The following is a 69,193-nucleotide window of genomic DNA, read 5'->3' as shown; positions in this document are numbered from 1 at the left end:
GGACCAGCTGGGGTGGTTTTGGAATCTGATCTGGATGCCTCCCTTTAGAGGTTTTCGCGGCATGTCTAACTAAGAAGAGGCCCTGGGATAGACCCAGAACACATTGTTTATGACACATTCTAAACCTACCATCTGAATGTCGCAGCAGAAATCGACACTCATCAGACCAGGCAACGTTTTTCCAATCTTCTACTGTCCAACTTTGGAGAGCCCGTGCCAATTGTAGCCTCAGTTTCCTGTTGTTAGCTGACAGGAGTGGCACCCGGTGTCGTCGTTGCTTTCAAGGTTTAACATGTTATGCGTTCAGAAATGCTCCTCTGCATATCTGTTTCCCTTTTTTGACCATTCTCTATATACCCGAGAGATGGTTGTGCATGAAAATCACAGTAGATCAGCAGTTTCTGAAATATTCAAACCAGCCTTTCTGGCACCAACAACCCTTATATGTTCAAAGTCGCTTATCTTCCCCATTCTGATGATTGTTTTTGAACTTTGGCAGATCGTCCTGACCATGTCTACATGGCTAAATGCATCGATGCGTACCTAATGTATTAGTGCCTGCAACAGAGTTTTGAATGTGTTAATAACTGGGCTGGAATAATTTTGATGACTGCATTCTAGGACAAATATGTTTATTTATAAATATTTACACTTTATCCCACTGGTCACAGTTGTGACTGATTGTGAATGATTTTTTATTTTAAAGGGTTACTAATGACACAAGATTGGAATATTTTCATGTCTGGGGAAGTTTTGGGATTATATGTGTTAAAAACAACAAAAAGATGGCGTTAAACAACCATTTTTTATATTATAATGTGACATTGCAAGCTGTCAATTGCTTTATTGCCTGCAAGAACGTCGATATTTATAATGAGTGACCAAAAAAATAAAGATACTCACCTAATGTAAGATGGTAGCACTGCAATAAACAACAAACTACATGGGATCAACAGATATATGTAAAACAACATTATGACATGATGTAAGGTATGTGATAATACACAAATTGTTGAGACAAAGTAACAATACATGGACAAAACAAGGCTAGTTTTCTTGTTGAAATTACTATTTGATTGGCAAAGTTGTAAAACATTTTGGGGTCAACAGGGTTGGCATAGTGCCTATTGATATTTCCAATACAGGGGTGTTCAGGTTGTTCAGATAGGGTCGTGGTGGTTCTAGTGGTGGTTGTTGTGGTAGTGGCAGTTGTGTGTGGCTTGAATACCATCTTTATTTGGCAGCGTCACTCTTGGGGAGAGGAGATCCTTTCAGCCACCAGCATTACATTGTTCCTTTGGGTTGATATTTCTGTTATTGCAATTTACTGCTACACACACCCATACATGCACTTTTCTAAATCAGTGGTCCCCAACCGGGCCGCGGACCGGTACCGGGCGTGGATCATTTGGTACTGGACCGCACAGAAATAATAAATATTATATAATTTCCGTTTTATTGATTATCAGAGTCTGAAAGAAGTTTTATTTTGAAAAATGACCGGATTCTCTCGCAATTTCATCCGCCTGTGCCTCTTGACATATCAAGACGTTTGTCTCGGTCACGTGATACGTTACCGCAAAAATGAAGCACGCAAACTAGCGAAAATGAGTAAATAACTTTTGGAGAGCTTCTTTGCAAAGGGGAAAGGCCACTAAGGAGACAGAAGAAGAGCCTACAACTTCCAAGAAAAATAAATCTTCATTTAACAGACAACATCAGGACTCTGATTAAATATCAGGAGTAATTCTGACGCCAGGTCCGCTCTGCAGAATATGTGGCGACAGAGGAAGATCAGCTGCTGGACATTGTAAATGACGGTGGCCTTAAAAGTATGTCTGAGACAACAACTCTGCTGGTGTTTTGGATTCAAATCAAGGCTGAATATCCGGAGATCGCCACTAAAGCACTGAAAACCCTGCTTCCATTTCACACATCCTCTCTGTGAAGCGGGATGTTCTGCAGTGACGGCAATCAAAACAAAATGACGGAGTAGACTGGACATCAGGAACAGACTTCGGGTGTCATTGTCTCCCATTACCCCCAGATGGGACAGTCTCGTTGCAGAGAAACAAGCTCAGGGCTCCCACTGATTCAGCGTTATTGGGAGTTGTATTTATTTATGCATTTTATATTTGTTTTCATGCCGGTCATATTTTATTTCGTCTGTTTTTCCGCCACACCTTGAAGGCCGGTTCGTGAAAAATATTGTCTTACATGAAACCGGTCCGTGGTGCAAAAAAGGTTGGGGACCACTGTTCAAATGATCTCCGTTCAGACTCAAACGCCTGAAATCGAAAATCACGTGACTGTTCACGTACACCGGGCATGCGGGTGGGTGCAGGTGTAAACAGGAAGTAGACTGCTTGCTCGCTCCGTAGGTCTGATAACGCCGCTAATCGCTCCAATAACAGCTGCTTCCTCCGTAATAATGCAGACTTTAACTGGACAACAGCTGCTAGTAAAGACAACAAGGTCAGTAATACCTGACCTTAAATAAAAATGTTTTAATAATTTGTCAACTAAAATGTGCATCACATGCTATTACGCATGTCAAGAGCCTTTCACTGCAGAAAATCATGATTTTCAGACCCTCGTCCTCTGTAAACTATCAATGGATAAATCCAAAAAAAGAAAAGTCACGGAGGAAAATAGAGAGTTTAATTCTGCGTGGACGTCTTCATTTGCTTTCACTGCCAACGATGCTGGCTTACCTGTATGCTTGATATGTGCAAAAAATGTGATGTTGAAAGTCACTTCCAGAACAAACACACAGCATTTGCTGAAGTATCAAGCTGGAGATGAGTTCTCAACTGCTGCAGCAAACTCTCCTCTTCATAAGAGTTTGATATTGTTCGAACAGGTAAAATAGAAATAAAATGTCAAGAATTGTCTTTATTCTTGTTCTATAATTTCATAAATACAACAAACTATAGTTTTTGTATATATAATATAACTACATATACAACTTTATAAGCTATGATATCAAATAGCTTTTGCGGCTCCAGACAAATTTTATTTGGTGGGAAATAGAGCAAAATGGCTCTTTGGATAGTAAAGGTTGCCGACCCCTGGACTCGAGTTTCAATTTGGGGGCATTACATTACAAGGCATTATCAATCCAATTGATAAGTGGCGGATCAATGTAACCCTGACAATGTAACTACAAGCGTTTTCACTGTCAAAGGAATGTAAGTTAAATGTTGTAAAGGAAACATACACATTTGGTGTTGGCGAATACCAAGAATACTGACCACTGTTATGTGCACGTTTGTGTGAGTATTTTTCTAGCAACCTGCTGTTGGTTTCACGTAATATTCTAAAGGTATCAGGCATAAACATATCTGCCTCTTGATCTTTAATTATTTATTTGCATTAATATATTGTTGCAAAAAGGGTGAATTTACATATTCTGTTTGCAAGTGCTGATTGAATAATAATGAAATTAACTTATTGTGTATTCAAATACCAGCATCTCAACTTGTAGTAGCTACTTCATGTTTATGAAATCATGCATGCTGTGCAAATCACAAAAATATGGCATGAATGGGAAAAGCAAGTTTAATGGTCTGGAAAATACCAACATGTTAAAGTCCTGCTCATGCTTGTCTTTGCACTGGCACAAAAAGGCCTATATTTTCCTGTAATAACTTACTTTTGTGTGTTAAAGTTCAAGCCACCAACAGCCAACAGGGTTTTGAGCTGTGGATTTCTGTGAGAGCAAAAACAAATGTTCAGTGAAGATCGACATAATTTGCATACTTTTACAGGGCATTCATACAGTATTCAGACCCCTTCACTTTTTTCACATTTTGTAGGTTTGCACTGACCTGATTTTGAGTCCATTAAAGGACTGATAACGTTGTATGTCAGTTGCACAGTTAGGGACCAGCTTGTGTCGGTGGCTAATGTCAGAAAAAGCATAGATCACATGGGTACACTGTTTCGGATGGATGTCTGAAACCGTGAACTTTCCGTCCTCCGGTCTATTTTCAGCCTCGCTGTCATAGTAACACACCAGCCTGGTGGAAGAGGCTGAGAAATGGAAGAAAAAGGTTTAAATACATTTTCAAAGACACCAAATATATCAAGATATTTCTTTACCAACAGCTGTAGAGTTAAGGACCTTATTTATCTGCTACTAAGATTTTTGATAATGATTAATGCATGTTTTGTACTTACCCAAGCTGGCAATGATCAAACAGAGACCTTCATATTGACAGACTGGTTAGAATTGGGCTAAAAACAAAGCTCAACAGGTCAGTCCACCCAAATTACAAAAATAAAAAAACTGCTGATCTGTTGCAGTAGAGATGAGTTTAGTTTTATTTTTCCAGGTTAGAGATATTGCACTCTGAGATTTCTGCAGCCACCCGAATACATTGAATATTAATTAAATTGCATTTTACATTTAAAAAGATTCAACAGTAATGTAAAATCTGGATAATTAACACTGGTGTCTTGTGTAGATTATTCATAGTAATGGGGACACTGTTTCTGGAAAGAGTTGTCAGTGAATGTTCTAAATGCAATCTTTCATTGGTAAGCACCACGAACCAAATTCCATTTACTTGTAATCTGAGGGATATAAAACATGGGTAAATAAAACAAAAACTATATCTGCATGGCTAGATACCACTGGAGGTAAGTGAGAGGAATGTGTTTTTGTGATGAGGGTGAACTGACCCTTTAGAAAACATTTACTTGACCAGCATGCCTTACCTGCAGTTATAGTGAGCTTGCACGTGTTGTCTCTATGTGATGAAGCAGAAGAAAAGAAAAGAAAAATGTTTTTAATATGTAGCTGAAAATCAACAACACATTTTTCAAAATACATCCTCACTCTGTTGTTGTTAATAAAGGGATAGTTCAGATGATAAAGTGCTATCCATAGTCGGTGTATTACGTACTGTAGATGGTGGTCGGCACACCCCAAGTTAAGACAAATGGGCAGGAGCACCAGCACAAGAGCAAATCCATATAGTACTGTGTATAGGGGTCAATATCTGTTTAAGTGTGCGCCATATTTAGAACATCCGACATGGAACTCTACTGAAAGTGAAACTTATCTATATTGTGTCTGTCAATGTGGTCTTGTGTCATTGAAGTTTCAGTTAAGTTCCGCATTGGAAAGGGCTGTCTTAAACGGATATTGAAATTTATAAATTTCTTTTAGGAGGCTAATATGTGTTTTGCTGCTACTGTCCACGGCAGTAAATTGCTTTACTCTTGTTTCTGTAATTCGGCCTGTTTCTCCAAACTGGGGGTATGCAGACCGCCATCTACTGTAAAATACCTTATACAACCCCATTTAACAACACTAGAACAATCCCTTAAAAGTTTTAGATCAAAAATACACTTCAAGTCTGAAAACTGATCATCTTTAATTAATTGTAGCACAGTGCCCAAATTACTTATTCAGTCAAGGTCAAGTCTTTTCTTCAATACTGTATGATGTAGTTCTGCATTTTGTGTCAAAATGAAAAATGAAAAAGTTAAACTGAATCGCTGAAGGAAACACGTTTGAAAACGCACAACTTTTACTTTGAATGCGAGCTGTCTCTGTTTCTGGCTCATTATCAAAGTTGGATAATGTAACACGCTGAGGTAGTGGTGCAATTGCATTGTCCATTCAATGCGACATTAACACAGGCAAAGCGTTAACCATGTTAAAGCAGCATCGACAGTTGAAAAACGTAGGCAAATGTAGGCAAATTCAATTAGGCAATACCCCGCATCTGACATCGCTCATCAAACAACGCAAATTAATTAAACTTCATGCACGGACCATAATACCTGGTATTTAAACAGTTTGAAGTCGCTTGTCACTATCACAATTTTAAGTACATTGATGGCATTTTAAGATGAGAGACGAAAGAAGGCAATCAGAATTTGGAGCAAATATAACAATGCAGCTGTCAAATATCAAAAGAATAGAGTGCAGGAAAGACATTGTACTCAGCAGTAACATACAGTATCACTAACCACAGATATACCACTGAAGGTATGGACTGGAAGACAGTAGAAGTTTACTGTGCAAGATAGTTACAGAGATGGAGCAAGTATAGGAATATATAAAATACTGTAGGTACTTACAAAGAAAATGGTGAAGGAAGCATACACTGTCTCTCTACTTTGAGAGATGACTGAAGGATGTCTGGCTGCAGTGCTTTAAATAGGCAATAAACAGCTAACATTACGTTAACTAGGATGGAATTAAATAATGCTAGGTTACCAAAGCAGTTGACTGTTTGTAACCTCCTTGTAGGTGATTAACCTAATTGGCAGTACACCTTATTCAGATTCTGATTCATTATCATACCAGGAACCTTTTAACTTAAACATTAAATTGTATTCACTGACATAGCATGAAACCAAATTCAAATTCAAGTCTGTTAAGGAGGTTCTTTCACTCTTACAGGGGGACATTTAGATTTTATGGTCAGCATTAAAACCCTTTCCCACCCCACCTTTACTTCATTATTAATAAACTTTGAATAAACAAGTGATAGCGCTCTGTGTAGTATCAGGGTCTGCACTTCAGGGCTCTGCGGACTGAGTTGAACATGTAATCCACAGCAGGTCTTTACAGGCTGCGGCTCATTGACTGTAGTTAAATTATTGCAAGGGCAGCCAAGCAATTGGCCTCATCGAAACGGGCACTGCGCTAGTACTGTCAAAAACATTCCTTACTTTTCTGGCATGACACTTAGGACAAAGTAACAATACATGCACAGAACAAGTTTATAATTTGTAGAAATGAGCAACAGCAGCATTGTCATGGGCACATCTAATTACAGCGTTTAAAAATGAACCAACAAGAACACACCCGCACAACCGATTAGCTTTAATGACAAAGAAGGCAATTATTGTAATAATGAGAAGCAGTACCATCAAATAAGGCATGTCCTGAAATAATGTTATACAGACAAGCAAATAATCTCACTCCCAACTCAGTGACCCTAAGCTTCAAACTATGACGCTCTAGGTGCTTCTTAGGTGTCATTTTTTGATGTGGATGATGTTGTGTCAGTTTCAGCTCATAATTTGCAATGTATTTTCAAAATAAACTTCTGTGTTTACAGGAAGCATATAGTTTCCACTCGTTACATGCATAAAGTCCCTTGTCAAAAAAAACTTCCAATGTAGGTTTACTTAGTTTTTAGGTTGTATGTTGGGTTAAAATAACTATAAGTATATTTGTGGGATAAAAAATAGGTACGCTTGTTACTTAACTGGTGCTAATTAAGTATGTAAGCTACATAACAAAAGTAAAGTAGAAGAAGTCAACGTTGACTTGGTTTCACACAGAACACAAATAGCGGTCTCCTGCGTGAAAGTCCTGTGTTTGTTTGTTCCGTTATGCCTTCCAGCTGCAAAAATGCATGTGAGCAAATAGGTAATTAGTAATTCTATTAAAATCATTTTTTAATGAAGAAACCCTGTATTTACGTATGTGTGTTTGTATGTGTGCATCGGCGTGGTAAAATAATTGGGCTGGCTTGGCTACTTTGTTTTATTCATTCTGCTTAAACACGCTATTTCACACCTGTGTCTAATAAAGGTTGACGATTACTTAATCACTTTGTACTTACTAACCAAATAAAACTCCAGTGTCCTCAGATGGATCTAAATAAAACGCTGAATAGTGTTGCTGATATAACCATGCTGGTTTGACTTTTGCCCTGAACCGCCCCTTTGTCCCCCCCTTAGCATCTTATTTGTGGGATGACTACTGGGCACACATTTAAAAGAATGTGTATTTTTCATGACAATGTATACTTTCGGTAGTAAGCTAGGATGGTGTTGAGGGAAATTGGCTTTTCCTCTTCTCCGTAACAAGTGGTGTGATTTGGCAACTTTGGCTTTGGAAACAATATCAGTGGAAGGCTGGCACACAGTGATATGCATTGTAAAATAACAACATCATCACTTACTGAACAGTTTCATTTTGTTACACTGACAAGGGTTTTGGTGGTGGCCAGTGTGCATTTTAAGATAATGTGTTGTAGAATGGTTTAAGGTCTATTTAATAGAAACACTGTTGGTCTGTTATGGGTGTAGCTGAGTTGCTGGGATACGGCTTGTTTATGAGTTGAGTTTGTCACAACAAAAGTTTACACTTACACTACTTGTTACAACATAACAAGTATACATGAGTGATACTGATACTCTCAGTTATCTACTTTGAGTGGTGTTTTGTGTGTATATATATATATATATATACATATATATTATAAATCTCTGTGGTTAGTAGACGACAACATTGCTTCTTGCTTGTTTCTTGCTTCCTTGCTTTTTTGGAATTAAGAGCAGAGAAAAGAAATGCAACAAAGGTCATCACATCACGTCTGTGGTACATTTTTACATTTTAACTTTCTGGTGTTGTCATAATGCAATGCATCATATTGAAAGTTTCTAATATTCTGTCTATCTCAATACATACATTTAAATGAAACACCTATTTATTATATGTATTAGAAACACCTCACAATATAATCCAAATCCAGTGCAATACCACCACAAACTCCAGCTCCGGTGATGTCCTCAGCAGTAGCAGTTAGCACTTAGTAATAATGTGTTTAACGTCAATACAAACCAGATTGCCTTTTTTGTTTAGAGGGTATGATTTAAATGTTTTTCATGTTAATTCTTATTATTATCTACCCAACATCTTTCTCTGTGCCAGTGTTTTGGTACATTTTGTTAACAGAAAAGAAATCGACCCCTATCATCATTTGGCTGCTCAATGAAGAAACAACAGGTATTTTTTAGTGGCAAGAATGTTGAAATGTCAGGACAGGAAGTGCACAGGTGTAGTTTAATTAATGACATAGCATAGCCCCAACCACGTCACATAGCCAGCCTAGTGTCAGTATTATTTTTAGTTAATAATTTTTCCGTAAATAAGAGCAGAGAGAAGAAATGCAACAAAGGTCTCTTTTCATAACTGGGGACGTTGCCCACCAGGACATCACGTCTGTGGTATATGTTTACAATGTACTTTCTGGTGTTGTCATAATAGAATGCATTATATTGAACGTTTCTAAACACCTATTTATTATTTATTATAGATATTATTATTATATATATTAGAAACAAATCACAATATAATCCAAATCCAGTGCAATACCACCATAAACTCCAGCTCCAGTGATGTCCTCAGCAGTAGCAGTGCCACATAGTAATAGTGTTTGATGTCAATTCAAACCAGATTGCCTTTTTAGTTCAGAGGGTATGATTTACATTTTTTTCATATTTATTATTATTATTATCTACCCAAGATCTTTCTCGTTGCCAGTGTTTTGTTACATTTCATAAAAAGAAAAAAAAAATAAGTTTAAGAAAAGTAAAAAGGTAAAAATGGAACACCAAAGTCTGGTTTACATTTTGTGCTACCTTGTCATTTGCAAGTGCCTGTAAAAATAAATCTCATTCTCCCTTTAATTGTGGGGAATCAAATTTCATCACACAAAGATTCTAAGAAATCTAAAGGACAAAACAATTAATTTAATTTGAGAGTCAAAAACACCAGTTTCTCATAAGTATTATTATTATATCATTTAATCTGCTCTAGACTGACATTTAGAATATTTGTTAACTTTTGGTATGTTGTTTTTTTTACATTTAGTTTTTTATCTCTGTGTTCGACCACTTCTTGAAATCCCTGTTCAAATTTCATTGATGTTCTTTTAAATGTTTTTGCATTTTTTGTTTTATGATTCGCTGTCTTTACACCTACATTGTTTGGTGTTTTATTTTGTGAAGCACCTTGTAACTCTGGTTTTGAAAGGTGGCATAAAAATAAAGTTCATCATTATATCATTTTGGCTGCTCAATGACGAAACAATAGGTATTTTTGGCAGGAATACTGACATGTCAGGGCAGGAAGTGTAAAGGTGTAGTCTAATTAATGACATAGCATAGCTACAACCACGTCACGTAGCCAGCCTAGTTCCAGTGTTAATTTGTGAAAACTGGCTCGGTAGCATAGCTAACTTGGAAACTTTAATTGATTGAAGTCATGATCATCGTCATAATCATCAACAATATTAGTTACACCTGTGACTAATAATAAGGATGATAATGACTTAATTACTTAGTACTTACTACCAAGTAAAACATCTGAGCAGAGTTAGTGTTGGTGTGACGTCACTACGCAAAAACACCCCATTGTGCATTGTTAAAACACAAGTCATAGTTACATGACAGCAAGTGGCAAAGAACGATTCAAGTTGACCAGTTGTTAGTGCCTATTTATGTGATTTCAGATGAAACAATGGGGAGTAATGCTGTTGAAAATGAAAAGTATTTTATAAAAGTATTTTGTTCATGATGGGGTCGGTCAGTTTTTTAATGCTATTCACCTTTAAACATGTCATGTCATCATATCATCACATATCAATACAAAGGTGTCTCTTCAAATTATTTCATATATACCATTCAATTAATTCTTTCCCTCAAATTTAGTATTAACCATCTCAAATTAATCAATTTATAGGCTGGTCTGCTTAGTTAGAAAAAAACACCCAGACTGTTGGCGGCAGGTTAGTTGTCTGGTCATAGAGAATCTAAATATGACGTGTGAATATGCCTGGGGCTTTTGCTGCTAAATATAACTGTGTGGTGGCATCAATACTTGATATCATACCACAAACCTGTGCTTTAATTATCCATAAAGGTGCAAAGTCAGATATCCAGTGTTTCGAAATTATTAATTACCAGCCACAACAGAGACAGTGGTATTGTTCTCACTGTGTGAGTCAGTGTGTGACTCATCATGAAAAAATGTGTTCCTGACACCTAACTTCCACAGAAGCAGTTTTGGGTACTTTCCACCTGTTTAATTATCTGTCTGTCTGCAACGTGCAGTCACGAAACTTTACTGATGTGGAGTTCAGATCCAAATGAAGGCCACTTTAGTGATTCAGCATATTTTTAACAACTTAATTGGCTCCCAGTTGAAAAAAACAAGTTGACACTTGTAATTGTTAGTAATGATAACCATTGTGTGTGTAATGCATTAAATAAGCGTTAATTGTTTTTTTGAAAAACAACTATTCACAAGAAATTGTAAGATAATTAATTTATGGTCTCAGAGGTACTTTATTCCCATTGTTAAATTATCTTAACAAAAAATTCATACATCATTTTTTGCTCACTATTGAACAGATAGAGCCTGTCAAACATTTAGGGCCAATTACAGCATTTGCAGCCATCGTCAAAGAGCAAATTAGCTGTGCAGTTAAGGATCCAGGTGATGCCATTGGCACAACTGTAAAAGGAACCCGGGGCTTCAGGTTTGGCATAAATCCCACCAGTCTTTGTAGCACAGAAATTGTCTGGGGTGTTGGATGAAGTAGTGATTGTTGGTCTGGGACGAGGTGTGGGGTGAGGTGGAAGTTTGTTTATAGACGGAGTCACTTGATCTGGGGTGGTTTCTTTTGTGGGAAGGGGAGGAAGATCTGTAGAAATAATAGTACATTTTCTGTAGTCTGTACAGTCAAGGTTTACAAGTGTCAAAAAAATAATTACTGGGTGGATCATGAAGAAACAAATACGGCAGCAAATATTGCTACTCACCCTGGGCTATAAGAGAGCGGAGGTAGCTGATGAGGGGGTAGTATCCCTGTCCACAGAACTGTCCATTAAAGTCATCCAGATCCAGAGACCAGACAAAAGCTCCTCCAAATCTGTTGTCCTTTAGGTAACGGGCCTGGATGAATAGCGACACAAACACTTCAACAACAATGTACTCACTTTGACTTTGTATTTAACATTTGGTATGACAAAAGAAATCAGCAACGTTTTGTAGAAGCACAACCTTAGTCTGAAAGCTGTCTTTGTTGTCGTAGCCAACCCACTCATTTTGTTTGACCGCATATGGAACTTTCTGATCCTCAATCAGCTGGACACTGGCCCCTTGAAGAAAAGTGCAAATCTGAAAAGGAATGGTAGAGGGTTCAATTTCAAATTTTAAACTAATATATGAAAATGTCTGTATTCAATATTCAGAGTACTAATATAGCAGCGAACAACTACTCGCTATGTAAAGATATAGTGGAGTAATGTCTACCTGAGCAGAGAATGAAGTTGCTCTCCTTGTCTGTGTGTGTTATAATTTGGGCTTCACTGTGCTTTTGTTTACATAGCTGGGCCGGTGCACGTGACTTATAACATGTTCATGCATGTGCGCGTGCTCATCGCCGCCACACTGCACTGCTCTCATACAGCGTTTACAGCTGATAAAGCCGTCTCGACCGGCAGCATGAATCAGGTAATGTAGCGCCCACCCCATAAACTGTAAGTGGACGTAGTCACCATGACTTATAAATCATTGATTTTGGCATTTTGGCCCTCTCACCATCTTCGTTTTTGTCCGCACCCATTTTAGTTTTTTGCAACCAGAAGTGACAAAAGAGGGTGGAGCTAAGTACAACGGAATGTTGAATAAGACCTTTTTAGATTACCAAAAATGTTACAATTAACTTTACAAAAGTGAAAACACATTGTGAAAGGGTTAAAGTTCTATGACGAAAACACGGACAACTCCCAGACCAGACAACCTGTCAATCACAAGGTAGCCACAACCGAATGTATTTCTAAAATGTTACTTTAAATGGGACCATAATTTACTAAATGAACATCATGCTGTATTGAAGAAGACTTGATACTTTCGGTTGAGACCATAAATTAATGTTTCCAATATTTACTGAGATAAATCAAATAAGAAGTAAGGTCATTATCAAAGTTACATTCAGACTTCTTTTTGCAACCAGAGGACTCACCCCCTTTAGAAATAATGCAGGTTTAAGGCATTGACTTCACTTTTCATATGCGGAGGTTGACGCCTGGCACTATCCCCCCTCAGGTAAACACTGTTCGCTCTGTCAACACTGTTGATGTTTGTCAGTACTGTTAGCAGTGTGAGCTGCGAGATGCATGCTCAGCCATTGCTGTGTTGAGAGCCGTGGTGAGGCAATAGATATGCTCTGAATTTTGCGTTAAGCATCTTTGAAATTCTGTGTGACAACTTCATAATAAAATAACATTATATGTATGTGTTATTATATATTATTAGTAAAATACAGTTACAAATTTAACATCGACAGAGTTAAAGTCAGTGAGTTGTTGCCAGTTTCACCTCATAATAGGACCAGAAGCCGGCTTCCCTTGTAAAAACACCAGCAGCAGCAGGACCACTGGTTGGTGCTCCAACCTGACTGGATTGAGTAGACAGTCGAAATGCCCTCCCATATGTCGCAAAGCCCATATTTAGCTTTTCTACAGGTGTCCCCTTGTCCCGCCAATATCTCATGGTAAAGTCCTGAAATGTGAACACAAAGAGACAAACAAAATCCAAGTATACAATGAAATGTATTGAACATTTAAATAAATGTACAGAAATCTGCTAGAGAAAATGCAAATTGATGCATTTTCTATCTTCTACTTTTATACGAATGTTGAGTTTTCCGATATTTCAACTTTATTGGAGGGTTTGGCATTTCCTATATATTTTTTTTAATTCGCAGATTTAGATAATGCAAAGAAATGTATGGATGTTGACATTAGAGGAGTGTATGCCATTACATTCATAATAATGCAAAAAATGAATCCCGTACTCACAGTATTTAAGAAAACATGGTCCCCGGTGTCATGGGATCCGTTGTACAAAGGGCTGTGATGTCCTGTCACACTCTCCCAGGTGCCATGAAAGTCATAAGTCATCACATTGATAAAGTCCAGGTACCTGATGAAATGGATGTGAGATCAAGATCACCAAAACACGATGACATCTAATAATGGGGATACTGTGGGGAGTAACATTTTGGTGTACTTTGCCATCTCTGCGATTTCATAACCAGCATCAATGGTTCCTTTCCCAGCCGCCACAGCAGCAGAGACCATCAATCTGGGCCGACCAGTTGCTGTTCCCTCAGCCTGATAGGCCTCTACTAGTTCCTGTACACCATAGAAACATGGTAAAGTCAATTTGTGGTTCATGTTTAACGTAATTTGAACACCAGAACAGTTATTTGTGATCTGACCTTGCATAACAACGTGAATCTCTGCTTGTCCTCCAGAGGACTTCCTCTTGCAGCGGGGTATTCCCAGTCCAAATCAAGTCCATCAAAACCATATTTTCTCAGTAGTTTGACAGAAGACTGGATAAATGTATTTCGATTGGCTTGTGTTGCCACCATTGTTGTGAATCTGTGTAGAATTTGGGGGGAAAGATTGCTTTCAAGAAGACATAATCACAAAACATTGATCTTAATTGATTGTTTTGTGCTAAATATCTTACTTTTGTGTTCCAAAGTTCCAGCCTCCGACCGCCAACAGTGTTTTAAGATTTGGATTCCTATGAGAATATATAAATTTAGTTGCCCCAATCACTATTTTACACAACAATTTTAGTAAGATAATGCAAAAAAATGATTTTGGACTGACCTCTGTTTGAGTCCATTGAAGGATTTATAGAGTTCATCATCATTCCATTCTATGGTGACTAACTCATTTGCCTCATTAATACCAGAAAAGGCATAGATCAGGTGGGTACACAGGTTTGGATCAATGTTTAGAGGCATAAACTTCCCATTACCAGGTCGGTATTGGGACCAGTTTGTGAAATAACACACCAGTCTGGAGGACGACACTATTCAAGGAGTAGCAGAAATATTATTTATTAATCTTTGAGGATAAATGAATGACTTTGTTCAGTTGCTACTAAGGTTGTTCAATAATAATTATTGATTTAACTCATGAACTCACCCAAACTGCCAAAGGAAAGACAAAGACCTTCAAAGTTACAGATGTAGTTAGTAAATATTAGGTAAAACAGGTTTTGTAAAAACAATAACATTTTCATTGTGCCTTACCTGCAATTAGAATTAACTTGCACATGTTGTTTGTGGCTGGCTGAGCTCTTGTCATGTCAAGAAAAGATCACTGAATAGTTTTTTGTTGATGAAAAATACACAAACTATGATAATGATTAACTCGGAACAAAATGACACACTATACATCCGGAAGTTTTGGACTTCAAGCTGTTGCGTTATCAGCTGTTGTGTCATCCAACAAAGCCAAATAACAGAAACTGGTCAAAGTCATTTCACACACAGATAAAATAAACAATTTGTGAGTAAATCATTGTAACTTAATTATTAACCCGAATTATTCTGTCGCAGATGATTTCTCAATGTTTGGACTCTGACATTTGTATTAATCTACAACTCACACTTTGTTTGGCATCAATTCACCCATTTCTTTAAAAGCTTTCAATGTATAGTATTTCAGCATTTTAAAAGCATGTTTCGCCTGCAGATGTTTTGTGGCTTTGATATCAGATGACTTCACAGCACTTGTTTAGACAGACCAGGAAAAGATTCTATGTGTGTTCAGGGTCAGTGTCCTGCTAGAAAGTGAATGTTGTTTTTATAAACTGCAAGCCAGGCAGATGTATGAAGCCAGAAGTGTGTCTCAATGTATAGTACAGTAGAAAATAGACTAATATAGTAACACAATCTTGTCCATAAATAGTTTTCCATACGACTTGGAGATCATTCATTTCAAATGGAATCCCTAATGTGGAGTGCATAAGCAACAAGTTGATGTTGTTGTGTTCTGCAGTCTTTTTGTGAAGTTTCATGTCAGAATCATGTAATTCTGTTTTATTTATTTAAAAAGTCTATACAATTAAATCAAATGGAACATTTTTTAAATAAAAGACAAAAAAGATGAAAGAGTTTTGTTTCATGAAGGAAGACATTTATTTAAGCCCAGTCGCAGCAGTTGCATCTTTTACTGAAAACAAGATTAACTGGACATAGCTGGATGTAAGTGTGTCTGTGAACACACTGATAAAAGGAGTTGCGGTTCATGTCATTTGTGTAGAGGCCGTCAGACTTGTCAGTACAGAAACCACTTCCAGAGACACCTGTGGTTGTTGGTTCGGCAGTGGTAGTTGTTTTGTCAGTGGTAGTTGTTCGGGGAACGGTGGTTGTTGGAGCAGAAGTGGTTGGAGCAGAAGTGGTTGTGCTGTTGGCTGGGTGATTTGTAGTAATCTCTGGTACATGTGTGGTTACAGGCGGTGGAGGTGGAAAATCTAGTAAGACAAAAATGAATTTAAATTCAATAGAAGATGATGAAACATTTACGTTTTGTGCAGTGTTGTAGTCTGATTTACCTGAATCCAGAAGAGAGCGCAGATAACTAATGAGTGGATATTTTCCCTGGCCACAGAACTGTCCAGAAAAATCATCCAGATCTAGAGACCAGATGAAGGCTCCTCCAAATTTGTTATCCTTGAAATACTGTGCCTATGGAAGATACGTTAGAGAAAGTGCTTCAGTTGAAAATGCAAGTGTTGTTGTTTTAATAATAATCCAATGACATAACGGATCTAATACATGTATAATAAATCTTTTATTTCCCATAAAAGCTTGTTTTGTTGAGTATCTGATAGGGTTATCCAGCTCTGCTCTCAGTGCTTCAGTCTGACAGTAGATTGACTCTCTATCATGCAGATTGCACTCAGCCAACTGAGTGGTGAATGTGTTTGTGACTGCTGTTAAGTATATATTTGCTCATCTTTGTGTTGTGTACATGAAAAATTTTGACAATGCAAAAGAAAACAACTGTAATGACCCAGCGAAAATATTCCAGACAAGTTGTGTTTGCTAAAGCATAACGTTTCTGGTCAATCCAAGGTATTGAAAAGTGTTTGTTCTGTCTGTGCAGCTTCATAGTGATCAGCTGAACCTAGTGCACGTACTCATTTAGAACGCAAAGATACCGATAGCTGGCAAGTAGTGATAGCGATATGCTACTTTTACTTTGTTCTTATTATCTCCATACGCATAGATGTGGAGAACGCTATGTTACTAATTACCTTGATCTCATAGCTTTGCCTGTTGTCAAAACCAACCCACTCATTTCCTTTTGTGGCATAGGGCACACTTTGTTCATCAATCCAGTGGAGACTGGCTCCTTGGAGGAAAGTGCAAATCTGTAAAAATGGAAGAAAATAATCTTTAAACACCCTCAACATTTCTGATGTCTTAGTTTGAAACAATTTATGTTGACCTTGTATTAATTGAATTTGCGCTAAGTTCATATTAATTATGTATTAAATTGTGTTTTATTGTTGCTCTTGTGTTGAACCTTCACTGACCTCATAGTAGGACCAAAACCCAGCTTCACGGGTGTAGGGCCCAGCAGAGGCTGGTCCGCTGGTTGATGCTCCAACACCGTTAGCTGCTGATGATGTGCGGAATGTGCGTCCATACGTAGCAATTCCAATTATGAGCTTTTCAAGAGGAGCACCTTGGTCTCTCCAATATTTCATAGCAAAGTCCTGTGAAAAGAAAATGCAAAAAAAAAAAATCAAGCATGTCTTAAAGGAACAATTTGTAGGGTTTGTTAACACAACATTGAAAGTTGGCCCCTCCTCCCCGGCTCAACTTGGGTTAAGGAGAAAGCCAACTACAGAATCACTCGTTTTGGAACGAGCATTGTCCGCTTGGCTTTTTACCATTTTCGACATTTTCATAGCTTACTTTTGAATGCATGCTTATCATCTGGCACCTGGTCGCTATGATTTTATAGAGGTGGTTTCCAGAAAGAGCCCGAAACACAGCAAAATGAAAGTAAAAGAGAAAATATAGGCAGAGGGCAGGATCCCTACAGACCACTCCACACACTTCTAGTGGGTTATAAGGAATTAAAGGATTATTTATGCTATGCATTTCTTTTTAGGAAAGTCCTACTCATTGTGTCTTAAAAAACAATACCTGTTAGGTATTCAGCTTGTTGGGTACTGAGGATGATAACAGAATTTTGTTGAGAATTTCACTCACCACATTGTAGTAGATGTTGTCGCCTTGATCGTAAGAGCTGCGGTGCAGAGGGCTGTTGTGACCAGTGAACGGGTCCCATGCTCCGTGGAAGTCATAGGTCATGACATTTATAAAGTCTAGGAACCTGTTAGACAAGCATGATGTCACAAAATAGAGAGAAACTCATTTATTTTAATCGACTTTGAAACTAAATGACTACGTCACAGGAACTCACTTGGAGACCTCGGCAATCTCATAACCATTGTCGATGTTTCCTTTCCCTGCAGCCACTGCAGCTGTAAGCAGCAATCGTGGTTTTCTGGTCTCAGCGGCTTCTTTTTCAAAGGCAGCTAGTATTTCCTAAATGTAAGAGGAAATAGTTGAGGCTAATCATGTGTACGGTGTGAGAATATTTATAATCACATTGCTGTATTATCTCAAACAAGGATGCTGTGTTGGTGCGGCATCAGGTGGGATTATGCCAATGGTGATCAGGACTAAGGGAGGTGTCGATTTTACAAACTGACCTGGCAGAGCCCTGTGAATCTCTTCTTGTCTTCCAGTGGGCTTCCTCGTGCTCCAGGATACTCCCAGTCCAGGTCCAGCCCGTCAAAGCCATGCAGCCTCAAGAATCTGATTGAAGACTGGATGAATCTCTCGCGGTTGGCAGCCGATGTTACCATGATGGTAAATCTGTAATCATGTGAAAAAAGTTATAGCTACACTGTTGATGTTGTTCTCATTCTTATATGACATACTATAATTAACAGCCTCAGGATGCCTTGCTGTTAAAACCTTGTTGACTCACTGTGTTGTTCCAAAGTTCCACCCCCCAACAGCCAGCAGAGTCTTCAGCTGGGGGTTTCTGTGCAGGATAAACATGTAGATTAGCAATGAATTAGTGAAGGAAGAAGTTAGATCCTTTACTGCTACTGTAAAAGCAGCAGTCCCACAATGTAGGAATATTCCATTTCAAGTACAACAACTCACCTGTTCTTCAGGCCATTGAAGGATTTGTAGAGGACATCATCATTCCACTCATAGGGCGACAGCTCGTTAGCGTGGTTGATTATTGAAAAGGCGTAGATCAGGTGTGTGCAGAGGTTGGGATCTACATTGGCAGGCAGATATTTGCCAGCACCTGGTCTATACTGGGACCAGTTTGTGAAGTAGCACACCAGTTTGGTAGAAGACACTTTTGGAGAGGGTCAAAATGATTAGAGTTGAGTTTCTATTTCAGGTCATGGGGATTAAGAAGCAAAATGACAATGTAATATAAAGAAGTTAAATAATGAGTGCATACCCATCTGGAGACACATCAAAACGGACAGACCTTAAAAACAACATTTAATTATAATTGTGTTCATTTGCACAAGATAGTTGCATTTGAAGGAATGAACTGAAAGAATGTAACTTACCAGCCAACATTGTTAGTCGAGCCATGTTGTTGTAGTCTTTACCTCAGAGCTGCAACTTAAAAATAAAAAAATAAAGGATTATGAATCTTTATGAGATTGCAATACAGTTTTTGTAGACTGGAACCAGTTTACCATCTAGAGGCTGTACTATAGGTAATGCTGCACATAATAAAATATAGGCTACTAAAACCTGTGTGCTGAAGGCTTACCTGTTGCCAGTGATTGGCTGGATGTGCCAATGATCTACCTGGGAGTCCTTTTTATAGGTGTGATCAGGGCGGCATGACAGTGAGGTGCAATGGATCCTTCAGGAGAGGATACTTGTCGCTGTGAAATCGGTCACATTACACTACAGTGAGAGGCTGAAGATGACATGAATTTAAGATGGTATCTATTTTTATTGCCAGATAAAACTGGATCAGAGTGCATTAAATTATGTAAACTTGCCTCTGTAAAGTCACTCAGATCAAGGGAGCTGGTCGATTCATGCAGATAAGATGACCTAATTAAACACATGGTGTGATGCATTGTATTTTATATGACATTAGGATTGAAATGGTTTCCATGGTAACAACAACTTTAGAAGCCTCTAGTTGTTACTGATCATGTTTACACCTTTCTCAACCCAACTTTTCATTTTCAGCACAACTATTGATATGCATCTCGCTTGATCCTTGAAAAAAACAATTCCAGAGCATGACATTTGCAAAGACACTGGTTTCTTGCATTTTTTTCATCTTCGTCTTGAACAGCTTGTATGCTTCCCCGCGTGGACAATTTTCCACTTGCAGATACTTGTGTGTTTTCTGTTTTGAGACTAATTTAACTTCATATTAAAATAACTGGAAGGCTTATGCATGGAACAATTATTTCACATGCTAAGAAACACCCATTCTATTAAAATCAGCATATTCTCTGTAAAGGTTCTCTTTTGTCCAGGTCACTGGATTTCTTGGAGTCCTTAATTTTGTCACACGTTCAAGAGACTTCATCAATTTGGAACAGATTGATGATATTGAACTGATTATTATTATTATTATTATTATTATTATTATTAATTTGAATCATTACATTGTGCTCAGTTATTACATCACACACAGTTTATACATTATGAGTTGCTACTTTTGTTGTTGTTTGCCCTGGCCTTGTCATGACCCTTGATATTGCATTAACTAAGAACTCAACAAAGGAAAAGCCTTGTATATTAATCTATATACTTTATGATTTGGTTGTTCCCTCCTATAATCAGAGGGGTGCAATAATAAAATATCAGGGATCACAGTATCATATCAGAGGCCTGATAAATGTTGACGTCATAGATAAGATATATTTTTCCATTAAGATGTATGATCCTTTGATGATGTAACTATGTGTTATCTTGAATGCCAACAAAATGGCCAAAGTTCAATAAGATAGAAATATCTTTTCAGGTTTTGCTTTAAGCTGTTTCAAAGACCAAGTGATGCCGACAGTTAAAGGAACACTTGGGGTGATAAGCATATTCCCTTTCTTGCAAGAATAAGGTGTGAAGTCTGATTCCACTGCCATCTTTATGGTAAATATGAAGCTGCAACCAGCTAACTTAGCTTAGCACAAATACTGGAAAAAGGGGGACAACAGGACCAGCAACCCCATGTAAAACAGTGAATTGTCATTATTGTACATGTGCTCTTAGGTAGTTTTTGTTAGCTTTGAACAGAGCTAAAATAGCTGTTTCCCTGTTTCTATTCTTTATGCTCAACAAAGTTAGCCGGCTTGTGGTTGTAGCAAGAAGCGTACAGAAATGAAAGTTATCTTACACTCACAGGTATTCTGTGATTGAAACACATTGGATAAATTGTCCTGAGGATGTGAACACAGATACCTGCAAAAGGTTCAAGACTAATTCTATTCAAAGACTAATAAATCACTCCTTTTAAAATTAGGAAACAAAGGAGCTGAATTCAACATTCATAGTCACAACAAACATGCTAGAAATAAATATTTCCACTTTATTTACATTAAGGACATAACTGTGGTAATACACAGATAATGTTAGGGGTCAAATAAACTAAAGCTGTTACATCAAGATTAATGATTTCTACCCATCTCCATCGTGAGGAAAATGGGGATACAGTTAAGTCAAGTTCATAGAGAAACATAAGCAACTTCTGATTTTACAGCTGGTTTATGGCGGCTTTATGATTCCCTAAAAGGTTTGACCTCTTGCCTCCCAGCAGAGAACAATTTGCAAACAGACCGTGCAAATGAATCATTAGTGCCTGGAGATATTTTATAATCCTCCAGCTATCACCAACAACACTTTTATGTTCTCACATTGCACCATAAACTCTAGCGTACAAAACAAAGAGCATGTGATCTAAGTTCAGGGAGTATATTCTGGCCTCCTTGATCGTAAAAGTATGGTATGCCGCCCTTATTTTAAACAGCCAACACACGTAAAATAAACACAAATCTGATTATTGAAATTAGCTGAAAGAAAAATATGTAAAAACAGTAGTAAAGTTGGTCCTTGTAACTGCTTTTATCAACATGATAAACTGATCCACTTCTGTCTCCTCTGATGTGCAGCGAGTGTCTCTCCATTGACAGGATAACTGAACATGTACTCATGCATAAGCACAAACACACAGCATTTTTATTTACAGGAAATGCAATACAAAACACAAAAGGTAAAGCTTGCTTTTCATCAGATGAACAAGCATCTCATCTCTAGTATTGTCCCAACTATTTTGCCATTTTCTTTAAATGCAGGAAAGTTGCTTAATCTGCATCGGCACAGGGGATTACAGCACCTCAGACTCCGGCTGTTCCCTTCTGCAGACAAACCACAAGCACCACAAGTTCTTAATTCAAGGTGGAGGGTACAAGCACGGTAAAGTCACATGACAAACAGGGAGGCAGTTTGAATTTTGAGCTTTACGCCAGGGAGTAGATGGTTTTCATTGGAGAGTGGAGCTCCAGACTTGCACCAAAGTCCAACTCCCTGACGTCTGTCCTGGTTCCTGTGTACTGGCCGATGAACGAGCCGTCCTCGTTGAACGGCATCTCGCCTCCTTCACCATAGTCCACCAGACTGTCGTCACTGTCTGATCGCTTCATCATTGCCTCCCTGGACAGATGGCCTCTTTGAATCCCCCTTTCCTCCTCTCTACAAAACAGTGCAAACAAATAAAATCTTGGTGCATTATGTCAGCACTAGAAGAAATAAATGATGAAGGGTTCAACTAAACCTGATGTATCAATACATTTAAGATGGTCATGTACATACCGCCGGGGGTAAGGCAGAGTGGAGATTCGTGCTATCCTAGAATATGAAGAGAGCTTGTATGAGATCATTTGTGTGACAGGATCGATGATTTTATCTCATTTCATTTATCATCCACTCATAAAATGCTTGTTACAGTTCCAATATTATGTTATGAATATTTCATTTATAGCTCCAAACAAGTATCAATGTGTCAATATTTAGTCTTTTCATACCTTTCAAGAGACCTTGAGTGGTTCAGTGGGGAAAGAACAGGGTTGAGGTTTGGGGAGAATAAAGGTTTAGATAGAAAAGGTAGAGTAAATAGAAAAAAAACAGAAAATAATTCAAGTGTGATCAAAGAGTTATCATAAATAAGGTGATAAATAATGAGTATTATTACCACGCTATTATAAAATAATAGTACATGCTGTTGCACACCTTGGAAACAGGAAAGATTCAGTAGATAAGACCGATAACTTGACAATAAGAAGTGCTAAATTCAAAAATGAGTATCTTTTTCTGTCCACTGTAATGCTTACCTGTAGTCAAATGATCCCTCCTGATCTTTGTCATCCACTGGCTCCAATGAAATATCTTTTTTTTCCCGTACTGAAATTACAACAAGCTACACTGTAATAAGAGCTACAGTGTGGTGCTATTGGGCATGGCATAGTAAGGGGAATCACCAATGTATACCTGGGTATTTCCCCCCTCGGCTCCTCTTGATGAAGCAGACTATGAGTAGGATGAGCACGATGAGAGCCACAGCACACATAATCCCGATGAACCAGCCCTGAGTGGTGATGTCCACCTGGTCCTGAGCATACGCTGAGACACACACAAATATGTGCACACACATCAAAGTCAGCATCCACTCAGCACTGCAAAGTGTTTATTTGGTAGACCACCAAATGTGTTGCACGAAGCAGTAAAGTACTTTCAGTGGTGTAGTGGGGCGACTCCTCCGTATGCCATTCCCCTATCCCGATCCGAGTCCGTGCCGCCACGGAGAATCTGTAGCGAGTGTAGCGGTCGTATCGCCGGAGTGAGAAACTTGTTATATTTGGAGTGAACTCCTCAACTCGCAACTCCTCTCCCCTGGTGGCATTCACTGTGGAGAGAGTGGACATTCCAGTATGTTAGGAGCACCCTTGATGCCGGTAGCGTGCACACAACTGAGTTGTTGAGTAGCTTACCTGCTCGGAGAGTGCCCGCACAAGTGTTCATTACCCTCTCAAGAACATACTTCAGTGGTATTTAGTTTTTTATGTGCATATTTAAGTGTGCTATTATGTGCTACAGGGATGTGGACTTCAGTGCCATGTGGAAATCTTTGTTGCATTAGTAAAATGAGTTTTTCTTTTCCATCATTAAAGCCTTGCTGTTTCTCCCAGGCACAGTGCAGAAAACTAAATTGTGAGTTATTTGACAGTGTTTCAGATGTTGGGTTTGGGTACCTGTCTGGTACTTGAGGGAATATCCAGTAACGACACCGTTGGGTTCTGCTGGAAGGTCCCAGTCGACATAAATACTGTCTAGATGTCGCTGTTGGATCCTGAACGATCTGGGAGCAGATGGTACTACAGACAAAAAACACAGCAGGAGACGACGCACATAAGCTTTGTTCTCTTGTTCCTTGGTTGTTGAATTTGTGACTTTTTCTTACCTCCCTCAGGCGTTGAGAAGTGGATACTATTACTGGGTGGCCCTTCATATCGATTGTTTGCCACGACTATATACAGCTTGTAGTTGCTATAGGGAATGAGCCCAGTGAGGACCCCAGAGGGTTCTGGATCATTGTCTAGAAACGCTTTAGACTTCATCCCTCTATTGACCCTCAGCCACCTCAGCTGGCTGGTGTCCCTCCAATAGTAGGCCTGAGAGATGAGAAGCAACAAACCCAGCATTGTGATGATGCTGAAAGCACTGTATTGCTGTTTTTGGTAGCAATTTTTCAAGACAAAATTCCAATAATTCATTATGTATGTATGCTTTGTTAAGTTCTGTTCATTTACATCAACATCTCTATGCTAAAGTCATGGGCTGTAACAACCACTGAAAACATGAGCCACATCTCAAACACCTGAGCTAATTATCACAAAAATGATTGGTGAAAAAAACCAAAACATTCTTAAAACAATATACTTTTTGTTAAAATCAGTTGAAACAAATCAAATCAACAAACAAATAAACAAAAAAAGAAACAGAAAGGCTTTTATAAAAATGGACAGTGGACTCTCCCAAAACATACAGTGTGTTCTCAATTTCTATTGTTGTCTATCATCATACATGCAAGCTTTATTCAAAGGCCATTATCCAGTAAAACATGTACTATAGACACACCTTGTATTCCTTCAGTTCGCCCATCATTGAGCCGCGTGTCACTGAATCCCAGTGCAAAGTCACCTGAGTGTTCTCGATGTCAGACACTCTCAGGTTCAGGGGTGCAGTTAAGGGACCTGAGGAAAACAGAGATGGCATTGTCTTTGCTCATCAGTGAACACACAGAGAGGTGATGAGAAGGACTATTTGGCCCCATGATGTAAAAAAAATAATAAGAAAAAACTAAACTTAATTATAAACAATAAGAGGTGTGAGTGGTTTATTCGTCTGAAACCATTCATGATTCCCTGTGGATTAGGATTCAGAGAGGAGTAACTAAATGAAAAGAAAAACCTGAATAAATTAAGTGGAGAAACATAACATCAGAGGTGTCCATAAAGGTCAGAACTGGTCATTGAATGGTTTAATGTGTATGAAAATGATGGGAATCATATGCTTTGGCCTTTGCAGTCACCAGATCTCAACCAAATTTCCAAATTGAACACTTAACACCCTTACATGCATGGCATACTTTAAGAAAAAGTGTATCTTAATATGAAGAGATGCACATTAACAGGGTTCATATGAGCTATGAGAGATTTTGTCTCTATAAACGGCACAATATTTTGATATCGGAAGCTTTCTGGATTCCGAGTAGTATTGACCAATTACATTCAAGCAGGCTTTGGTTGAATGCAGGTAAACAGTCGGTGTGGAGAGCAAAAGAGGCGGCTGAAATGTAATCTCAGAACCCACTGGCTATCATCTGACGATGATTTAGCTTTTAATCGGGTTAAAAATTGCTCGTGAACTGGCTACTTGCGAAACAATCTGGTCGTACACGTTGTCTCTCAACTCCCAACTCCAGTCCGGCATCTCAAGTTGCTAATCAGACTGTTAACAATGAGCAGCGCACGGAAAAAAAGGAAGTCTTGGCCCGGATATCCGCTGTCTACACCGGACTCCCCAAAAGACACATGAAGTTAGTTTTTCCTGTCTTTGGTCCTCATCTATATAATGCAGAGGATTTAGGCACTTACGGTCCTCCCCAGAGTAACCGATGACAACAGGAGACTCTGGACCCAACCCAAAGTCATTGACAGCCTGGACTTTGATGTCATACGGAGTGAAGGTATCTGCATCGTAGATGTAGTACTTCAGCCATTTAGTGGTTGCATTCTTCCACTCCTCTCGGGATTCTCTCCTTCTCCACCACACCAGATACTTCAGGTGGGGCCCGTTCCACTCTCTGTAGGTCAGAGGCTGAAAGCATGGTCAACAGGGACATAGATCGATTGTTGTAGAAATTAAAATATTCAACAGTCAAGATGAATATGAAAGTGTTTTTGTTTTGGTTCTTTACCTCCCAGCTGATCTCCATGTTATTCCTCCATGTACCCACACCCTTTATGTTCTTTGGGATGATATCTGGGGCTGTGCAGGAAAACCAATGCAGTGGTAAGATGTTAGCTTTAAAGAAAGAGTCCAGCACTACAGGAAATACACTTATTACATTTCTTGCAAGTTAGATAAAAAGATTGATACCACTATGTATTGAAATAAATGTAAAGCTCTGGCCAGGAGATGTTAGCATACCATAGCATGAATGTCTGTGTACAGACATGAGAGTAGTATTGATCTTCTTATCTAACTCTTTGCAAGAAAACAAAGTATTTCCCAAAATGTCCAACTGTTCCTTGAAAATGTGCTACACAAGTGGCTGTTTGCTATCTTAAAATATGTGTCTGCAAACAAGTGTGTATTTAAGAAAAATCAAACCCACGAGCACCGCTGCTCTGGAAGCGCGAGGATGGACGACTGGGGCGACTCATTCCGATTTCATTGATGGCGATTACCCGAAACTCATAGTAGGTGAAAGGTGTAAGATGCAGAATGACAGAGTTGAGGTTCCCTGGGTATGTTGAGAGGTTTCTCCACTTACCAGGCAACCAGTCATCATCATCATACTGCACTAAGTAGTCTGTAACACAGCAATCAATGGAAATGCTGAAAATGTATGATAAATACAACAATAACTTCCTAAAAACAAGACTTATTTCTGTGAGTTTATTCAGTTGAATAGCTCTTACCTGTTATAGGGTTGTGGTTGCTGTATCCAGCTACCCAACTCAGTCTTACACTGCGTTCATATGGATCGGACAACTCCAACTTAGTGGGAGGATCTGGACGGTCTACACACAAACATGCATAAACAATTAAAGAGCCAAACATGCCGTATGCTTGATGAAATGTCATTTATTTTAAACATGCCATACCCATCACCATTAGGCGTGCTGAGGCAGACTTCTGGTCCAGCTCACTCTTGATGACACAGGTATAATTACCCTCATCACCTCTGTTTACATTACTGATGACCAGATTTGATTCATCCAGACTGATCCTGAGGATACAAAAGAGTACTAACTGGTGAGCTCAAGACGCTGATTGGTCCACACTAAAACAAAAATTTAAATAATAGAAATAATTAATTCATAAAATGACATACCTCCAGCCAAGAGTGACATGCTTTTTGTCTTTCATCCAGTTGGTTGTGACGGGAGTAGTTACATCTGCTTGTACACCGCACTCAAAGCGCACATCGCTTCCACGGATGACTTTCATGCTCTGTGGTCTTGTGACAATTAAAGTGGGCTCTGAGAAGAGTGGATGCAAAAACACATGATGGATCACACAATCAAAGAATTTAAAGTAAAATATTTTTTGTATAAAACTGTGACCCTCACCTTTGACCTCTATTCGGACTTGACTCTCATCTCTTCCTGCGACGTTGCTGACTATGCACAGGTAAGTTCCCTGGTCCTCTATCCGTATTTGTTTGATCTCCAGAGTCCCGTTACTGTGGGTCTTAAAACGATTTCCTTCAAGAGTACCCTGTCCATATCTGGACCTGTTTGGGCAGAATCACGAACACACACACACACACACACACAAACTGTGAGCTAATGTCTGAACACTATTAAATTCTCTAACAGCGTCTTCTCACCATCGCAACTCGGGTACCGGAGAACCAAAGTAGCGGCAGTCTAGGAAGGAATGACTGCCCTCTATCACTTTGATGAGTTCATTCCTGGGCCCAACAATACGCGGCGTTGCATCTAGAGAAACATTGATAATTTATAATAATTATTATTAATAATTATTCTTTATACAATTAACACTTGCACATCCATGGGTCAATATTTTACACATTCCTGCACAAAACTGTAGAGCTCTTCCACTTTAAAAACAGATTTATCTTTAACGTATTTCTTTTATTTTCTAATGTACATTTATCTTTTTATATTGTGTCTCTACTTTAATGTTACCTTTGCACTTTGTTCATTGTTATGTACCAAATCACCAAGACACCTGATATATTACAGTTCCAAAATAATTGTGTGGTAACTTACGTAGCACGTTGACAAAAGCGTTGGCCATCATGTAGCCAAACTGATTGGAAACATTGCACTGATAGACTGCAGTGTTTGCAGCGGTCACACTCTGTAAAGTCAGCGTGTCTCCTGACACCTGTCTGTTAGGCTGAGGTGTAGCCGCTGGAAAAAACAAAACAGGCAAAAGTTATTTAGATTCACTTTGACAGCCAGTACGCATGAACTCCAAAATCGTACTTTCAATAGGTTCCCCGTTGATGAACCAGCTGACTGTGGGACGCGGAGCCCCATCAGAACGACACAACAGGCGTCCATTTTCCTCGGGGGCCAAGACCAGATCAGTGGGTTTTTCCAGCCAGAAGGGAGCCGCTGTCAAATACAAGTCATTTAGTTGTTTCAACACTACTGTGAAGTAGATAATGACAAATCGTATCTGAAAGTGACCCTCACCTTTGACCCTGACGGTTATTGTGCGCTCAATGTATCCAATCTTATTCGTAGCAGCGCAAGTGTATTCACCCACATCATCAAAAGACGCCTTTGGGATTTGAATCATCTTGTTGAAGTTCTTTACTTTCGTGCGGGCCGATACCACCAGGTCATCACCATTCTTGGTCCATGTAATACGAGGAGTTGGCCTTGATGATGATAAACAAGGCTTTACACAGAACCACTTTCATGAAAGCAAAGTAAAAATGATACCAAAGAGAGAATATAGACAAAGTGGCTTTTTTTTTTAACTGTAACATTGATATTCTATTAAAAAAAGACCTTGAGTTGCAGAATATCTTGAGTTGACACTTACACTCCTGCAGCGATACACTCCAGGAGAAGTTCTTCCCCTTGCAGGACCAGTATGGAGCTGGACGAGCCTGTGGGAGACAGCCAGGTGGGGGCAGCCTCGGCTACTGTGCGAGCTGCAGAGGAAACAAACCAAAACAAACCAGAACACATCAGTCACACGCATTCACAAACCCTGTCTGACCATGAAACAAGTTAACTCAGAAAATAAGAGAGGACAGCTGAAGCAGTGCACACACTCACCACAGTAAGTACGTTTAGTCAGAGCAAACAAGGAGTCTTTTTAGGGTACAGTCTGACATAAAACAAAACGGTCCATTTTATAAGTATAATAATCACAAAAAAACACAAGGAGTTAATGGGAAAAAAATATATTGTTATGAGTGTATCAGTTTGGTTAGAGTCAAGGTATTATAGATGAACAGAACAGTTTTGGTTTGTAAACCTTTAATCATTTCCCAATTGATGTGTTTTTGGCAGAAAACAGAGATGCAGTATGAAGATGTAAACAGGAAAATCTTCATAAGAAAATAAGAAATACAACTAATCAAATATCTTCTTAAGTGTTCTGCATGGAGTGCATGTTTATTTATTTTTTAATTTTCATTGGTCTTTTGCAATTACCACAGGGTACGAATAGAAACTGTTTCACCTGACTGACAACAGGCCAAAGAGCCCCGCCATGAATCAAGACAAACCTCCTCCCACAGGTCTCTAAATCGAACCTGTATTATTCGTTTCATGTACATCCATTGCATTTAGTAATTTGCTGAGCTTTTAGGTTAGGCCCATATCTGAAGTGTACACATGAAGCTTGCAGGTTACCAGTAGTTGAAGTAAAAGTTATTTAAGTGAAGGTAGCAATACCGCAGTGTAGAAATATAGTAAAAATCCTGCATCAAAATATTGTTGAAATATAAAAAAGTACTAATTATGCAGAACGACCCATTTTACAACAATTTATATTATGATATTGAATTATAATGTTTGATGCATTTATGTGTACATTACTTTAATGTTGCAGCTGGTAAAGATGGGTCTTATTTTTATATTAACTACTGCTGGGTAGCTTGTGAGTAGAATTATAAAATAATGTACAAGTACTTCAAATTGTACTTCAGTACAGTACTTGAGAAAATGTCCTTAGTTACTTTCCACCACTGCACATTACAACTGTGAAGTAATATTTTGCGAACCAAAAAGAAAATGGACACTGTGAACACACAATCATACTCACTTGTAAGCACTTTAACGACCACAGGCATCTTCTGCTGGATGACATTCCTGTAGGGGAAGCGGGCATTGCAGCAGTAATCGGCGGCAGAGTCGTTGAACAGGACGTTAGAGAAATACAGATCTCCGTTTACTCCCATAGATACCCTGCGGTCCGGCCGCACAGGCTGCATGGTGGGGAAAGCTGTCTGAACTGGCCAGTTGAAAGGTCTCGCATATGAGCCTGAGATGGTGTGAAAAATAAAGTCAGTTCACAGGAATTTCTAGAATTCTTGAAAGCTTGTTTGATTGGCGGATCATTAAAATGACTCCTTGTTGAGCCTTATTGATTCAAACATTTAGAGACTCTTACAGCTGGACATCCAGTAAGTTTCAGGTTTCGGCGGGCCTACCGGCGGGTCACAGGACAGGACCAGAGGCAAGCCAGCGCTGACCACCACAGGCTCCAGAACCTCCCTTGGCCAAACAGGAGCTCCTTCACAAACACATAGGTTTACATGTCTCCACTGAGCAGCAAGGTTGGGTTTTGTTATTTTCATAACAGTACAGAACACATTACAAATCTGAACGGCAACATATAAATAACTGAGCTGATCCACTATCAGATATTATTATAGTATCTTGTAGGACTTGTCTGGTAATACTCAGAATCTCATGAAAAGTTAAAAACAGGCAGTGAATTCATCCGACCATCATGTATTGTTTCTGTAACTTAAACTCATCAGTAAGCCTCACCGTAATTTATTTTGAGTCAATCTCACCTAAACCGTCCTGCCGTCACTAGCATCAAATCTGAAGCTGAAAATAATCCCTATTAAATACACTGTATACTCCTGTTTGAGTAATATCTGCTAAAAAATAACTACACTACAGCTTTTTAAATAAAGAAAAAGTATATATTTGTGACTTTGTGTCTTTAAAGATGTATGTGCTACAAACAGGGTAGGGATGTTGTAAAGTACTGCAGGACAGACTAACACATTATTAGTTTTGGTCTTTTCATAGGGGTTACTACCAATGCCACAATACACAATATAGCTTGACTTAGCCTTTCATTTTCAAGGTATTTTTGTTGTTGATTTTTGGTATAATTCTTCTTGCACTTTAAGAAAATATCCACTCAACAGTAAAGAGTAATGCAGCTGAATTCTCAAAGAAAGTCAAATTAAAGTGTGTAGGCCGGAAGCAAAGTATCATCACAAATCAAATAAGTTGACATTCATGCTTTGCACGTCCACTACACAACATATTATATAGAAAATGTGAAAAAATGCTGCTGCATAGATCTTTCGTGTTTAATTGAAATAGTTTGCATTCATTCCAAAGTAATGTCCATATTGTGTCACTGCACACCATGAGGCCACTTTATATTTACAAATAAATAGTTTGATCTCTAACAGGCCCAATAATGATCTTACTGTATAGCCGTAGTCTGATCTTGTTGGAGTATGCAGATCCATACTCATTGGAGGCAATGCACTGATACTCTGCCTCATACTGTTCTGGATTGTTCCAGGCATAGATGTCCAGAGTCCCTGAACGCCTTCGCATCGAAGCTTGAGCATCACGTGCCACGTTGAAATACTTCCCATTACGTCTCCATGAGAAACTTCATTATTGAGTAAAAAGTGTAAAAGAAGACAGTGAGGTGGTTTGCAGATGATTATACGAGTGTTAAACAAAACTCTTCAGAGGGCTACATCAGCTCTTACATGGGATGAGGGTTTCCTTTGGCTTCACACTCTATGACCATGGTGTCTTTGGGGTCAACAATATGCTCCTTCATCGACTGCTTTATGATGGTCGGGGGCTGTCTGACTGCAGGCAGAGAAATAAATCAGCTTAGTTTATTAGAGACGTATAGCTTAAGACAATACGTATCATAAATTACATGCACATTAAGTTACTGACTCACTTTCCAGAGGTATGTCCAAAGCCCAAACACTCTGCCATAAAAGAAGCAGCAGTGCTGGTTCGACCAGTGTCCCCATCTTTACAGTACATGGAACCAAGCAACTTATTCCTTCACCAGCTCTCCTGTTCTCAAATTGAGTTAAGAAAAATACAGGATATCTACAACACAGTCATGTCATGCAGATAAAATCCAGCACAAATTACTGTAAATGAAACTTCTTACAATGGATTGTATTAGTGGTTCACAAATCATCTGCACAGTAGTGGAAAAGGTAATACCGCAATGTAAGAATGGTGGCATTAGTAAGTAAAAGTCCCTCAAAATCCTACTCAAGGAAAAGAACATATAGTATCAGTAGAATGTACTTCCAGTATCAAAAGTAAAACTACATTCTGCACTCATTCTGCTGAAATGCAAAAATGTCTCCTTCAACTGTTTTATTATACATCAATTACAATTACATTATTATAACTCATGCACTAATGTTTAGGCAACTTTTTACTGCTGTAAGTCGAGGTGGCTAGTTGTAGTTCAATCAAGGGTTTCTCAACCTAGGGGTCAGGCCGCCTCCAAAGAGTCACACAGTTAATCTGAGGGGTTCTGTTGTGATAAATGGGAGAGAAAAGAAGAAAAAAAGTTCTGATACATAAATTGGTATTCATTTTGGGGAGTAACCTTTAATCTTGTTTTTTTTTTTTGTAGAATATTGAATAATTCAATAACCCTTTGAATGTCAAACAAATGAAACCATTTCAAAGTTTAGAGGGGATAATCCCTCTACACAATGTATTGTAGCTTCAATGTTTTTTTTAAAAATTCTTAATCTGGAAAGTAATAGCTGTCAGGTAAACGCCGTGGAGTCAAAAGTAAAAAAAGGTCTCTCTGAAATGTAGTGGAGTAGAAGCATTAAGTGGCATCAAATGAAAATACTCGATACCTCAAAATTGTACTTGAGTACAATGCTTGAGTATAAATGTACTTAGTTATTCCCACCACTAACATCTCCACCACTTAGATCACACCACTGTATCACATTCTCCAAGAGAATAGTTTATCACACAAATATAAGAACAGGTGATTAAACTGTGTCTCAAGCTGTCATGATAATGAACTCCCTGAATGTCTGTGGAGTCAATATGTAGTTCTATTAGATGACTTTTCAAATCTTTGTTTACCACATCATTAATGTAAATATGCAATGAACCACAAGTCATGTTAGTATGACTAGAACAACAAGTTGTCAGTACCTACCGCTCTCAAATCAGGGCTCTGTCCTCCCCATCTCGTTGGCTTCCCCAACGCATCAATAATTCCAACGATTTTTCTCAACAAAATGATTCTTGTTCATGCAGTATACCAATTAGAGCCTCTGTCCTTCAGATATCAGGTCAAGAACCCCTAGAAGAGTTGATGCACTTCAGTAATAAAGTTTCTGTCTGTCACTGCCACTTACACTCTGCCCACCCATCTCATGAATAATGAATGAGCGCCATACTCCACCCACTCCTCACCCACATCACTGTTCCGACAAGGCTCTCACGATTCTCAACAATCCTTCTCAATGAAACACAGTCTCAAAGTTTGTTCACACAATAAACAAGCGGATATTCTCCAGAAATCAAATTAAGGTTTGGATTCATTACAGTTGGGGTATTTTTACATGAATTGGATTGAGAAAGGCAGGTCATATTTTTCTTGAGCCTGGCTTTTTTAGTTCTCAAAGCAACAAGCTTTTGCATTCTTGTTGGTTTTGATGACATGAAAATGTGGGCTTTATTGTTGACTGGAGAGAATGAAAGCAATGTTTGTTTCTCTCATATGAATTTTGCATGTGGCAAATCTCAAGTCACATGACTCCAGCATAATAGCTCTGACAAAGGATGGAAATAGGCATTTCAATGTTTTTCATTAACAATTTGGCTATTACTTTGTACTGTTGACCTTCTGCTATGAAATACTTTATGTTTAATAACTCCCTTCTCACACCACCTGTATTTTCAGATTTCCCAGATTTTCCATTATACCAATTAGAACTTATTCTCTGTTTTGTAAGACTTTTTTTTTTCTACACTCAGCTATTCACATGCATATCCCCAGAGGAGGAAAAGGTCATTACCATTCAGCTGAGAAAATCCTATTGGGGGAAGCAGCAGTTTTCTTTTCTCGAAAAAGTGCCAAAGTCGCAGGAGAAGCTGTATTTGTGTAAGACAAAAGACATCTCAAGGCTGTCGACAGAGTCCTGATCTGTGTAGGCTTCCAGGCATCCACACAGCGCTGCATATACAAACCAGCACTGACTGGGCCAAACAATAGCCTGGTGGTGAGGAAGGAGGGGGGATAAAATGAGGTGGCTCTACCTACAGATGAAATTAAACTTGGAATGAAGATTTGTATCTGGAAGTCGAATCATGAATCCAACTTAAAATTGAAAAGTTTGTATAAACATATTCCTCATCATAAAGGATTTGACATATTTTCATTCATATTTGGAAAGAGTATCAGACCACTTGTGACGTAGACACAACCTGACATCCCCCATACATTGGACTAAAGCAGGCTTGGCAGTGAGCAATGATCAGTGCCATGCACCAGATTGCACAGTGAAGAGGCAGAGGGACGGACAGAGCCAGCTCAGTGGCGACAAGAAGGTCTCTATGCTCGCGGGTCTCCTTTGGCACGTGTGCCCAGGGCTCGGGTAAAAGCAGATGGCATGTGGGAGGGAATGTTCGACCGCACAAGTTGCCTTTTCAGACTCGGAGCACCTTTCATTTGCACTTTGACGTCACTGCATCAGGGGGCTCACAAGAAAAGGCCAGAGAGAGACTCCGGGACACTGAGCTGCATTGAGTCATCACCACTGTGCTATCAAAACATTATTGTCTCACAAACTTCGAGTTCTCTGCGATTCTGACTTTATAGTGAGGTAACGGTAATCCACAGAAACAGAATATTTTCTCAAGAGCATCCTGTAACAAGAATAAGATTCAACAGCCATGCTAGCTGCTCTGTGAGACAGTATTTAGGTACAGAGGTACTTGAAGTTAAATGCTCATTTCAACATGCTAACATGTTATGTAATGTTAACTAATAGAGTTTTTGTATTTAGTTTTGGAAGTATTTGGTTATAAAACAAAGTATTGGACGATGTGATGGTGGCAACTGTTGAGGATCACCAAAGAAAAGGGAAAATGAATGTCTGAACCAAGTTCAATTCAGCCTAATTGTTTAAACATTTCACTCGGATTCATCGTCTGAGGACCATGAATGTCTGTAGAAATTCTCATGGCAATCCATTAAATTGCTGTTATATAGATATATTACATTACCATTCACAGAGCCCACGCTGTTGAATCCAAAAAAAATATAAAGACCAAGGGATATTTAGTGCTATGTGCAACATTTAAGGGAAACTTAAAGTTAATTTCCAGACATTATTCAGTAAGATACGTAGTTCATAAAGTGAAATGCACATCACACTTGTAACTGAAACATCGCCACATAAAAAGTGAAGCAAATTCATGCCAGTCATCTGAAAGGCGTGAAAGCTGAACAATCTTGTGTTCATTGATACAAATCTGCTGATGCAGTTGTAGACCCGTCCCACTTCTCAACTCAGACTATGACATCATTAAAACCTTGACTTCCATTGAGAGCCGTCTTGACCAACAGCTGTAAGGACTAAAGCACCCCTTCACATGACGATACACTATATGCTACTCTAAAGTGTCTTAATGAGCTCCAATTCTTTGTACTTAATATCCAAAAGATGATATTCAAAATGATCTAAACAAAGTAGAAAATGGTGATTATTAGTGGTCCTACCTTCGAGTGTAGTTTAAGGTGTTTTCTCTGCTCCTTGGCCCCTTCTCCTTGGTGCAGTGGAAGCAGACCCCTCCTTTCTTCTTCCTGTCACAGTAGATTCACATCATCTTCTTCACAGTGAGCTTCACTTTTTCCAGCAGCATCTGATATTTGTGTTATTTATCACTCCATCAGCTTAACGCAGGTAAAAAGCAGGATAACAGAAGCTCATGTGGCCCGTCAGGACGGTTGTCCCGAGTCTGGGTCACATGCCTGGCAAACGGGGCCTGTGAGCTTATAATAATAAATCCATTGTGAAATCCTCACATAAGTATACCGTCATCTCCACAGTGAATAAATAGTTAAATAAAGTAACATGTCATACACTAGTTTGAGGTTTAGGCTTAGGTGTCATTCAGCTCTTATCTAGCAATAATCAGCTGCAGCTTTATTAAGAGATCAAGTCTTGTTTTGTATTTTTTCATGTGTGCTGCTGGTTTGCAGTGCGTTAGATGCGTAGTGGGTTACTGACCTTGTATCTTCACTCTGGCTGGCACGAACGCGCACTCTCTCACACAAAGCGTTTCTGTTTGGAACAAAGTCAGTCTATTGTGGACAGGGAGGACACAGCTTCCACACACATGGGGGGGGGGGGATTTAACCCATCACATTAAGATGATTGGATGACTTTTCCCTCATTGATAAAGTTTGACACAACTTGCCAAGAACAGGGTGATTTATTTACTGGGCTGGCAAAAAATGGTGTTGGTTTTATGTGTTCAGTACAGAATAAAAATAAACTTTCATGACAAGAACAAAAGTCTTCATAAATATGAATTTATTCAAAACATACAATAATACAATGCCCGATTGCACAATAATATACTACTTTATCTGTGATGTCACATGAAAGAATATATCACATTCAACAACACTGAGAAGTGCAACATTAACAGAAATAATCAGACAGGGCATTATGTGACATGCACACATTACACATTTTTTTAATAAAGTGCATGAATGTGCTATAAGTGAGGCTTGTTGACAACATCATATTGATTTGGCTCAAAGTAGCCTGCATGTATAACAAGAAGTGGACCAAACAGCAGAAACATATTATGACATGATAACCTTGATGAATTTCAAGAAGCTTAGCAGCAACTATCTGGTTTCTTTGTTTCTCTTTAAGTTGTCAACCCCTTCTGAAGGCTGATGCATTCTGCTGATCAGTAAGCTACATAACTTAATACAACTCACCTAAGTAGCTTGCTTTGTAATTGTGAATTCAGCTGCAAACTCTTCAAATCACATTTTTTTCACAACAACTGATGCCAAAGACAGAAAACTGCAATAAGCAATGACAGCTGTGGCAATCACCAAATTCAATGGCTTCATCTTCTAAAGACCATGAATGTTTGTACAAAATTGAAAGGCAATCAATCCAATAGTTGACAATATAAATCTGTATATAATACAACATCTATATATAATATAAGTCTGGCCAAAATGGTGGACAAACATTGACATTGACATCCATAGAGCCATGGCGCTGGAGTGGCTAAAAAAAACCTAGTTGAAACGACACTTTTGAGGTCTCAACAACAAACCAAATTGCATTAATACATCAGGGTTGTTATTTTGTCCGCTGGGTATCAGTGTGTACTCGGTATGCATTATTGTGTACACATACCTCATACTGTACCTACTCACACCCATCTCTGCTTCATCTCCCAGGCCCTCTCACTCATCCAGTCCTTAGTCCTGCTTGCAGCTGAGCGCTCCGCCCCAAGCACCAAACAGAGCCTTGCCAGTTTGGGCCGGTTTCTCTCAAGGTAGATCTGGTTGTCGCTCTGCAGTTGGTCCAGGGCCTGCGGCCGGCTCTCATCCAGGGACACCAAAGCGCTCAACATGGGGTTGAAGCGGAAGTACACGTCTGGAGCCAGCAGTTCGTCCAAAAGTGTGTGGACCCCTTCGGTGTCAGTAGCACTGCTGATCAGGTTGCTGATTTTGGCCCTCAGGCTGGTGGAGGTGGTAGGTCCCCTCTTAGCATTGTCATAGCGGCCAGTGCCGAGGGACAGCACACACTGGAAGGGCTGGTTGGGCCACAGTAGACGGCTCTCATGGACAGCCAAGGCACAGGGATTGTTCAAGATGATTCCTCCATCCTACAAACACATACAGAAATCCATCTAAAAATGTACAGGACCATTCTAACATCCTGAGCGAAGCTGATTAAAGCTTGAAATACATGATCGAACTCAACAGCTTTAGCAATAACTGCAATTTCATAATACTATATGAAATTGATTAGTAGGCGGGGAGGGGGGCAGAAATATTTTTAATGCAGAGCAGGCAAAGGTCTTCAAACGTTTACTCATCCCAGATCTTTTTTCATCTAAGTTGCATTAAAAACATGGCTGTTGTGTGCACTACCAGTCATAAAGGTGTGTTTGCAGTGGACAACAATCTTGCAATAATTTTAGTAATTAGTGGCTAAGTTAAAATCATTATACCAATAAAACATAATTGGGTTACACCATCTAAAATCCTGTATGCACTTCAAGCTATTAATGGTGAACTACTTTTTCTCTCTTAGTCAAGAGGAAGGACTAAAAAAAAAAGGTATTGATGCTAGGGAGGACCTTGTTTTGTTATGAAGGGACACAGAAGGTTCAGCCCCCCTCCCCATCTAAATTATTTTCACACATTCCCTTATCACTCATTTACCAAATTTCTTCTCTGTCTTTAGCAGCAAAATTTTGAGTCTGTCACTGAAAGCCTGAACTGAAAACTCACTGAAAATGCAGAATAGCAGTTTCCTACCTGGTGAATGTTGCTTTCTATGGGGAACTCCTGGAAGTATCCTGGGGCAGCTGATGATGCTCGCACTGCCTGCCACATCTGGCAAGCTGAGCCTCCTGCGTAGCGGCTGAGAGAGCCAGGCTTGTGGTTGTAGTTGCGGAAGACGAAGGCCTTTGGACTGGTGCCCCAGTTCACCACAGCGCTGACTGCTGAAACCTGAGCAGATGCCAACAATATCCTCTGTGAGATGTGTACAAAACCACGTGCAAACTGCAATTTTAATGCTGAAAATAGAAGAATGGTGCAGATTATATTCTGTTTCACAGTAGCGTGCTCTACTTAATAAGCTGTAACCTCATCAATCCAACATTATTTTATCAGTGCTGTGAGCTTCGTGGTGATTTGACACAAAAATCGTGCAATTGTAGTATTCTTACCTTGGGACTCAACTCATCTCCAGCTGTTTTGATAAGTACTCTATTTCCCAGCTTTTCTCTAAACAGGATGAAAATAGAAAATTCCATCAGACCAGATTGTTGCTGTCTTATTAACATGTTGAGAATATACCACATACACTGGAGTACATAGTGTTAGAATCCATTCTGTGCATACCGTAGTATTTTCTCCCAGGTCTCAGTGTTATAGTAAGAGTGACTCCAGCCCATCTTCATAGTACCGACCAGCGGGTTCTGCCGAAACACTTCAGAGCCAAAACGACGATACATGTCCGCACACTCCTCTAGAGAAAAATGGGTTAGGCCCAGCATGAAGGCTAGAACGGCACCTTTAATAAACACATGCAGAGAACGACAGATGGATTCAGACTCAGAAGCATCGAGAGGTTGTTAGGCATAAATGATATCGTTAATATTGTCTTAGTAACTCTCCGGTCTGTTGTTTGTCACCTGTGCTCACTCCACAGATGTAGTCAAACAGCTGATGGATCTTCTTGCCTGTTTGAGCTTCCAGTAGCTGTAATATCTGCAAAGGCACCACACCTCTGGAAAAGACAGGGACAGAATGTTGAATATCATGAATATTAAGTGAAGAATTAACATATTAAGATGAGTTGATTAAGTCAAGTAGTTCTATACAAAGCACAGTACAGAGACCATCTTAAACAGGGTTCAGCTGAAACGATTAGTTAATAAATATATTAGTGGATAAACACAAAATCAATGAACAACTATTTTGATAATTGATTAATACTTGTCAAAAATTCACTCTTTGCTAGAAGTAAGTTCTCTCTCTGTGTTTTGAACTGTTGGTAGAATGAAACATGCAATTTGAAGTCAGTTACCTTGTGCCACCACCGTCAATTGAGAGCACTCTTATCCCACAACCTTTGACTGGATCCACGTAGCCGATTAGAGCCAAGCTTTCTCTTAAGGCACTCTGCAGCACCTGGTTATCTCTGTAGGTCCGTCGCTTTCTCAACAATGTAACTGCAGTTCTCTCCTGGAAACAGAAACTTCTTTGAGAATTCACTGAGGTCCAATCAGTTTGTCAAACGTTTGTAAAAAATGTTGTTTCACTTCCAACAAACCTGCCACATTATTGCTTTGCATGATGGGTAACGGATGAGATGTTCATTGAGTGCCTCCACGCAGAGAGCCAGAGCTTCTGGAGGCGAAACCTGTGACAGAGTGCCAATCAACCCCCGTGTCATTTCCTCTGCCTGCCTCCGACTCAATACCAGCTGAGAACACACAACCAAAGATTACTAATAAACATTTGGATACAACCTTGCATGCATGTGGCTTAGCTTTTGTAACGATACCACCAATGTTTTTACAAACCTTTTTATTCAGCATTGTCACTGGTGAAGTCATAGCAGGCTTACGAGTCTGATTCGAGGGGCCCAGTTTCAGATAAGCACCCAGCAAGTCAGGGATGGCGCTTGTGGGGTTGTAAAGGCAGTCCATAAAGGACACAGGCTTTAGTCTCTCAGAGGTAGCAGATCCAGGATCCATCTCTGTTAAGAGATTTCCATCAGTGTCCTCATCCAATCCACTTTGACCCTTGAAATACTTATTGATGTGGCCGGCCGTTTGCAAATAGTTATCTCCGAAGTTAGTGGTATTACTGCTGTGGAAAAGGCCTCCTGTTTCATGGACGATAGGTTCGTCCTGCTTCAGCTGTGGCATGGCACCTTGGGTTTGTGAGGTAGATTGTGCTGAAAAGTGTTTCTTGTAAATGCTATTCTTTTCTCCAGGAAGTTCTTCTCTCCTATTTTGATCTTGATCAACTTCTTTGGTAACTTTGGCACCAAAGTATTTATTGATGTGTCTTGCAAAATGGAGGTAGCCCTCCTCCCAGCTGCTGGAGATATTGTTAGTTTCCACTGTTGGCTGATGGGCACCTGATTTGATTTCAGACATTTCAGCTTCTTTAGAATTCATGATGTAAGTGTTTTGCATTTGTCTCTTCTTCAGCCTTCTGTTTTTCCCTCTTGAGGAAGACATGGTTTCCAAATTTTCCTGCATTTGAACTTTCGTAAAACTGCGAGAGAAGACTGAGTTAACGTGACCAGCAACGTAACTGTAGCTCTCTCCAAATCTTGTCGCCAAAGAACTGATGTGAAATAGTTGCAGTCCAAAGTTGTCTTGTTTTGAAGGACTTATTCCAGAGCTATTCTGTGTTTCTTTGCTTTTCAAGGTCTGTGTTGTGTCTTTGCCTGATTTATTTTGCTCTTTGACTGCAGTTTGACTCTGACTACGCCTCTGTGACCTTCCAAGCCATTCTGGAGTTGTGACAACAAGGCCGGCATTTACAGCTAGAGAAACATCCTTTCTCTGGAAATAAATATTAATGTGTCTGGACAATTTTTTAAATGATTCACCAAGACGTCCTCCCAGTGAACTCGAAAGGAAACCATTCTGAGCCTCCTCGTAAATCCCAATTGGAGCGTCAGGTTTGAATGTATTCCTATTGGAGGATGAGTAAAAACGCACTACCTGGAGATGATTCAGTTCTTTGGTATAATCTCTGAGGAAGTGGTTAGAAGCAGAGCCTGCAGCACTGTGGTTTAAATTGTTAAATATACCTTTTCTTGTAAATCTGGACAGATGAGGAGGTGATAGCAGGTAATATCTGTGGAGGTCCAGGCTGAGTGTTGCTTTAGTCAGACGAGGGTACTTTTTAAGAAGGCTCATTAGGTACCTAACTTTGCAGTATGATCTCAATGTCTTGTTCACCGAACTTGAACACAAGTTGGTGCTGAGGTAGCGACCCATGTTTGACCCGGAGTCCAAATGTCATGCTTGAGCTTGCATCGATTTTGGTCGGAGCAGCATTTTCAACAGGAATCTAAGGAAATAGAAGAAATCTGTGAGACTGTTAGCATGGTGATGCTAAATGCTAATATTAGCATGCTAACAAGGTCAGAAGGACAGTGTAGTTTGTTGATGTTTAGCAGTATAATATTTACCATGTTCAGAATCTTAGTTTTGTGTATAAGCATGTGAGCATGTGCTAACTACATAAAACAAAGTACAGTTGAGGCTAATGGTAATGAAATTTTTGGAGGTGTTTGGTCAAAAACGAATGTATTGGACGATTTGAAATTTTGACCTGGCGCCAGATGAAAGATCAGGGTATCAAAATGATTACAATTCATACTCAGGGAACATGAGAGCCTGTACCACATTTAATGGCAATCCATCCAGTAGTTGTAGAGACAATAACAATAAAGAATGACATCCCACTGGTGGCGTTAGGAGAAAAGTCAAGGGATCACCGAAGTCATTAGGATTCATCCTCTACAGAAAACTGGATTCAAATTATACTAACGTCGATCTTCAATTTATCCAAAACAAAAAAAGTACAAACTTTAGATACAAATAAAAGTGTCAAAGCCTCAATCAAAATCAATATCTCTTCTGTTCAGAGAGGGACATTGTCACTGTTAACAGATAGTGTGCAACGTGAGCTGATTGTGTACAAACATTATGTTCCACAACAACACGTCCACCTTTTCAAGAAATCTCAGAGCAAATATATCTGTGTACATGACCTTAATGCCGTCAATAGATCTGCTATTTCTGCAATGTTAGATAGAAATTTGAGAACCCAGAGATCTTTACAAGCATTCGAGCATTTTTCTACTATTCTATTATGTTAAATAAAATGCATTCATGAACACTTTCTGTGGTGCCTTCACAAAGAGAAAGGCAAACAGCTTGACTTTACAATAACCACAGATCTACAAAGGTTGTTTCCCTCTTGAGTGAGGGAAGGTCATGAACCAAAGTAGCTTATAGCTACTCCAACCTTGACAGGAAATGCCAGATAATAACATACACTAAGGATTTACCTCAAAGACAACACCTAGTTCTTCTGTCTTCACAATTCTTCAACCAAGTCTTTGTATTTTGAAATCCAGTACACCACTTTTAACAAACTGTCAGAGGTACTATTTCTTCAGTGTTTTGATACTTAATTCAACCTTTCTCTCATGCAGTACTTAACTCTTATTGGTTGAGCTGGGCTGAGGGGTGGACAAGCATAAACCAATGCTTTGTGAGCCCACACAGGCTTAAAGACATGTGTTGTCACTGCTGACTGCCAGACAGGAAGCTAAAATTGGAGAGGGGGAGACTATTCAAGGGTCTCAGTGAGCTGAAGTTAGCTGCTGCTTACGTCACAGTACAACACAAACACACCTTCCTCGAAAACAAAAAGGCTTCTAAGAAACTGAGCACAACATGTGATGAAAAACGATTACGTCTAATTAAGTTTGTCGTGCTTAATGAATACAATTAAATGCAGTAATGCTTAAGATTCAAGCCTACAAGTTATGTTGCTGTAGGGTATTTTTATTTACTAGTATATACTGAATAATTACAAGGTACAAATTGGTCCTTTTACAACAGCAATGTCATTAAAAAAATAATTTGATAACAAAATAAATAAACAGCCCAATCATGATCTGGCAAATAATCATGACTTCCATACAGCACAGTTCATGAGGAACAATTTCACTCAAGTGTGATTATTTTAAACTTACAAGGACATCTAGTGGCAGCTTCCTGACAGTTTGGTTCTCTATCTGCTTTTGAGTGAACTTAAATCTGCGATGCTGTGCAACACGATATTTGACTTTTTTTTGCATTTTGCTGACTGCATTTATGCAACAGGATATGTGACAGTGTTGTATACAGTACATCATTACTCTCTCTGTTTTGCAGCAAAGCTTTTTCTCTTCACTATCATGTTATGTCAATATTTAACTCAATATCCAAATTTTCTGTTGTCTGCTTATTCGTCTACTACCATTGTTCATGTTAGAAGAAACATGTCAGACTGACTTACACAGAGTTCTTGATGATGAGAATAATAATTTGAATTATTGATCACAAAACGGAGAAAAATGTGTTGATGTGCTGATTTTAAGATGTTTTTTGAAAAAGCATATGCTTTTTAGTCATATTTCTTTGGATGCTAATATTGTAATGGACTGAGTGACGTGTAATGTTAACCTGTTATGTTATAAGTGGTATTGTGTTTACAGGAAGAAGTTGTTCCAGAGTAATGGTTATTGCATTTACTGAGTTCAGGAGGTCAGCCAGGGTCTCATGACCTGTGAAATTGTTAACCCTGTCAATCATTCTAGCGACCTATGGGGGTGGGTGGCTCAATGGAGCGTACCTAGGATTGGCAGAGCGAGTGAGGTGGGATGTTGTTGTTGTCCTGCTAGCCTGTTGAGAGTTACTCTATGCCCGGGTGAGGATTGTCAAACCTGTTAAGAGAACATTTAGCGGTGTTGACTGTTGTTTTGGTGTAGGCTACGGCCCGCAGTAGCTTGTGTACTGTCCAATAATAAATCGAAACAAGCAAGATAACATAACATTATACATACATTTGTGATATTCTGGCCATTTCCAGTTGACTGGAGAACATTGTCTTTGCTTGTATCTTGCAATATCACGATCTCCACTATTCGCACAAAAATTTTTTTTTTTGGGTGGGCGGGTATTTCTAAGAAAGGAATATTCTAATAAGAGCCAAAGTGGTCAATTATTGCCTTGACTTCAAAGATTCTTTATAATACACAGTGAGTATTTCATAGTGGCCAGCAGAAGGCAGGGTGGCGCTTTGCTTCTCCCATGGACTCTCTTTGTGGACGGACTCTCGTTGTTTATTCATTTTGCAGAGCGAAGCTGCACCGAGCAGGGGGACCTGTCACCCGTCTCATTATTTCTCGCCTGTTTACAGGTTTGTGAAGTTTTAAAACTTTAAGAATTATGAACACGTGTTTGATTCAAGTTTAACTTGAACGTCTGATTGGTTTTGTAAGAGTAACGTCAATATGGTTTTGTGAAAGGTTTACTTTCACAAAACCATACTTAATTCAAACTTTCTCTCATGCAGTACTTAACTCTTATTGGTTGAGCTGGGCTGAGGGGTGGACAAGCATAAACAAATGCTTTGTGAGCCCACACAGGCTTAAAGTCATGTGTTGTCACTGCTGACTGCCAGACTGGAAGATAATATTAGAGAGGGGGAGACTATTCAAGGGTCTCAGTGAGCTGAAAATAGCTGCTGCTTACATCACAGTACAACACAAACACACCTTCCTCGAAAACAAAAAGGCTTCTTAGAAACCATGCAGGACATGTGATACAAAACAATTACGTCGAATTAAGTTTGTCGTGCTTAATAGATATAATGAATGCAGTCATGCTTAAGATTAGAGCCTACAAGTTATGTTGCTGTAGGGTATTTTTATTTAGAAGTATAGACTGAGTAACTACAAACGGGTCCTTTCACAGCAGCTACGTCATGAAATAAGCATCTAATTTAAACTGTAACTAACAATGTACAGTTAAAAGGGTGTGAACAATGTCACAGTGGAACATTATTTTACAGTCAAGCATTTATTCATAATCTAAAAAAATGTAACATATGAAACTATTTAGTATGATATCGTTGTCATTTTTTGTAAATATATCATAATTTTAAAACAATATACACTTTTATTTAATTTCGATTGTTCCTGCGTCATTACTCAGTAAAACCATAACTACCCTGCAATTATCAGAAACGTTCTCAGAATTAAATAAAACAACAACACTTGTCATTTATTTCTGCATCAGTCTTAAACACAAAGTGCACCAACCGTCCCTTACTCGCTCACCTTTTGTCGTAGCCAATAAATGATTATTAAGTAATTTGCAAACTGTAATCTAAAGAAAAGAAAACCAAAATACGAGAAGTGTGTAAATCAAAAATGTGTTTGCCTTGTGTCACAGAGTATGTTCTGTCAACATTGCTGTCCTACAGTCACAACTGACAGAACCTTTGACAAGCACACGCTGTTCTGCATTGCAATCGTTACGAGAGGCTCTGTCCACCAGCACACACACATCACTAACAAGGAGTGGTTTGAATTACAAATAGCATGCCAATTCACTCACTTGTTTCCTTGTATGTCAGAAACGCTAGATAATGATTTCACCCATTTTGTTCTGCTGATATCTGTTAAAAGGCACCTTCAAATGAACTGGTCAATCATTATCTGGCAAATAATCAAGACTGCCATACAGCACAGTTCATGAGGAACAATTTCACTCAAAGGTGATTATTTTAGACTTACACTGACATCTAGTGGCAGCTTCCTGACAGTTTAGTTCTCTTTCTGGTTTTGAATGCTGTGCAACATTTCTACCACGGTTTTCTCTATTCTGTATATGTGTCATGGTACGACAGTGTTGTACATTGTACACCATTACCCTCAGTCGTTTGCAGTAAAGCTTTTTCTCCGCATCGTCATGTTTGTCCAGAACTCAAGAGACTCCAGAAGATGGTGATGTTAATGATTATATGTTTTTTTCTATAATACATACATTTTTGATAACCTTCCCATTTCCAATAGACTGGAAAACCTCAACATCCCTATTACTCTCTATTACTCTCACTTTAATTTTTTGGATAAATTTTACTTACTGTTTTCTTTACTTTGACTTAAGCATGTTTAATCAAACTCACGGTCTTACAAGTAAAGACATGTTGCATCAAATGATGGCCTCGAAATATGCATATTTAATAAGGCTGCCAATATTTCCCTTCAGCTAAGAACAACCTTTAAACCTTTGCAGACAGGTTCATAATATATTGAGGGTTAACCGGACAGACCACATGGTATTTATCCAGTTCTTCTTAACGTTCAATTAACTTAAAACATATTACAACTCTGAACAGAATGAGTGGGTTAAAGATAATGACTGAATGGATATGACACAATTAAACATAGTTTATTTTTTCTGTGGTCTCGAATCAATGTGTTTTCTTTTCACAGTGTCCTTTGGTGCACTCTTCCCCACGCCCCGTCCACTTTAAGCGATTCCTGGCAAAGATGGCATAGGACTTGTCCATGAATGGTCTCACAGGTGACCACATCATGAGGCTTCCCAAGCAGCCAAGGCCAACTGCACTGTACATGACTGCAAAAGCTGGTATCCCACGATGAACCTGCATATAAACCTGACGTTAGACAACTGGCATAATACTATATATTTAAAAATACATGTAGGCTAATCAACAAAAATCTTCCAAAATGTCAACCTGACACGCAGAATATTACATTCCCAGTAAAGCTGGCAAAATGTAAGTTTACCTCGTCTTTCTCATCAATCACATGCATTTCCTCCATGGCCATCCTGTAGCTGACATCCTTGTATTTCTCTCCATCGTAGCCTGGCAGGGCAATGTCAATAAAATCTACCTTCCCACGCGGGCTCCTCTGCAAGAACGGGAGGAACTGGATCTCCGTCACACATATAAGACAACGCCCATCAGCACCTGAAACAGAGCAGGACATGAACTCTTTGGTAACTTGCATATTCATGAAAGTGGGATACTAAGTGTTTGAAGCAGATTCGTTGTGTAAACTGTACACCCGTAGAGCTCAACAAAAATATTACAATATATATATATACTTATATTAGATATTAAACATAATGTATTTGGTTTTGTATTACACTAATCAAATTCATTTTTTTATGAATTAAAAAAAAAAAAACAAGAAAGACGTATGACTAAAATAAATTGTATTTCATAAGGGGTTACCTGCAACAGTAACGTTACTAGAAAGACAACTGCAAATAATCTGAACTATATCCACCAGGAAAACATATGGAAACATAGATGGAAACTAAGGACAACCATAATAACTAATAACGCAGTCAGTGAAAAAGTATGACCTGAAAACGAAAGATAAGTCAAAATTAAATGAAATGGTCATTTAAGGCTTTGGATTTAGTATATTAAGTTGCATATCTCAAGCTGCATTATACTATACTGTAATCTTTTTTTCCGAATAACGTCACCTGACATTTAGAGCCAGGTTCAGGATATCTGACGACCCCTAACGTAGCTCACAAGATATTTTCAGTCTCCATTATAGCATCACGGGACAGGACACGAGGCTGCTCGGTCCCACTCACTCCTGGTGTCAAGATTCAGAGACGTTAAGGTGACGAGCTTCAGATACTGACGTGATGTTTGTTTAAAAGTTATGTTAAATGGGAAAAAAAAAAAAAACTTGTTGTTTATCCTCTGGCCTCCACTGTTCTCCAGTGTTGGTCGGGACTCGACTGCAATCCAGCTACGAGTTAGCTCCTAACTTTATGAAAATTGTTACACATTGAACTTTGAGGAAATATCGCTTTCAAAATTAACGTGATTTTCACGCGGTGTGTTTAGAGTTTTTACTCGGAGACAGACGTACCACTCCGTTTTCCTTTTGCTATGTCAAAAAAGAAAAGAAAATGCCAATGCACTCACTTTTTATTTTATCTTTCTTATATTCTGCTATCAAGGCGGCAGAGTGGTGGACTTTCTTTAAGCAAGCATCTTTGACCGAAAGTGGTGCAAGTCTAAGGTACAAACACTTGGCAGGGAAAGTCTTTGTCTGTCAAAGCACTTTGTAATCTCTGTTTTTAAAGGTGCTATATAAATAAAGTTATTATTATTATTATAAAGTTCACCATTCAACTGTCGCATCAGTTTTGTCCAATTTACGTTAATTGGCTCCGTCCCAGCGCTGATTGAAAAACTGAACATTATGCATAAAAGCAAACATTGTGTTGCAATTATTCTGCAGTTTACAAAGGAAAATATCATAAAAATGACTATGAAGAAGTTTAGATAAGATAAGTTAATCATTTATTATTATTTATAACAGCAGCATAGTGCATAGTGCAAACAAGAGACATAGTAAAACAAGATCAAAACAAGTATTATATATAAGTAATACACAGTAAGAAATATTAACTAAGGAAAAAAGTCAAAATCCACAATAACTAAAATACGTTGTTGGTTTTATTGGGCTCCTTCACCAGCATATGCACCTATATGTACAGTATTATACTGTAGTACCACACAGAGAAGTTTACCTTGACACCCACAGACTCCGAGCTGAAGGTCCGATGCTGGTGATGTCTGCAGAGGGCAGGAGCCACTCTAATAGCCGCCTTTGAGTTGGACGTCAACGTTACACAACCGGGCAATCTGGTCAAACCCGAGACTAAACATACTCTCATTTGGGACAACATCTCCAAACATATACACTGGACCAACCACAGCGGCAAAGTTACAGATTAAACAGGCAGATAACTGGCTACACAGATTACTGCACTGACGTTAGCAGCCAACAAGGCATGCGTTGCACAAGCGGTTGAGTAGCACAAACAGAGGTCACTGGTGTTCAACGCAAACGCTCGACAGAAAACATCTGAAACTGTCTCGCGTTCGCTTATTTAGTAAAATAAAGTAACATTCATTTAAACTGTATCAATGAATTAGTCGCAGCAGCAGCAGCAGCTGACCGGGAGAGCGTGACGGAGGGAGGCGTGGTGACTGTGTCGCTCCAGAGTAGTGATATTCTTGCGAGAGGTCCCACTCTGTTGTTTTTTTAAACAAGCCAAATGTCAGCGGAATTAAGGGGAACGCTCGTTTTTAAAGATAACCCATTTCTCATAGGGGATATCTTTTATTGGTCTTTTGGGGATAGATACATTGTTTGTAAGTTTAATGGTTTAGTGTTATTTGAGAATGTATTCATTTACTAAAGATTTCTCAGTGCTCTTCATAATTATTTCTCAATAGCTGAAACAAATTACTGGGGTATTCTGGTTATATTCTAAGCTAATATCTCCTCGTCATTTTAGTTAAGATAAAAGACAGCTTATTTTGTTGGCATTCAACAGCCACAAGTCCCGCAAGGCTTCGACGGAACATCTGTGGCTGAGACTCAAGCGACTCATGTTCTTGTTGAATGCAAACAAAATAAATGTTGTCTCCAGGAGGGCTGTTGCTCTATATGGTCACTTGTGTTTGGCATGCAAGCACACGTGATGAGATCAAAGGCCTTAATTAAAGCAGGGTCCTCCTGTTGTGAGGCAGCCACAGCCTCTTACAACAAGGTTCATAGCGTGACCATTACGGTTTCAGGGATCGTGCAGAGGTGAGCTCTTGTGATTAAGGTCTGCAGCATGTAAGAATTACCACAGCTTTGAAAATGTGCACTTTTTTGTTTTTTTTAACTCTGCTTACTTCTTTTATCTGTTCTTACTTTCAGCCGGTGGATCGAACATGCCCCCTGCAGCAGCAACCAAAGTAGGCCACACACCACCAGATGGAGGCTGGGGCTGGGCTGTTGTCTTTGGCTCTTTCATCTCCATAGGATTCTCCTATGCCTTTCCCAAGTCCCTCACCATCTACTTTAAGGAGATTCAGGAATATTTTTCCGTCTCCTACAGCGAGATTGCCTGGCTGTCCTCAGTCATGCTCGCTTCTATGTATGCTGGAGGTCAGTGGCAATCATACATTTTCATGTTTCCCCATCTACATTCTGGATGAGCAAAGTTATTCTGTCATACATTTGTTGTCCTTTTTATTTAACCAAAAACAGCTGTAAACCTTCAGTGAAAGAAGGTACCAAGAAAATGAGATATGTCTCTTCTCTGTGCAGGACCTGTGAGCAGCGTACTGGTCAACCGCTTTGGCAGCAGACCTGTGGTCATGGTCGGTGGGCTCATGGTCAGCGCTGGCATGGTGCTTGCTTCTTTTGGCCAGACTATCATGCATCTGTATTTGTGCGTTGGAGTTATTGGTGGTAAATACCATTTAAGTTTTTTTAATAATAATCACAATAGATGAGCAAGTGTTTGCTAGTAGTTTGCTTAAGCTTATGTTTAAGTTTGCTGCTGTTCTTTGTAACGTTTGCTTTATGTTGCCTGGTTGTGACCAGCTGACAAAGGGAGGATGAAGGACTTTTTTGATCATCAGTCAGTCCACTAGTGATGTTTGTGCCTACAGCTATTGTAACGGGTCTGTGGGGGGTTAACTTCCACCTTCTGTGCAATGTGTAAACATTTTTCTAAAAAAATCCCCACATGCTTGCATGTACGCCAGAACACACGATCATACTAATACCACCAAGTAAACAAAGACTTAAAACTTAAATCTCGTGCAGGCGCTTCACCTACTGAGGCACAGAAAATAACTCTACAGACGTGAAGTGGCCGATTTTCTCTTGGAATTAGAAAGTATTCGACCCCTATGGCCATAAAATGAAACGTGTCAAAAATAGTAATTAGGGCTGAAACAAACAATTATTTTCATTACCGATTCATCTGCAGATAACTTTTTTTGATTTGTCAAATCAATTCATTGTTGTATAATTATATTATCATTTTTATGGTGTAGTTTTCTAAGTTTTTATTTAAAATCAAAATCAGAATTAATCCCTGGACAACGTGTGACACTGAATATTAATATTTGAATAGGCTTAAGTTATTATTTGGTATTTTTTCAACAGGTTTTGGACTCGCCCTCAACCTACAGCCGGCCCTGACGATCATAGGGACCTACTTTAAGGTGAAAAGGCCGATGGCGAACGGGCTCGCCATGGCAGGAAGTCCAGTTATTCTATTCACTCTGGCTCCTCTCAATCAGTTTCTGTTTGATTCTTTTGGCTGGAGAGGGAGCTTCCTCATCCTGGGATCCATCGTTTTGAACTGCTGTGTAGCTGGCGCTTTGATGAGACCAGTCAATAAAAATACCCAACCAAAGACTGAACCACCAGAGCGTAACAAGGCATCTGCTGTGGAAGCTGCTGCTTCAGACACCAGTGAGCAGTCTGCTGACCTCCTGACTGGAGAAAACCAAGATGTGAGCAAGAGGCAGGGCTGTTTGCACACGTTCATAGATCTCTCACTTTTCAAACACCGGGGCTTCCTCATTTATCTCATCGGTAATGTGGTCATGTTTTTTGGGTTTTTCGCGCCTGTGGTTTTTATGGCTCCGTATGCAAAACATCAAGGGATTGATGAATATTCAGCAGCTTTCTTGCTCTCTATTTTTGCTCTGGTGGACATGTTTGTGAGACCATTAACTGGCTTCATTGGCAACAGCAAGTGGATTCGGCCACGGATCCAATACTTTTTCAGTTTTGCAGTTTCATTCAATGGTGTGTGCCACCTTCTATGCCCACTGTTACCTGGATATGAGGGTCTGGTTGTGTATGCGATCATCTTTGGTTTGGCATTTGGGATGGTTTGTGCACTGCTTTTTGAAGTTCTGATGGACCTTGTTGGAGCTCATCGCTTCTCCAGTGCAGTTGGACTTGTCACCATTATTGAGTGTGGACCGGTGCTTCTTGGACCTCCACTTTCAGGTTTGTGTACTTATGAGACATTGATTTTTTTTTTTTTAATTTCAGATTATAAGTCCATAAACAAAATGTGGGAATTGATATGGTGACCAATGAAGTGTGCATCTTCTCTTTCAGGAGCTCTGGTTGATATTTACGGGGAGTATAAATCCATGTACTATGCGTGCGGACTGTTTATGCTGGTGCCTGGCATATATTTCTTCATCATGCATTACTTCAACTACAAGAAACTGGACGAGGAGCAGAGGAAGAGTGTGGCTGTGGGGTTGAGGACTTGTGAAGAGGCAGTAAAACTTAAAACGGGCCACGATGGTAATACAGCACATGAAACAGATGGATGAACATGCTGAGTATGATTTTATTTTCATGGATAGACAGACGACACTGCACAGGCTTTAATTCAATTCAATTCAATTCATTTGTAGAGCCCAAAATCACAAATTTGCCTCAGAGGGCTTTACAACATCCTCTGTAACAGGACCCTCGCATCGGAACAGGAACCCCCCCCCCCCTCAACCAAAAAAAAAATTACACGGGGGAAAAAAAGGGAGAAACTTTAGGGAGAGCAACAGAGAAGGGATCCCTCTGCGAGGATGACCTGAAGTGCAGTAGATGTCATGTGTACAGAATGAACAACATAATAGAACTACAACACAGTCAATGCATATGACATAAATGATTTATATGAGTAGTAAGCAGAATAATGATAATTACTACTAATAATAACAGCAGCAGTAATAGAAGCAAAATAACGATAGTCATAATAAAAGCATTAATGGTAGCAGTAACAATAGAAATGTGACAATAACAATAACAATAGAAATGTGACTAATAATAACAATAATATTAGTAGCAGTAGGTGTCAGGCAGGGCCAAGACAGGAGGCACGGCCTCGGTCCATGTGTAACAACAATCCATGGAAACCTGCGAGGCGATAAAGCACAAAGACTGTATTTTAAAAATAATAAAATATTATTACATCATGTGTCAACTGTTACTCTACTCTTCTTTCATACATTATCCAGAAATGCTGCAGTTCCTTGCAGTTTCCAATGCATTTATCATAATGACTATCATTTAATATGGGTCCTCTTTGTTTCTCTAGTGGCTGAATTAATAAGTAATTTTCCTGAGGGACTGATGCAATAAAATTAATGAAATCCCAGCAACACAGTCATTCTACTCCTGTTTACTGCCATCTTCTTACCACTAGATGGCACTGGACTCTACCATGTGATACCTCAAGGTGCAACACATCTCCCCTATTAAACTGCAATTAATCTAAAGGCATCTTAATTTGGTGGTTTGGTTCTTTACAGCACCGTTTTCTGAAGTCTGGGTTGTGACCCACCCAAGGCCTGGCAAATATTAGGAATGTGTTGCCAAGGGCGAAGCAATTAGAATATGAGAGAATTAAATGTCTGTCTCCACACCACACCTTAAAATACCTTTCCTGAAATCCCCTCCTGCTGTCTTTAAGTTTAACTCCAACTCTTCCCGAAAAAAAAAATCTTTATTCACTCTTCAAGTTTTAGTCTACAGTAAAATACATTTTCAATACCATGGGGATCTGTACTGCGGCTTCACTTTAGTACAGTCATAAAAATTCAGTATGAGGTTATGGAAATGTTTCAGCGTCAAACTTTTAAATAAGTCTTTGGAAACCTATGTGCATTTAATAAAAAACCTGCATTTGCATGTGTAGGTGAAGAAGTGAAATGTTTTACTTAACCTCTGTGACATTAAAAGTATTGTGCAATACCCGCACATTTATCATACTGTAGCTACAGGCCAGGCCTTGACACATTTCAGTATTTCACAGCTGCTGTTCTCAGTTGTTTCTCAGCTGATACACATTTATCTTATATGTTGTGAAGAACCTAACGATACATGATCGAGGATTCTCCCTTATCCAACAACCGCACAGGGAAAGTATCTGATAGACAGAATTTGCATCCTTTGCCGGCTCCCATCAACACATTACAGGTCAGACTTTATATTCTGACATACTGCTTTAGCCTATTCCAGCCTCTTCGTGCCACACCTTGAGCACCTGCAGTACAAAGATACACAGTGGAACCATTGAGGGGAAACACGATGCCATTATTAGAGATGTATGCTTAAATGATCCATCGTCATCACGTCCCTGCAAGGTGCATATTGATTTCCTTTTTCAGATGGATGAAAATTGCTTAAGTAAGGGAATCAATACATTTATTTATAACCTAAGTTAACATTATCTGAAAATCAGATAAACAGTGTGAGTCCATGTCTAATGTGTGGGTATAGTCTTCTCTTTGGATGCTGATTTCATTTCAATAAAATAAGTGGTGTTACACACAAAAAGCTTAAGTTTTGCCACAAAAGTATATTTAGTTGTGCTCTATTACAAGTAATAGTTCTGCAATCAAAATGTTACTCCAGTAAAAGTACATACGTATAATCAGTAGTCATTGCAATCAAACAATATTTTAGTGTAGTGAAGCATGATAACATTATTTAAATCTGTCTTTTGACAAATATAGTTACAAACGTGGTTATGCAGATGTGACACATTTTTCATCGATTCCAATATTGGAAAAAAATGATGAGTGGACACAAAGTGAGATCTCCAATTAGTGGCAGTTCCCATAAACTCTGTATCATCTCTTTACTGAACAGCTTGAGCATAATCACTGTGATAAACTGTGACTGATGTCAGTAAATCTGACTTTAATTGGGACCAAGATGATTAAATCCAGGCAGCGCTGCATCCAATCCCTGTGATGACTGCTACCATGCTGAGACGTAATGTTTTAACCATGCCGCTGGTTCGAGCAGTTGATCGCAAAGTTCTGTTTTAACCACACAGTTGGGATATCTGTAAAGAGGGGAGTGATACTGTCATTTTAATCCAGCATGTTTGTTAATAATCTCTGCTAATCTTCTTTACCCACAGCAGCAGCACTAATCTGTCTTCACAATGTTTGCACTCAGAGGGAAGGCAACGTCATGAAAACACCAGAGACTTAAGAGTCTATTCATCAGTCCTGTGGACGGAGCTATTAATGACACATCGCTGGTCTAAAATAAACATGGATAGCCAGGGCAGCTGACATGGATACACATGTTGACAGAGGAGCGATTACCATGTCAGTCTATCCAAGGAGCTCTCAAGGACTCAATCACACCTTCCGGAGACTAGAGACACCATGTTTTGCAGTGTGCCTTAACTGACTGTCGGCCCTGATGAAGCACAAGATTTACTGAGATCATTTGGTGACAACGAGGCACAGAGAACCCTACTCTCAAAATCAATCCTCTTTGCAAACAGCTACCGTAACAATGATCGTGGTCGCCTTGATATTTATGTGGTGTAAAATCGTCCGTATTTATCAGATATTTTTGAAAAATAGATTATCTCTTGCACATGCAGTCAACATCTGAATGTGTAGAGGGAAAAAACAGAGGAAGTCTAGATTTTGTTTCAGAGCCTGAATCAGATGAGAGATTTCTGAAACGCCCAGATAGCTGATTATACTTGTTAATGTTCACCTTGAAAGAACAATTGTAAACACAGGCTTTGTTCTACAGTGGTGGTTACTACCTATGTAGATATACTCAAGTAACTGTTCTCAGATACAGTTTTTGAGGTACAGGATCTAATTTGCTGCTAATTTATACTTCTACTCCATTCAAATTCAGAGGGAATGTACTTTTTACTTTATTTATCGAGCAGCTGTATAAGCTTATGAAATCCATTATTAAAGACTAAAGAGCAAATCGAGAAATTATAGAAGCTGAAAGTTTTGATTATTGATTAATTATTAGATCAATCAACTTATTGGTTCCGCCCAGAATTAAATTACCCACGATTATATTTATTGTTATAGTATACTTAGCTCCACCTCAACCATCGGCAATATTACAATGATGCTTAACATGTTAATGGATCTATAATGATAAACAATGATATAATAATATAACATTGTAAAGTGGCCATGTCTGCATTATGATCTATTGGCTAAAGTTGAATATCATTTTAATAAGTATGTTTTCTTTAATATATAAATACATGAAAATAATAATAATTGTGTTTTTATTAAATTTGAATGAGCCATTCTTAAAAGGATTTAGGGGGATTTATTGGCATAAGGGAGAAGTTTCCAGAAGTCGGTTCAACAGTGAGTGACCTAATTTCACTTGATACATTTTTATTCTAAAATATGGATTATAGCTTTAAGTAAAGGATCTGAACACCTCTAACACCACTGGTGTATTGTACTGAGAATCAATATGAAGTTTAAAACACGCCAAAACCATAATGGAAACGTGAATCTCAATAATCGTTGGATAAATAGCATTTTTGAATGTTGATGTCTTTACCAGACCAAGACGGTTTGATATTACAGACAAACTGTGCCGTTACTGCTGCTGGACATTAGGAATCCTCGTGGAATACAAATTGGACAAAACAGGCCCTTATGAAGACGGACATTTTTTGAACTCAAACAAAAGAGGAACTTAAAACCCTAAACTACTCAATCATGACTAATGCTTGTAAAAGAAATTGAGTCGCAAAGCAAAAGGACTTAATGAGATTATGTTACCCATAATTAACAATCTGTGGAACACATTTCCCAAAACCGAGAACACTACGGCTCCTTTGTCCCTCGTTGAGCCTATGAATGTGTGAATTATCATCCGAACACACATTTACCCCACTTTTCAGAGTTGACAATGCAGAACCCCTGACCAATATCCTTAATCTGCCACTCAAAATACATTTAGCCTTTGTGAGAACAAATATGCGCCGCGGAAACACTGGTTGTGGAGACTCTCTGCTGCTTATTAGAACCATTCTTCCTCTTTATCTGGTGAACACAGACAACCCACGAAAGCTTGCATGGCTGGGGACGGTGGTGCTGTTTGCATGCATATTACAGGGAAGAATATGAGGATTGTCCTGTGTATTATAATCTATCCTTTGAATACCACACTGAATTGCATGCTACATGCTACACAATTTTGATTGAAGAGCTAAAGGACTAGATGACATAAACTATCCGCAGGCACTTCACTATTTACACATTGTGCACACACGCAGTCTCTAATGCAATCTGTGGCATGTGGATGATAAAAAAGTAAGTGGCTTCTGTTTTCAGTCTATCAGGGCAGCACACTTGAGTGACCAATTCGACCTGAGATAACATTGTAAGATTTCATTTAATTCCTCAGGCTTGATTTGGAAAACAGTATTGAATCTAAGATTGTTCCCAATCCCCACATGCAGACGCCTGAGATAGGCATTCAGCGTCATGTCCTCGGGGATCGACACCCAGGCCTCGGCTGAGACTGAGAGCATGACAGAGAGACTGGGCACAGAAAAGAGAGAGGAGCAGAAATAATTATAACAGCAACTGAGGCGTATCGGCTTGTCCTTGCCTCGGAATGAAAAGCAGGATGAAACATGATGGCGCAAATCAACCGCAAGCCTTTATGCAGTACCTGATTCACTGATAACATCTGCGTAATTACACATCAGGAGCCTTGTAATACTGAGATTCTGTTACCGAATTGTGTCATCTGCACATTTCTTTTCCAGGACCTGGAATAATTAAACGTGTCATTACTCTGAAACCAAATTGCTGATGAGCAAAGAGCAGTGATGACAGTAGCTCTCCCTGGGAATGTGGGATGCATTAAGGAATAGCTTATTTTGATACCCAGAGTGCAGACATTTTAGTGTCGCTTGTCTGAGCTGAAAAGGGTTTGAACATTCTGGCCTTTGTAACTGCGAATGAGTGCTACAGTAGCTGAAGTGAATCAATGTCATCAGGGGTTCTTTGTGTTTCAAGGACAGTCTCTCCTGAGTCTGAGGCTGACATGACGAGGCTGTTGACAGTCACAGCTGCCTCGCTACACCCCCCAAAGGTGTGTGATTAAATTCCCATTCTTTTCCTAAAGAGTAGTGAAGCCATTTAGAAACCTATAAACCATATGGACAAGCCAATAAAGAGTCTTCAAAGCAGAGCCGATATAGGTTCTCTCAGAAGGAAATGACAATAGAAATTGGATGCATTTGTGTGCAGCACATGTTGTAGACGAACATAAGTTTTCTTTTTCTGATATCATGTGGTTGAGCAACAGTTTTTAAAATGAGTTGTCAATAGCTGCACAGGTGGGGAAAAAAGTAATTTAAAACCTAATTTTCCTCTTTGTAGGTTTTAAAAGTATTCTTTAGTCATTTTGAAAAACAGTTTCAAGGACTAGTGAAACTAAACTACTAAAATGAAACTACTCTTACAGGATGAAGCTGTTGATGTTGATATCGCTAACAGGCCCAATGGAAAGATTTAAGCACCGAGTCTTCCTGTCCTTCACCCAGTAAATAATGTAAAGTTTGATATAATAGTTTCTGTTGACAAGGCAGACTAGGTGCTAGGTGAAGGGCAATGTTCACAAAAAATACATTATAACCAACAGAAACTCATGTCAGTCATACATGACTGGCATCATGGAAAAATCAAACCATGCTAAATCTGCTGTGGGGAATTTCCAACCTCTCTTTGTCAGTCATAGTTTCTTAAGACAGTTTGATTGAACTTCATATAGCAAGACCTATTACACATACAGTAGCTCTGCATCTGCGTCAGTGTGATGAGATATTATACATTAAACACAGTAAAAAAATGAGCTGGTTTAGTTTTGCAAACTGATAAACATTAATGTAGTTTTTTTTGCAAACATTTTACTGTTTAATTTGTTTTTTTTAAATAATACATATAATAAAATGCAGTCCTCATGGCTGCCATTCAGTTGTTATGGTATCTGAGGTCTATTGGACCCTTTAACTGACAACATAATGTCAAAATATCCCAGTTTGTGTGGATGCATCTAAGGCATTACTGAATGTTTTCTTGATACTGGATCTTCTCTACCAGGAACTGCATTCAGTGGCAGCTCAAATGCAGCAGTTTGGGTTTCTAAACCTCTCGGTTAACAGTAATGATTCGAGATCATTGCTGCTTTAGTCGCTGCTTTTGGTTAATTTAATAACCTATACGTATATTTTCCACATAATTTCAACAGTTGTATTGTTTGTTTTTCTTACCTTCAATTGTGTCCAATCATTCCTGTTCCTGCCAGGCAACCCAAATCAATGATCAACCTTTTAGTCAAGTATTTGTTAGTTCTGCGTGTATAGGCTCCATTGAAGACGAAGGTAAGAATTAGAATACATATCCTTTATTTCTCTCATGTGGAAAATTACACCTCAAATAATTATTTGACATGATTTTCAGAGATTTCAGCAAGCAGTTGCAGCAATATCTATCTTTTTAATGGAGAAGAGTTAACAGCTAATGCAACAGAATGACAAACCCCATAACTCACAAACTGACTCCTCTGCAGCCAATCAGCTTTAATGTATTGTAATGTATTCATAAGGTCGCTCAGTGGTGATGGATCGGCTGAGCTTCAGAAAGTGGGAAGCTAATAAACAAATTTGTAAAGTCTTTATCCTCCTTTACTGTTGCAGCTCCAGATGCACAGCAACATAAACAGTTTCAAATATGTCAATCAAACATAATTTTACTATTAAATCAAGAAAAAAAAGCAAATCAAATATGGTGTGTATGATATGTAAGAATGATTCGTACAGCACGCTGTGGCAACGAAAAAAAAGCATAAAACATAAATTAAAAACAAGTTCAATGTGATCTATTTTGCAGTTGAATTAAACTGCTTATATAAAACAACCAAATAAGCAAAATATACACAAAAGACCGAAATTAACCTCATCATTGCAGAGTGAAGTGCATGATTGCAAGCATTATACAATACCATGTTTCCAAAAGCAGCTCTTTCAGCTGTCTAAATAGGATGATTGCTGCTGGTCTGAAGGGTCCTTCAGTGAGAGGAGCTTTGTAGGGAAGAAAAAGAGAGAAAGAGGTAGCACATGTGGGAGGTGCCAAATAAAACATCACTGATTAACTTGTTCAGTACTGTGCAATGATTTTGATGTACGAGTGTGTGTGTGGTTGCACTTGTTGTAGCCTGAACAAACAGCTACATTTTCTGTGCGTCCACATGTCTAAAGATTGCAGATTTACTGCCGGTTTTGATGAAGGGAAATGAAGGATGTCTGAGCCCAGGTGCTCTTTGTTTTTTGCCTTCTCTTTGAACAGCATTCACGGCCAGGTGAAGGACAGAGTCAAAGGAGGGCATCCTTTGTGCAAGATGCTGATCCTTATTATCTTTTAACAGCATGATGATCTAATTATCTCCCCATGTAGCTGCTGAGTATAAAGCTAATAGCAACCATTTATCAGGACACATTAATTGAAGCAGACATTTACGATTAATCAGTTATTCTGGCTACTGTCATGCGACACATTAATTTTGCACAGCCCGGTAATGCACACGGAACCACATCATAGTCAGTGGTAATCAAATATAAATGAATATATTTCTGTTTGTATAATTCAAAGGAGTGCTGTATTAACTATAACTTTTTTCAGTTTTTTTTAGACGAGTTCACCTGCATTTTGAAAAGGAGAGACCACTCAGGTCCTTTGTGTCTGATCCAGAGCTTCTTGTTGTGGATTAGCATGCTCATTACAGCCCACGTCTATTCTGTTTTAGGCCATCATCTGTGTCTCTTCAACCTTCATCTGAACCCAAGCGTCAAAACCATGTAAACTGGTTCCTGACACTGACTTTAATTTGATTATCCAATCATTATCATTTATATATTTTTTTTGCACATGGCAATTCTGCAAGGGAATTGTTATTTAAAGTATGTGTGTGTTAAATCTGTCCTCTGAAGTTTCCAGTGTTGAATGCAAAAAATATATAAATTTGTATTATAAAACAAGAGTTGATATTTTCTTTAAATGTGCAAGATCCGAGATTGGGATCATTTTCATTGCCTCTCAACGGCTCTCAACATGGTGACGGTAAGACAGCAGCTCACAGCTAACGGTGCTAAAAATGCAAAAATTGCAATCTATGACAAAGGTGCTGACAGAGCTAACAATGTTTAACTTAGGGGGACCGGAGAGTGGGTGCTAAGATTCGCCAGACAGCACTTTTGGTCCGGGCGTCGTTATCAGCTGTATCAGCCATAGAGAGCAGGGAAAGCAGCCGCCGTGAGCTAACGAGTGGGGCGCGCTCACATGTGCGCACATGCACTAAAAGCACGCACAGCCGGCCCGGCTATGTCAACAAAGCAAGGCGAAGGTCTGATAACATCAACAACAACAACAACACACACACGTAGATATTACTCTTTATCTTTACATAGCAAATAGTAGTTTGCTGCTATATTAATGTTCACAATGTTCAAATGCAGCTCCTTTAAGAGGGGTCAGCGTTGTTGGTACCATGCTTGGTATCGTCATAACTTCTGTTTAACAGGTGAAAGTCCTCGTAAAAAAGTGGTGTAAAATACAGTAGAGGGAACAAAAGAGAGACTCACTCTATACATCTACAGTATACTGTATATGTTGTTTTCTGCTGTTGAGTTATGGCAATAGCACACAATAGATGATAGGACCATAGACTTATCAATAATGCATAAGATAGTAAGAGAAATGACAGGCACTCTGCTGGTAGGCTCTCTCCAGAAGCAAGCCATAAATTTGCAGGGCAATAACAATGACTCTTCTCAGGGAAATAAAGGCCACCCTCTGCTCCCCATAGTCATAAACCTGACTCACTCTTCCATTGGTTGGAAGAAAAATGCTTCCTCTCCCACCACACAGGAGTCATACACAGTAGGTACTTCAACCAGCCAACTTGATATGCAATCATCTCTCTTTACAGAGGAAAGAATACAATTTCAGGTTTTATATTAGCTATTTTCCTATTATGCCTGTGAAGGTGTAGGGAACTAGTGAGCACAGTAATGGTGAAATGAAGTTGAACACCACGTGAAAATACTCAAAACAGACTTCCAGTAATTCTTTCACTTCGACCATCGTCTAATCGTGTTGTGCAGTCTGATTCTTGCTTTGTGGTGGATCTTTCTGCATGTTTTTTAGATGCCTTCTTTTTTCTTCCTGTTCAAGAAAGCTTTGATTTCTCTCCACATTTACATGAAGTCAGGATGTTTCTCTCACTTTTAGCCAAGTCATATTCTAGAAATATCCTGTTTTTTGTCGAGGGTGAGAAGATCGATACCACTCTCATATATTATGTCGGTTAAATATATAAGAGCCAGGGGACACTTAGCTTAGCGAAGCATAAATACTAGAAGTATTTCCAGTCTTTGTGCTAAGCTAAGCCAAACAGCTACAGACCATATCTTCATACTTACAGTCCAGATATAAGAAGGGTATCAATTATCTCTACTAACTGTTGGTAAGAAAGCAAATAAGCAAAATGTCAAACTGTAAATCAGGAAATTGGTCCCTTTTACAAAAACATTAAAACGGGCACTAGCTTCTTTAACTGCACAAGGCCAGCTTCCCCTCTTCCTACCCCCTATTTCGGCCCCCTTGCTTGGACCACACCCATTTTCACACTCTGCATTCGTTTTGATCTTAACTAAAGAGCTGTACATTTTCGTGACTGCATGTTGCACGGTTGTGACACTATTGCAAAGATAAAATCTGTTCACCGACGGAAATATAAACACCTGGGGAAGTACCCAAAACTGCTGGTATTCCTGCTACAGTGCGTGTCTTCTGGACCACAGTTTGTCATGAGGACTCACATACAGAATAACAAGGTGTAAACAATACCAGCCACACGCTGTTACGTGGCTGGTAAATATTGCTTTTATAAAGAACAGTATTCGATTTTTTTTACCATCCTTATAAAAAAAATATAGAGTGAAGCACACAACGTACTGTTAATGTTAAGGCGTGTTTTTTCCATTGTCAAAGTGACATTTCTTGAGTTGGAGTGTATTCATGAAATGGAAGTACTGACTGCTCCTCCTGAAGAACACAAATATACGACCCAAATGACGCTAATACTGGAGAAAAATACAAAAACTTTGCTCTCGGTGGTATTTACAGTTTTGACCAACCAAGTCCACAAGTCAAAACAAATAAATAAATGAATTTCTTTCGAATTCAATTAAAAAAATAATACAGTTAAATTCAAGGTTGACTTTAAATACAAGCTGCTCTTTGACTTTACTTGTCTTCACAGTCATAACACACAGTTCGTCCTTCTCATCTGTAGCAGAGTTGCCTAACACCATCTATCAATTGTTGACCACCCAACCATCAGATAAGATAAATAACATTATCACTTATAGAAAAGCTGACCTTTGCCAGTGAGGTTTCTCCAGCTGTTCAAGTCATATTCAGCCAGCAGTGGCCCAGAACAAATACTCTTCTGGGATGGAGAGCGTCAGGGTGGGTTTCCACAGTCAACCCAAGTGAGCCGCCTTTAGAGTGCAAACAGCAGGTTTCAAACCATTTGGGCTTCATTTATTGTGCTGAGTGCTTTCCATAAAAGGTTGCATGAGACACTCTGACCTTGTCAGGTTAGACTGAGATTTCTGCTGAATCCCTTCAAGTCTGCAGAGGAGACCGCAGAGATTTGACATGCCTCTCACTGGTTTCATCCTGAATTATGGCTCTGTATTACACCCATTTTCTGACTAGTTTTTGGTATTTGGCAGTGGCAGCAAAAGAAAAGAGGATGTATTCATACAATCCGGCATCAACTATAGCATAAAAAGACACAATCCCTTTGCATGAATGATCTGGTGTGTGCATTCCTGACGTACAACATACGGCTGTTACAGGAACATGAGCAAATTATTATGTCCATGCCATTCAGGTGCTAATGTAAACATCCAGAGGGCAAACGTGATTTCATCTCAGGCGATGAATAAAGGCCTCAGAGGAAGACTGGCAAATTCAATTACATGAACAACCACAATTCCGGGGTTGTCATGTGATGAAATGGAGCCAACAGGACTTCAATGTGCCATGTCAACCGTATGAGAGGAGGACACTAAAGGCAATGACGATGATTGATTGTATGACTTTCAGGAGAAAAAATGTCAAAGATATAATCTCCCTGTTTAACGTTTGTATCCGATTCTTCAATCTTAAAAAATACGGAACACACGTATCACACTTGGCATATACATTCAATCTCTATTATTAACACAACCCCAGGCCGGGCACTTAACCCAGATAACCGCTGACGGCCGATGACTTTTTAAAAAGGTAGGAATAAAAGCCACCTATTGTATCAGTGTTTTTTCGTCACCTATATACCGGAGAGGCAGCAGGTTTTACAGTAGAACATCTCAGGAGGCACAGAGGCGGTTACTGGAATGGAACGGTGAAGCCCAGAGCCAGAAGGCAACAGCATCTGCTCTCTCTGGAGACTGTCATCAGCAGTTTGAGCTAAAAGAATGGCTACTTATGTTGAAATGCTCTATTTTTGTCTTCCCGACACTGCAATACTGTACCCCTCTTTGTTAATTTGAAATGTTCATAATGTGCACGCAATGACATTTGGCGTAATGGTAAGATCAAATAGTGTAGTTTTCAGTAAATGTCAATCGGACCCAGGAAATAATGAAGAGAAGGTTCATTTCCAGTTTTAAATTGTATGCTTTGAAAATAAAACAGAACTAGGCATGCATTACGTCAGCAAACGTTTTACCTGAGTTTTCTCATATCACACCTCAGGTGTAGAAACGTTTGTGTCTGGGAAATGAATGACTTGTTTGGCCTGAGAGAAATATGCATCACTCTTATCCACGACAAATATATAATGGAAAAGATTAATATCCTTAAAAGAATCTATTAAATGTTAAGATTAACTGATGTAAAAGGTGAGACACTCAATTTCCATTAAAACATGAGGGCTTCAGTAAATTGAAAAAAAAAAAAAATCTCGCTCAAGACTTCAGTTATTCTAATAACAGTTTGGGCTGATTCTACCCGCTAAGAGATTAATACTCTACTGAATAAGATTCAAAGGCCAGATTCTCACACTGCCTTCTCAAGATAATCTTATTTCTTACTTGGCTGAACTTGTGAGTTGGCTCATGCAGATAAAGTAGACACCAACTGTTTCCCATTGACCTTTCCAGAGAGGAGCAGCGAATGCTTCAGAAAACAAAAACACTCAATGAAAATGCAAATAAAAGGGGTCCCTCACTTTTTCACTGTAGGTAATTTTCTGGCAGTGATTTATTGATCTCACAGAGAAGATATTTGAATTGTTAAACCAACAGCAAGATAACATTATCTTATTTTGTTGAATGTTTTCACACCACTTGTCACAGCAATGCAATCAAACAGCCTGTGTGATTGCAAATGTGAGGATTTGTGTGAAATTACTGCAGGAATGCCTGTAGTAAGATATGACTTTTATCTACAAGAACTCCCCCCTCCCCCTTTCTTGTTCAGAATGCATTGCGTGGTGATGCATGACATGATCTACAGTATGTTATATATGCCTAATTGCAATTGGCCTCCTGGGAAAGGAGTTATTGTAATCAACATTAATTTCATCTTAAAATGTCACATGTTTTTTGGGGCGGCTAAACCTTTAGTGATTCCTGTTGTGACTAGAGTAGGCACTGCTGAGAGGGAAGCGAAATAGAAAACTGCTACATAGTTCTTCCCGAGACATCTCCTGCTCTCCCACCCTGAGCAAAACACAACGATTTATTGACATTTTTACTCTGCTTAGCCACCCTCGGCATAAAGTAGCAACCAACACCTTATCTTGTGGGCATGCCATTTGGAAAGGAAATTTGACATGAAATCAGACAGGCGTTAAGAGTAAACCCATATTGCTGCCATTATTTGTAAAATACATGACTTTACGTTGTCTTTCTGCAGATGTAAAAAGAAACATGATGTCCCTGAGAATCTCATCAATGTAGGTATGTAACATTCAGGCCAGAAGCCCGTGGGAGCTTATGGGCCTGTCCATGCTTCCTGGCCATATCTGTGCCGACCGTTTTAGATTTAGGAGACAACTCTTGTGAACTTTCTTACAAAAATTGTCTCTTTTTTTCAGTTACTTTTCAGAGAGCAGCCGTCAGAACCTTTCAGGGAGGAGTCCATTGAATCAGCAGTGCATGAACCTTCTTCAGACAGAAACTGGTGGTCTGCGGGTCGGGAAAAAGTCTGTTTGATTTGTTTGTTGCATTGCAAGAATGATAGATAAAGATTCCTTTTTTTTTCCAGAATTGGAATAATTTCAGTATAAAGTTTGCATTTTGTGTTTTAGAATTTAAAGTCAACAGGAAAGCATAATGCAGTTCAACACACTTCAAGGGCAGAGTCAGATTTGTAAAGTTTACTTGTACTTCTCCTGTATGAGTACTGAGTGTAAAACATTTGTCTATATAGAAATAATTTAGCTTCAACAAACAAGCATATTTCTTATCTTAATGTACATGGTTATTTTACCACTGAAGTTAAAGGATTGATATCTTAAGTAAAGACAAAAAACAATGAATTGATCCTTACACATATTGCCTGTGAAGCCAAAGTCTCATATTACATATTCCTCTGTGTCACATTGTTGTCTAAAACACATAAATGAGCTACAGCTTTGCACTGAATGCATCCTTCAATATGTGCGCTACAATTTATTTTAAGTCAATCCCTCCCACATAAACCGTCCTGCTGCCTGTAAAAGCCAGAAATGTACTTATTTAGGTAGCTCACCCCCAGTGGGCCGTGTAGGTACTGCAAAATGGTTAGATTAAATAAAAAATGTAATCATTTTGTAATGTTATTCATATATCTAAATGTGCTTCAGAGTTCACATAAATAAAAAACGCATAATTTTATGGGATGCAGAAATGTTTGAAAAAGTATTTGAAGATATAATGCATGACCAGTTACGTTGAATATCATCACGCAAATCGAGACACAACCAGGTACAGAAAAACGTGTTTTACTACTGTTAGCTAACGCTCCCTCGGATACAGTGACACAAAATGGATCGCTTTTAAAATCAAAACGTGATGGGGGAGACAACCCTGCCCATGTAAAAGCTGCAAAAGGTGTGGTGAAGAAATTTGACCCTGAATTTAAAATGGCAGGCAGTAATGCTGAGCCGACAGCACAGTGTTTTAAATGTCGTGAATTCCTGTCAAATGAGATGTTAAAACCATCGAAGCTCCTAAAGAACGTCATCACAACATTAACAACTCAGTCAAGAGTCAATTTAAAAGCTAGCTATATGGTCGCTGCTCGTGCAGCTTGTAGCAAGAAACAGAAACCCAGTGTATTCTTTCTCATTTTCTGGGGGTTTCGGCTCTACTGTTTTCAACATGGCGGCCGGGTCATCAACTTTCTCATTTTAAAGCTAAACATTACACTGAAATATGTTTCAGAAAACATTTGAGGCAAGAAATAGGCAATGCAGAATCTTGATTCATGTTTGATTAGCGCTGCCTAGTCCGACAGTTTGATCGGCGTTTGTAAGCCATTGACAGCTGTGTTAGAGACTCCTTGGCTCTGATTGGTTGTTGTTCTTCGGGTACGATGGAATCTAGAAACTTTTCTAGACGCTTCTAAGGATTTTCCGCCATAGCCTTTGCTGTACTCTTAGCTGCTGCTCCGTCGCTATGATCTCTCCCATATGGCCAACCAGAGGGGGGAGCCACTCCAGCTTTAACGGCTCCGTTACCTCCGAACAATTCTTTATATTTCTGAACAAACTCCCTGAGAAACAGATGGCTTGAATGAAATGCAGTCCTGTGTCAAAGCACAGTGTCAACATGGGAAAATCTCTATGAACAATTAATGACCGCCCTATCTTCAGAAACCATTGTTCTGCACAGAACAACTCAGCAATTTATGCTATTTGGCTTCCTCCTATATGTCCCAAATCCCCTATGCACAGAGTAGATTCTGTCAAAACCTCAGACATTAATGCAGCATTGTAGTGTGCCTACATCTCAAGCAGTTTCTTGCTGTTCCTCTCATTTCTTCTTCACTCCTTCCTGAACTGGGAATGCACCCTGTCTTCCTGAGCAAGCATCAAAATAAAATGTGATGTCTTTATGCCATAGAGATGGCAGTGTGAGCTGCAGGCCTTGGGCATGTTCTGCATGCCAGCGATAAAAAAAATCCAGACACAATACAAAAGTAGAGCTCACCATGTCGTGAAGGTGGCGAGGAATGGGGAGGATCGGGTTCTTTCCCACACATACAGATCGCAGCTGATTTACTCCAAGGAACAGCGCTCACTCCCCTTCTTTGTTACAACACCATTACATCTCCATCATAAGAACCCCCCCCACCCCCCCCTCACTGTAGGTGAAGATTACCTTCGGCTGAATGGACATTATTATTTCTTTTCACAATTCGCTTCCAACTTCCTCTTCTGCTCAGCTTGCTAAAACATGTTCTTTCCTAATCTTCGTTTTTGCACCTTCCTCGAACGACACAAAGGTAAGCTAGGGGCCGAGTCTTTCCTTCTTTCCCTCCTCAAGCGCTTGCATCTGCTAATATAACACCCTGACTCTCTCGTTAAGTTTCTTGGAATAACTTTTACTCACTTAAAATTATGAATTATGTTCTTAGTTCTCTTTATGTGGGGCAGAGTAAATAACTTACAACAACAAAAAGGAAAAGAAAAAAGGGAAATGTTCCCTCGGGAGCACAATAAATCCATTCTAAATGTGTAAATAATCGTTAATCATGTGGTCACAGTGACGTGAGTGGTGCCAGTTTCCCTGATTTGCATTTGTCAGAAGCATATGATCAGGTGGAGTCCCACCATGCCCTCTAATCCAGAGGCAGTCTGGCTT

General features: G+C 39.1%; 6 protein-coding genes across 14 annotated transcripts; 1 reads left to right on the top strand and 5 right to left on the bottom strand.

Moving 5' to 3' along the window:
- Positions 1–11,086: 11,086 nt before the first annotated feature.
- LOC116382213 (acidic mammalian chitinase-like) lies at positions 11,087–14,939 on the bottom strand. The gene is made up of 11 exons (XM_031845050.1): positions 14,880–14,939; positions 14,773–14,799; positions 14,452–14,656; positions 14,306–14,362; positions 14,049–14,214; positions 13,838–13,962; positions 13,627–13,750; positions 13,145–13,327; positions 11,825–11,941; positions 11,584–11,716; positions 11,087–11,465 (listed from the first exon to the last, which is right to left on the bottom strand). Exons 1-11 carry the CDS (start codon positions 14,932–14,934, stop codon positions 11,191–11,193), a joined length of 1,467 nt encoding a protein of 488 aa, XP_031700910.1. The 5' UTR covers positions 14,935–14,939; the 3' UTR covers positions 11,087–11,190.
- An 812-nt stretch (positions 14,940–15,751) lies between these two features.
- Positions 15,752–19,598, bottom strand: LOC116382181 (acidic mammalian chitinase-like). 2 transcript variants are annotated; one of them, XM_031844994.1, is made up of 12 exons: positions 19,465–19,598; positions 19,256–19,310; positions 19,141–19,170; positions 18,828–19,032; positions 18,646–18,702; positions 18,365–18,530; positions 18,073–18,197; positions 17,859–17,982; positions 17,174–17,356; positions 16,892–17,008; positions 16,187–16,319; positions 15,752–16,105 (listed from the first exon to the last, which is right to left on the bottom strand). In XM_031844994.1, exons 2-12 carry the CDS (start codon positions 19,278–19,280, stop codon positions 15,774–15,776), a joined length of 1,497 nt encoding a protein of 498 aa, XP_031700854.1. In that variant the 5' UTR covers positions 19,281–19,310; positions 19,465–19,598; the 3' UTR covers positions 15,752–15,773. The 2 variants fall into 2 exon arrangements, with proteins under 2 accessions (XP_031700854.1, XP_031700853.1); XM_031844993.1 differs by lacking the exon at positions 19,465–19,598 and having other exon boundaries at positions 19,256–19,407.
- A 1,628-nt stretch (positions 19,599–21,226) lies between these two features.
- nfascb (neurofascin homolog (chicken) b) lies at positions 21,227–36,523 on the bottom strand. 5 transcript variants are annotated; one of them, XM_031845273.1, is made up of 28 exons: positions 36,502–36,523; positions 35,991–36,074; positions 32,169–32,290; positions 31,966–32,071; positions 31,672–31,862; positions 30,606–30,728; positions 30,258–30,476; positions 29,025–29,136; positions 28,670–28,857; positions 28,457–28,588; positions 28,238–28,381; positions 27,832–27,943; positions 27,572–27,735; positions 27,334–27,481; positions 27,104–27,228; positions 26,918–27,019; positions 26,611–26,808; positions 26,191–26,261; positions 25,868–26,090; positions 24,849–24,964; positions 24,172–24,382; positions 23,963–24,085; positions 23,443–23,616; positions 23,202–23,333; positions 23,045–23,114; positions 22,739–22,750; positions 22,527–22,562; positions 21,227–22,406 (listed from the first exon to the last, which is right to left on the bottom strand). In XM_031845273.1, exons 3-28 carry the CDS (start codon positions 32,242–32,244, stop codon positions 22,175–22,177), a joined length of 3,540 nt encoding a protein of 1,179 aa, XP_031701133.1. In that variant the 5' UTR covers positions 32,245–32,290; positions 35,991–36,074; positions 36,502–36,523; the 3' UTR covers positions 21,227–22,174. The 5 variants fall into 5 exon arrangements, with proteins under 5 accessions (XP_031701133.1, XP_031701132.1, XP_031701130.1 ...); XM_031845272.1 differs by lacking the exon at positions 36,502–36,523 and having other exon boundaries at positions 21,227–22,154; positions 22,373–22,406; positions 32,169–36,482; XM_031845270.1 differs by lacking the exon at positions 36,502–36,523 and having other exon boundaries at positions 33,420–36,482.
- Positions 36,524–36,886: 363 nt separating this feature from the next.
- On the bottom strand, positions 36,887–43,187 carry LOC116382409 (calcium-independent phospholipase A2-gamma-like). Its single transcript, XM_031845441.1, has 9 exons — positions 43,087–43,187; positions 40,571–42,080; positions 40,318–40,470; positions 40,072–40,229; positions 39,677–39,771; positions 39,384–39,555; positions 39,209–39,266; positions 38,793–38,987; positions 36,887–38,134 (listed from the first exon to the last, which is right to left on the bottom strand). Exons 2-9 carry the CDS (start codon positions 42,005–42,007, stop codon positions 37,676–37,678), a joined length of 2,727 nt encoding a protein of 908 aa, XP_031701301.1. The 5' UTR covers positions 42,008–42,080; positions 43,087–43,187; the 3' UTR covers positions 36,887–37,675.
- A 1,713-nt stretch (positions 43,188–44,900) lies between these two features.
- On the top strand, positions 44,901–52,919 carry LOC116382615 (monocarboxylate transporter 2-like). 3 transcript variants are annotated; one of them, XM_031845815.1, is made up of 7 exons: positions 44,901–44,987; positions 47,071–47,378; positions 47,468–47,602; positions 50,353–50,583; positions 50,746–50,889; positions 51,595–52,452; positions 52,567–52,919. In XM_031845815.1, the coding sequence occupies exons 4-7, from the start codon at positions 50,367–50,369 to the stop codon at positions 52,788–52,790; spliced, it is 1,443 nt and encodes a 480-aa protein (XP_031701675.1). In that variant the 5' UTR covers positions 44,901–44,987; positions 47,071–47,378; positions 47,468–47,602; positions 50,353–50,366; the 3' UTR covers positions 52,791–52,919. The 3 variants fall into 3 exon arrangements, with proteins under 3 accessions (XP_031701675.1, XP_031701677.1, XP_031701676.1); XM_031845817.1 differs by lacking the exons at positions 44,901–44,987; positions 47,071–47,378; positions 47,468–47,602 and adding exons at positions 47,667–48,246; positions 48,593–48,654; XM_031845816.1 differs by lacking the exons at positions 44,901–44,987; positions 47,071–47,378; positions 47,468–47,602 and adding an exon at positions 47,667–48,246.
- On the bottom strand, positions 46,782–49,632 carry LOC116382616 (uncharacterized protein At5g50100, chloroplastic-like). Of its 2 annotated transcripts, XM_031845819.1 has the most exons (3): positions 49,144–49,632; positions 47,389–47,573; positions 46,782–47,243 (listed from the first exon to the last, which is right to left on the bottom strand). In XM_031845819.1, exons 1-3 carry the CDS (start codon positions 49,325–49,327, stop codon positions 47,049–47,051), a joined length of 564 nt encoding a protein of 187 aa, XP_031701679.1. In that variant the 5' UTR covers positions 49,328–49,632; the 3' UTR covers positions 46,782–47,048. The 2 variants fall into 2 exon arrangements, 1 of the variants encoding a protein (XP_031701679.1); XR_004212728.1 differs by lacking the exon at positions 46,782–47,243 and having other exon boundaries at positions 47,499–47,573; positions 49,169–49,632.
- Positions 52,920–69,193: the final 16,274 nt, after the last annotated feature.

Source organism: Anarrhichthys ocellatus, unplaced genomic scaffold (genome assembly GCF_004355925.1).
Source record: "Anarrhichthys ocellatus isolate YVR2014 unplaced genomic scaffold, GSC_Weel_1.0 scaffold5, whole genome shotgun sequence".
In the NCBI taxonomy this organism is placed as follows: Eukaryota; Metazoa; Chordata; class Actinopteri; order Perciformes; family Anarhichadidae; genus Anarrhichthys; species Anarrhichthys ocellatus.
Note: the sequence above shows the minus strand (reverse complement) of the source record. Positions and strands in the feature narration are given on the sequence as shown.

What these genes read in the sequence shown, in the direction of transcription:
- LOC116382213 (XM_031845050.1), bottom strand. Translation starts at nt 14,934, where the DNA reads ATGACAAGAGCTCAGCCAGCCACAAACAACATGTGCAAGTTAATTCTA. An exon ending in TTCAATGGACTCAAACAGAG is followed by an intron (nt 14,363 to 14,451) that starts GTCAGTCCAAAA and finishes ATATTCTCATAG; the next exon opens with GAATCCAAATCTTAAAACAC. An exon ending in AAGACAGCTTTCAGACTAAG is followed by an intron (nt 11,717 to 11,824) that starts GTTGTGCTTCTA and finishes CTATTCATCCAG; the next exon opens with GCCCGTTACCTAAAGGACAA.
- LOC116382181 (XM_031844994.1), bottom strand. Translation starts at nt 19,280, where the DNA reads ATGGCTCGACTAACAATGTTGGCTG. An exon ending in GATTCACAGGGCTCTGCCAG is followed by an intron (nt 18,198 to 18,364) that starts GTCAGTTTGTAA and finishes TCTTACATTTAG; the next exon opens with GAAATACTAGCTGCCTTTGA. An exon ending in ACAACATCTACTACAATGTG is followed by an intron (nt 17,357 to 17,858) that starts GTGAGTGAAATT and finishes TTCTTTTCACAG; the next exon opens with GACTTTGCTATGAAATATTG.
- nfascb (XM_031845273.1), bottom strand. Translation starts at nt 32,244, where the DNA reads ATGGGGACACTGGTCGAACCAGCACTGCTGCTTCTTTTATGGCAGAGT. An exon ending in AAAGGAAACCCTCATCCCAT is followed by an intron (nt 31,863 to 31,965) that starts GTAAGAGCTGAT and finishes TCAATAATGAAG; the next exon opens with TTTCTCATGGAGACGTAATG. An exon ending in ACATGGAGATCAGCTGGGAG is followed by an intron (nt 26,091 to 26,190) that starts GTAAAGAACCAA and finishes CCATGCTTTCAG; the next exon opens with CCTCTGACCTACAGAGAGTG.
- LOC116382409 (XM_031845441.1), bottom strand. Translation starts at nt 42,007, where the DNA reads ATGGGTCGCTACCTCAGCACCAACTTGTGTTCAAGTTCGGTGAACAAG. An exon ending in TGACAATGCTGAATAAAAAG is followed by an intron (nt 40,471 to 40,570) that starts GTTTGTAAAAAC and finishes GTGTGTTCTCAG; the next exon opens with CTGGTATTGAGTCGGAGGCA. An exon ending in GCAAAGCAATAATGTGGCAG is followed by an intron (nt 40,230 to 40,317) that starts GTTTGTTGGAAG and finishes TTCTGTTTCCAG; the next exon opens with GAGAGAACTGCAGTTACATT.
- LOC116382616 (XM_031845819.1), bottom strand. Translation starts at nt 49,327, where the DNA reads ATGTTGTCCCAAATGAGAGTATGTTTAGTCTCGGGTTTGACCAGATTG. An exon ending in CTTCTCTGTGTGGTACTACA is followed by an intron (nt 47,574 to 49,143) that starts GTATAATACTGT and finishes GCTCTGTTTCAG; the next exon opens with GTGCTGATGGGCGTTGTCTT. An exon ending in TGATTGATGAGAAAGACGAG is followed by an intron (nt 47,244 to 47,388) that starts GTAAACTTACAT and finishes GTTTATATGCAG; the next exon opens with GTTCATCGTGGGATACCAGC.
- LOC116382615 (XM_031845815.1), top strand. Translation starts at nt 50,367, where the DNA reads ATGCCCCCTGCAGCAGCAACCAAAGTAGGCCACACACCACCAGATGGA. An exon ending in CGCTTCTATGTATGCTGGAG is followed by an intron (nt 50,584 to 50,745) that starts GTCAGTGGCAAT and finishes TTCTCTGTGCAG; the next exon opens with GACCTGTGAGCAGCGTACTG. An exon ending in GTGCGTTGGAGTTATTGGTG is followed by an intron (nt 50,890 to 51,594) that starts GTAAATACCATT and finishes TTTTTTCAACAG; the next exon opens with GTTTTGGACTCGCCCTCAAC.